This window comes from Mastacembelus armatus, chromosome 23, assembly GCF_900324485.2.
Source record: "Mastacembelus armatus chromosome 23, fMasArm1.2, whole genome shotgun sequence".
In the NCBI taxonomy this organism is placed as follows: Eukaryota; Metazoa; Chordata; class Actinopteri; order Synbranchiformes; family Mastacembelidae; genus Mastacembelus; species Mastacembelus armatus.
Genome location: NC_046655.1, coordinates 16367547 through 16437053, shown reverse-complemented (window position 1 = coordinate 16437053; position 69507 = coordinate 16367547). Strand labels below are relative to the sequence as shown.

General features: G+C 41.6%; 7 protein-coding genes across 8 annotated transcripts; 3 read left to right on the top strand and 4 right to left on the bottom strand.

The window, feature by feature from the left end:
- Positions 1-16192: 16192 nt before the first annotated feature.
- Positions 16193-25176, bottom strand: lta4h (leukotriene A4 hydrolase). Its single transcript, XM_026326807.2, has 19 exons — positions 24966-25176; positions 23625-23755; positions 23419-23539; positions 22636-22704; positions 22447-22551; positions 20857-20909; positions 20698-20770; positions 20118-20258; positions 19953-19976; positions 19739-19809; positions 19306-19417; positions 18378-18522; positions 18191-18294; positions 17931-18001; positions 17607-17661; positions 17429-17524; positions 17267-17349; positions 17079-17183; positions 16193-16893 (listed from the first exon to the last, which is right to left on the bottom strand). Exons 1-19 carry the CDS (start codon positions 25113-25115, stop codon positions 16755-16757), a joined length of 1848 nt encoding a protein of 615 aa, XP_026182592.1. The 5' UTR covers positions 25116-25176; the 3' UTR covers positions 16193-16754.
- A 2111-nt stretch (positions 25177-27287) lies between these two features.
- LOC113141845 (ADP-ribosylation factor 4) lies at positions 27288-35539 on the bottom strand. Its single transcript, XM_026326444.1, has 6 exons — positions 35297-35539; positions 34842-34922; positions 30083-30192; positions 29563-29634; positions 28011-28136; positions 27288-27799 (listed from the first exon to the last, which is right to left on the bottom strand). Exons 1-6 carry the CDS (start codon positions 35361-35363, stop codon positions 27713-27715), a joined length of 543 nt encoding a protein of 180 aa, XP_026182229.1. The 5' UTR covers positions 35364-35539; the 3' UTR covers positions 27288-27712.
- Positions 35540-35904: 365 nt separating this feature from the next.
- On the top strand, positions 35905-41072 carry gcc1 (GRIP and coiled-coil domain containing 1). Its single transcript, XM_026326441.2, has 4 exons — positions 35905-36046; positions 36507-36990; positions 38288-38953; positions 39285-41072. The coding sequence occupies exons 2-4, from the start codon at positions 36622-36624 to the stop codon at positions 40548-40550; spliced, it is 2301 nt and encodes a 766-aa protein (XP_026182226.1). The 5' UTR covers positions 35905-36046; positions 36507-36621; the 3' UTR covers positions 40551-41072.
- Positions 40555-50166, bottom strand: dennd6b (DENN/MADD domain containing 6B). Of its 2 annotated transcripts, XM_026326443.1 has the most exons (21): positions 49954-50166; positions 49194-49232; positions 49052-49094; positions 48868-48977; positions 48371-48451; positions 47954-48059; positions 47778-47857; positions 47557-47619; positions 47417-47472; positions 47174-47296; positions 46462-46557; positions 46017-46111; positions 45092-45157; positions 44954-45018; positions 44782-44871; positions 43007-43060; positions 42809-42918; positions 42528-42630; positions 42370-42444; positions 42138-42242; positions 40555-40692 (listed from the first exon to the last, which is right to left on the bottom strand). In XM_026326443.1, the coding sequence occupies exons 1-21, from the start codon at positions 50083-50085 to the stop codon at positions 40675-40677; spliced, it is 1710 nt and encodes a 569-aa protein (XP_026182228.1). In that variant the 5' UTR covers positions 50086-50166; the 3' UTR covers positions 40555-40674. The 2 variants fall into 2 exon arrangements, with proteins under 2 accessions (XP_026182228.1, XP_026182227.1); XM_026326442.1 differs by lacking the exon at positions 40555-40692 and having other exon boundaries at positions 41908-42242; positions 49954-50165.
- A 387-nt stretch (positions 50167-50553) lies between these two features.
- lamtor4 (late endosomal/lysosomal adaptor, MAPK and MTOR activator 4) lies at positions 50554-51751 on the bottom strand. The gene is made up of 4 exons (XM_026327078.1): positions 51613-51751; positions 51380-51463; positions 50916-51033; positions 50554-50820 (listed from the first exon to the last, which is right to left on the bottom strand). Exons 1-4 carry the CDS (start codon positions 51613-51615, stop codon positions 50723-50725), a joined length of 303 nt encoding a protein of 100 aa, XP_026182863.1. The 5' UTR covers positions 51616-51751; the 3' UTR covers positions 50554-50722.
- Positions 51752-52612: 861 nt separating this feature from the next.
- Positions 52613-53787, top strand: atp6v1f (ATPase H+ transporting V1 subunit F). The gene is made up of 2 exons (XM_026326905.2): positions 52613-52863; positions 53318-53787. Exons 1-2 carry the CDS (start codon positions 52706-52708, stop codon positions 53517-53519), a joined length of 360 nt encoding a protein of 119 aa, XP_026182690.1. The 5' UTR covers positions 52613-52705; the 3' UTR covers positions 53520-53787.
- Positions 53788-61839: 8052 nt separating this feature from the next.
- Positions 61840-69227, top strand: drd4-rs (dopamine receptor D4 related sequence). Its single transcript, XM_026326909.1, has 6 exons — positions 61840-62041; positions 65535-65673; positions 65750-66030; positions 66423-66535; positions 68140-68822; positions 69019-69227. Exons 3-6 carry the CDS (start codon positions 65791-65793, stop codon positions 69219-69221), a joined length of 1239 nt encoding a protein of 412 aa, XP_026182694.1. The 5' UTR covers positions 61840-62041; positions 65535-65673; positions 65750-65790; the 3' UTR covers positions 69222-69227.
- Positions 69228-69507: the final 280 nt, after the last annotated feature.

The window sequence follows — 69507 nt, the reverse complement described above, 5'->3', positions numbered from 1 at the left end:
TGCACATGGTGCTGTATGATGAAGATTGCTGCTGTGCCAGGTTGGCTGTGGATGCTTGTGGCTGGGTGAGTGTGGAGCAGTAGACTGCTGACTGCTGAGTAAGCCTGTGCCTGTGGAGGCCTGCTGCCAGTTGAGCATTGGGCTGTAGACTTGTTAGTGCTGCTGTCTACAAAGCTGGTAATGAATGCTCGTACATCAGTGCCGATGGTCTTCTAGTATGAAGATTACTTCTATATAAGGATGCCTGTGGATTCTTTTGGCTAGTTAACTATGCTGCTGTGTAAACATGGCTGTGGATTCTTGTGGCTGGGTGAGCGTGGAGCAGTAGACTGCTGGGTAAGCCTGTGCCTGTGGAGGCCTTCTGCCGGTTGAACATTGGGCTGTAGACTTGTTGGTGCTACTGTCTAAAATGCTGGTAATGAATGCTTGTACCTGAGTGCACATGGTGCTCTAGAATGAAGATTGCTGCTGTGCCAGGTTGGCTGTGGGTGCTTGTGGCTGGGTGAGCACCGAGCAATGGACTGCTGACTGCTGGGTAAGCCTGCCTTTTGAGGCCTGTTGCTGGTTGAGCATTGGGCACTAGTACTGGTTGTTCGTGTTGTCTACAAGGATGGTAATAAATGCTTGTACATGAGTGCACACATGGTGCTCTAGGATGAAGATTGCTGCCGTGCCAGGTTGGCTGTGGATGCTTGTGGCTGGGTGAGCACGGAGCAATGGACTGCTGACTGCTGGGTAAGCCTGCCTGTGGAGGCCTGCTGCTGGTTGAGCATTGAGCTGTAGAGTTTTTGATGCTGCTGTCTACAACGCTGGCAATGAATGCTTGTACATGAGTGCACATGGTGCTCTAGGATGAAGATTGCTGCTGTGCCAGGTTGGCTGTGGATGCTTGTGGCTGGGTGAGCATGGATCAATGGACTGCTGACTGCTGGGTAAGCCTGCCTGTGGAGGCCTGCTGCCGGTTGAGCATTGAGCTGTAGAGTGTCTGATGCTGCTGTCTAAAACGCTGGCAATGAATGCTTGTAACTGAGAGCTCATGGTGCTCTAGGATGAAGATTGCTGCTGTGCCAGGTTGGCTGTGGATGCTTGTGGCTGGGAGAGCATGGAGCAATGGACTGCTGACTGCTGGGTAAGCCTGCCTTTTGAGGCCTGCTGCCGGTTGAGCATTGGGCACTAGTACTGGTTGCTGCTGTTGTATAAAAGAATGGTAATGAATGCTTGTACCTGAGTGCACATGGTGCACTAGAATGAAGATTGCTGCTGTGCCGGTTGGCTGTGGATGCTTGTGGCTGGGTGAGCACGGAGCAATGGACTACTGACTGCTGGCTGCTGGGTAAGCCTGCCTGTGGAGTCCTGCTGCCGGTTGAGCATTGGGCAACAGTACTGTTTGTTCCTGTTGTATACAAGAATGGTAATGAATTCTTGTAAATGAGCGCACAAGGTCTTCTAGTATTAAAATTACTTCTATATAAGGTTGGCTGTGGATTCTTGTGGCTAGTTAACCATGCTGCTGTGTAAAGATGGCTGTGGATTCTTGTGACTAGGTGAGCGTGGAGCAGTAGACTGCTGACTGCTGGGTAAGTCTGTGCCTGTGAAGGCCTGCTGCCGGTTGAACATTGGGCTGTAGACTTGTTGGTGCTGCTGTCTACAACGCTGGTAATGAATGCTTGTATCTGAGTGCACATGGTGCTGTATGATGAAGATTGCTGCTGTGCCAGGTTGGCTGTGGATGCTTGTGGCTGGGTGAGCACGGAGCAATGGACTGCTGACTGCTGGCTGCTGGGTAAGCCTGTGCCTGTGGAGGCCTGCTGCCGGTTGAGCATTGGGCTGTAGACTGGTTGGTGTTGCTGTCTACAATGCTGATAATGAATGCTGGTACCTGAGTGGCCATGGTGCTCTGGTAATGAATGCTTGTACGTGAGTGACCATGGTGCTCTAGGATGAAAATTGCTGCTGTGCAAGGCTGGCTGTGGATTCTTGTGGATGGGTGAGCACGGAGCAATGGACTGCTGGCTGCTGGGTAAGCCTGCCTGTGGAGGCCTGCTGCCGGTTGAACATTGGGCTGCAGACTGGTTGGTGCTGCTGTCTACAAGACTGATAATGAATGCTTGTACCTGAGTGGCCGTAGTGCTCTACAATGAATATTGCTACTGTGTAAAGCTGCCGGTTGTTTCTTGTGGCTAGCTGAGCATGCTTTTGTGTAAAGCTGGCTGTGGATGCTTGGGGCTGGGAGAGCGCAGAGCAGTGGACTGCTGACTGCTGGGTAAGCCTGCCTGTGGAGGCCTGCTGCCGGTTGAACATTGGGCTGTAGACTGGTTGGTGATGCTGTCAACAAGGCTGGCAATGAATGCTTGTACCTGAATGAACATGGTGTTCTAGGATGAAGATTGCTGCTGTTGCAAGGTTGGCTGTGGATGCTTGTGGCTGGGTGAGCACGGAGCAATGGACTGCTGACTGCTGGGTAAGCCTGCCTGTGGAGTCCTGCTGCCGGTTGAGCATTGGGAAATAGTACTGGTTGTTCCTATAGTCTACAAGACTGTTAATGAATGCTTGTAAATGCGTACCAAAAGTCTTGTAGTATGAAGATTACTTCTATATAAGGTAGGCTGTGGATTCTTGTGACTAGATATCCATGTTGCTGTGTAAAGATGGCTGTGGATTCTTGTGGCTGGGTGAGCGTGGAGCAGTGGACTGCTGACTGCTGGGTAAGCCTGTGCCTGTGGAGGCCTGCTGCCGGTTGAAAATTGGGCTGTAGACTTGTGGGTGCTGCTATCTAAAACACTGGTAATGAATGCTTGTACCTGATTGCACATGGTGCTCTAGGATGAAGATTGATGCTGTGCCAGGTTGGCTGTGGTTGCTTGTGGCTGGGTGAGCACGGAGCAATGGACTGCTGACTGCTGGGTAAGCCTGCCTGTGGAGGCCTGCTGCCGGTTGAGCATTGGGCACTATTACTGGTTGTTCCTGTTGTATACAAGAATGGTAATGAATTCTTGTAAATGAGTGCACAAGATCTTCTAGCATGAAAGTTAATTCTATATAAGGTTGGCTGTGGATTCTTGTGGCTAGTTAACCATACTGCTGTGTAAAGACGGCTGTGGATTCTTGTGACTAGGTGAGCGTGGAGCAGTAGACTGCTGACTGCTGGGTAAGCCTGTGCCTGTGAAGGCCTGCTGCCGGTTGAACATTGGGCTGTAGACTTGTTGGTGCTGCTGTCTACAACGCTGGTAATGAATGCTTGTACATGAGTGCACATGGTGCTCTAGGATGAAGATTGCTGCTGTTGCAGGTTGGCTGTGGATGCTTGTGGCTGGGTGAGCACGGAGCAATGGACTGCTGACTGCTGGGTAAGCCTGTGCCTGTGGAGGCCTGCTGTCGGTTGAGCATTGGGCTGTAGACTTGTTGGTGCTGCTGTCTGCAATGCTGGTAATGAACGCTTCTACCAGAGTGGCCATGGTGCTCTGGCAATTGATGCTTGTACCTGAGTGCACATGGTGCTCTAGGATGATGATTGCTGCTGTGCAAGGATGGCTGTGGATGCTTGTGGCTGGGTGAGCACGGAGCAATGGACTGCTGACTGCTGGGTAAGCCTGCCTGTGGAGTCCTGATGCCGGTTGAGCATTGGGCAACAGTACTGGTTGTTTCTGTTGTCTACAAGAATGGTAATGAATGCTTGTACATGAGTGCCCAAGGTCTTCTAGTATGAAGATTACTTCTATATAAGGTTTGCTGTGGATTCTTGTGGCTAGTTAACCATGCTGCTGTGTAAAGATGGCTGTGGATTCTTGACTAGGTGAGCGTGGAGCAGTAGACTGCTGACTGCTGGGTAAGCCTGTGCCTGTGAAGGCCTGCTGCCGGTTGAACATTGGGCTGTAGACTTGTTGGTGCTGCTGTCTACAACGCTGGTAATGAATGCTTGTACCTGAGTGCACATGGTGCACTAGAATGAAAATTGCTGCTGTTGCAGGTTGGCTGTGGATGCTTGTGGCTGGGTGAGCACGGAGCAATGGACTGCTGACTGCTGGCTGCTGGGTAAGCCTGCCTGTGGAGTCCTGCTGCCGGTTGAGCATTGGGCACTAGTATTGGTTGTTCCTGTTGTATACAAGAATGGTAATGAATTCTTTTAAATGAGTGCACAAGGTCTTCTAGCATGAAAATGACTTCTATATAAGGTTGGCTGTGGATTCTTGTGGCTAGTTAACCATGCTGCTGTGTAAAGATGGCTGTGGATTCTTGTGACTAGGTGAGCGTGGAGCAGTAGACTGCTGACTGCTGGGTAAGCCTGTGCCTGTGGAGGCCTGCTGCCGGTTGAACATTGGGCTGTAGACTTGTTGGTGCTGCTGTCTACAACGCTGGTAATGAATGCTTGTACTTGAGTGCACATGGTGCTCTAGGATGAAGATTGCTGCTGTGCCAGGTTGGCTGTGGATGCTTGTGGCTGGGTGAGCACGGAGCAATGGACTGCTGACTGCTGGCTGCTGGGTAAGCCTGTGCCTGTGGAGGCCTGCTGCCGGTTGAGCATTGGGCTGTAGACTTGTTGGTGCTGCTGTCTGCAATGCTGGTAATGAACGCTTCTACCAGAGTGGCCATGGTGCTCTGGCAATTGATGCTTGTACCTGAGTGCACATGGTGCTCTAGGATGATGATTGCTGCTGTGCAAGGATGGCTGTGGATGCTTGTGGCTGGGTGAGCACGGAGCAATGGACTGCTGACTGCTGGGTAAGCCTGCCTGTGGAGTCCTGCTGCCGGTTGAGCATTGGGAAATAGTACTGGTTGTTCCTATAGTCTACAAGACTGTTAATGAATGCTTATAAATGCGTACCAAAAATCTTGTAGTATGAAGATTACTTCTATATAAGGTAGGCTGTGGATTCTTGTGACTAGATATCCATGTTGCTGTGTAAAGATGGCTGTGGATTCTTGTGGCTGGGTGAGCGTGGAGCAGTGGACTGCTGACTGCTGGGTAAGCCTGTGCCTGTGGAGGCCTGCTGCCGGTTGAAAATTGGGCTGTAGACTTGTGGGTGCTGCTGTCTAAAACACTGGTAATGAATGCTTGTACCTGATTGCACATGGTGCTCTAGGATGAAGATTGATGCTGTGCCAGGTTGGCTGTGGTTGCTTGTGGCTGGGTGAGCACGGAGCAATGGACTGCTGACTGCTGGCTGCTGGGTAAGCCTGCCTGTGGAGGCCTGTTGCCAATTGAGTATTGGGCACTAGTGCTGGCTGTTCCTTTTGTCTACAAGAATGGTAATAAATGCTTGTACATGAGTGCCCATATTCTTCTAGTATGAAGATCACTACTACATAAAATTGGCTGTGGATTCTTGTGGCTAGTTAACCATGCTGCTGTGTAAAGATCGCTGTGGATTCTTGTGGCTGGGTGAGCGTGGAGCAGTAGACTGCTTACTGCTGGGTAAGCCTGCCTGTGGAGTCCTGCTGCCGGTTGAGCATTGGGCTGTAGATTGTTGGTGCTGCTGTCTACAAGGCTGGTAATGGATGCTTGTACCTGAGTGTACATGGTGCTCTAAGATGAAGATTGCTGCTGTGCCAGGTTGGCTGTGGATGCTTATGGCTAGTTAAGCATGCTGCTGTGTAAAGCTGGCTGTGGATGCTTGTGGCTAGGTGAGCACAGGGCTGTAGGCTGGTTGTTGCTCTTGTGTAAGCCTGGCTGTGGATGCTTGTGCCTGGGTGAGCATGGAGCTCCAGGCTATTTGTGGCTGGAGGTGTGGCTGGTTGTTGCTGCTTTATAAGGCTGGCTGTGGATGCTTGTGCCTGGGTGAGCATGGAGCACAAGGCTATTTGTGTCTGCTCTGTACTTTCAAGGCTATACTTAAAACCTTCTTCTTTAACAAAGCATATAGCTATGGCTGGCTTCAGGTAATCCTGAACCATCCCCAGTTATGCTGCTATAGGCCTAGACTGCCCAAGGACCATCAGTGCACCGAGCTCCTTTCCCCTCCTTTTTGTTTCTGTAAAGTGCCTTGAGATTATTTGTATTGTGATTTGGTGCTATACAAATAAAAGCTGGCTGTGTACGCTTGTGTCTGGGTGAGCATGATTGTGGAGACCTGCTGCTGGGCAAACCTGGATCTCTGGGCTGCTGGCTGCTGCGTGAGCCTGGTTGTAGAGGCATGCTCCTGGGTGAACCTGGAGCTCTAGGCTGTTAGGTGAACCTGGTTGTGGAAGCCTGCTGCTGGGTGAGCATACAGTGGAGTTAATCAAAATTCACAGAAATCAAAATACTTGCACAATATCTACTAATCCTAATTTTTCATTTGAGGTCACCACACTTAAATGCCAAGGAATAAAATACACAGAAAGAGCACAAAACCAAACTACAGTGGATGTTCTTTCATCCACTTATGTCAATCAGAAATACCTTTGGCTCCCGTGGATCATGTCCTTCGCCAGTACCTTTCTATCTGAGAGACACTTTGCTTAAACTGCACAAGAGATAAATTTCCATTAAAATAAAAAATTGAACAGTAAATCTGAATTTTTAATTTCATGGGTCAGTTTATTTAGGTGTGCTGAAACAAAATTTAGGTGTGTTTGAGCACACCCCCTGGCAATATTTGCACAGGTTTTCTGTTTAAATTTGCACTCTTATATACTGTATATAATTTATATATTCTATCTTTTTAAATAACTTCTTACACTGTTTTCTTTTTCTTGTGAAATTTGTGTTTATGTCAAATTCCTGTAAATTAGTGCTGCAACCGTGGAATTTCCCAGTTTGGGATGAATAAAGTATTTCTATCTACATCTAAGAAGGGTCTAAAATCACCCCTGCTAAGAAACTGTAGTCACTGTGATAATTCAATCCTATATAGCTTCATACCATTCGAATCGTGAGACTTTAAGGTTATATTTGGTATAAGTTTTGTCAGATGTTATTCAAATTATCCAGACGATCTTTGGTGATTTATCTGGAAATACAATTATTGGGTTGAAGCATAATGTTTCGTCTCATATTTTTCTAAAGTTAGTTAGCCTCCACTTGTCATTTTACAATGTGATTGTCAAGGGGCAGCATCCCACAGGTCCCACAACAACACTGGGCTGCCCACACATGAGCCTGTCTGTTAATCAGCTTAATATGCTCAGCAATAGGCTGATCCATGTTAAAAATGGCTATCAGCCAACTGATTAATCAGTCGACATCTGCTTGTGAACATGCTCAAATACCTAAAAGTTCATAAAGCTACTGAATGTTATTAGTTTGAGTAAAAGAGTAATTCAGTTTGTCTTGTCAGTGTACATCGTATGTACGACTACTTTTTAAAGTACCTGTTCAAGTCACTCAAGGTAAAACGTCCTGTGCTCCCCAATAATGCCTCCATTAAATGATGCTGCTTAAACTTAACTATAGTAAGACATTTTATTTATACTGCACTTTACATTGATACCAAAATCTCAAAGAGCTACAACTTGATTAAAACCACACATACAGTAAAACAATACAGCATTCAAACTAAAATGCTTTTTGAAGTAAAAACGTTTTAAGATGCTTTTTGAAAGACTCCATGGTCTGACACATTTTCATCCTTCTGCTTCACTGCTAGTACCCATTCAATTTTCATCATACAACACGTGGTTTGGGACAAAAACTTCAACATAACTTTGAAGAATATTTATTCGGGGGAAAATATTCTATAGTTTTCCACTTACTGGTTTGTGCTATAAGCAACATGACGTTGCTGATGTCCAGGCTGCATCTGGTGCTACTACACAGGCTAAAAGCTATTATATTTAGAAAAAACAAAAAACAGATTTTCTACCAGCACTACTCGGCTCGACCAGACTGTTTATCTTTGGTTTTCCGTTATGGGACAGTACCTGGGAGCAGGTACGTCACCAGACTGCGGGTCACCGATTGGACAGGGAGTGACGTCACTGGACGAGTCCTGAGCGCCACGCCAGAGTCAAACCCGCCATTTTAAAAACTAGCGTTTGTTTTCCATTTAGCGTCGTTAGCAAATGGCTAACGCTGCTCCAAAAACACCGCGGCCCTAAAGGAAGCACCGCCCCGCCCCGCTATGACGGTCCAGTACTCAACTGTACTGGAAAATGATCTAACACAAGTCAAGCTGAGAAGGGCTAAAACTGTGTAATAGAAAAGCGGCATTAAATAAATAATAGGACACTGATGATGTGCCAAATGAATTTGGTGACAACACAGGATAAAAGGTGACTCAATAAAGGCTGAACTATAAAAATTCACAAAAGTTAGGAAACCAAACGAACATTATTACTATTTAATCACAATTAATTTAACAATTATAGCTCCTTGTCTTACCTTACAACAGCTGGAAACAGGCGCCGTCAGTGCTTTGAAATGTTGCTTCGGACTTATTGACGCTAACCCGGCCACATTAGCCTGTCCCGCTTCAGACACGATACTAATGCTTGTAAAAATGTCCAACAACACGGAAACCTCAACAAACACGATACTAACCTTCTTACAAATGTCCAAACACAGCATCTTCTCGGCAAACAACAAACTTCTCTTCCTAACGTCAGCGTCTCTGCCCCAGCGTCTCCGTCACTCAAAGTGTCACAGCGCTGCGCTGTGATTGGCTGGAACCTGAGGGGGCGGGGCCTCCATTGTTGCTGGGTGAAGTTCACCGCCATACTCCACGCATTTCAACGTTTTTTTAAATTTATTTTCTGAAATAACAGACAAAAATATATACGTGTTTGCTTTCAGGGAAAAATAAAGTTTATCTCATATTTTACTGAAAATTACTGTTGATGCTCATTCGGCCTGTCTACATAGAGCTTCATGTCCTGATTATAGAGAGCTAGCATATGCACATTTATCTGTATATTTTTACAAAATAAATACTCATACATGCTTTGACTCATGCAAGAGTTTACAAAAACAAAACAGTCGACTTTAATTTATGAAAAGCCATAGATCAATACATACTCATTTTTACTGGTACAGTTTTTTTGATAACTGCCTTTTTCAGGTGAGTTTGTCCATAATAACAAGGAATATTAAGTTATCCTTTAATGAAGAAACCCCTTCACTTATGTTTGGCTACAAATTGATGTTTGGAAGTTGCAGCTGGTGTTAGGCAGCTCTGTCATAATGCTAACAGCTAGCTAACAGTCTGTGTGCAAGTCAGTCCCTGGAACATGACTGCAATAACTAGAAAGGTCAGGGACGTCTGGCCAAAGTCATCGCCTCGTGACTACTGTCATTCACTGTTGACTGTCAATAGATACCGCTCCCAATCTATTGCAATCAGTAATGCAAACAAAACATTTCTGAACAAGTTTTTGCTTAACTAAAGACTGAGGCTCTCAAATAAAAATTCTTTGCACCCAGAACAAGGTTGCACATGGTTGCAATGGTGCACCTATTTTTTTTTCATTTCGGTGCATAGCACAAAATTAAAGTGCACCAAAAACATTAATACATCATATATGGTATTTCTCATGCACATTGATAGTTCTGTAAATTGAAAAAAGCAATAAAATGTGCAGGCCATGGACGTTAATCATCTCTGACTCAGTGGCGGCTCCTGACAAATCTCTCAGGTTGCCATGATGGCTAGGATGACCCATTAAATGAACAGCTAGCAAACTACACTTTGTCACACTGCACTGAACAATTTGTTTTTTCTGATCCCTGCATATATGAATACAACAAGAGTAACCGCTAGATGGAATCAAACCAAAATTTTCTCCATCAGCTACATAGTCTACAGTATTTTGTGGACAGCTACATCCTGGAGTTCATTGTCGCTGTGTTGAATAATAATTTGGCTCTACAATGAATGAACATACCAATGATCATCAGCAGTGGGTTGCTATTTATTAGTTCACCCTCAGAGACATTTTTGGCTCTAAAAGAAACACACACCTGTCGTTGTCCATGTGGTGTCCGTGCCGGTGCCTCCATCAGGATGAAACAGAATGCAGGGGTAGTAAAACAAAGCGTTAGCTACTTCACAGCCCGTTAGCCATGTTTTCCGCTCATACCAGCTCCGCGAAAAACCCCAGTTATACAGTTCCCCCCTTTATAGATACTTGTTTTGTGTTTAAATTTGGTCGGGATTGTCCTGATTCTTTAGTCAACAATTTATCCAGATTACTACAACGACTGAATGGTATTTCTTTTAACAATTTGATCATGTTGCTCTGAGATGAGGTAATGTTAGCTATGTTGACCATGAATCCTGCTAGCTTGCTACTCCCGTGAATTGTAAAACTGGGTTACGTATGACGAAAGCACGTTAGTGCAAGCCCTTCCGGAATCCATACAGAATACATTGCAGCGTCTAAAGTTTGAAAACAAATTAATATGACGGTCTATGAGAACTATCTGGGAGATTTTCACCAAGACTGAAATGTCAATATTCATAATTTATACCTGTATCAATAGCACCGGGAAGCAATTGAAAAAAACCTCACATGACCTGGAGGCTATTGATCGAAAATCAAAGCCTCAATATTAAATATTAAAAAAAAATTCATAAAAAAGGCATAGTTTGGAGTCATCAGATCACATGACCGGGAAGCTATTGAGCAAATGCTCACATGACCTGGAGGCTATTGAGCCAAAATCAAAGCCTCAATATTAAACAAAAAAATTCATAAAAAATCAAATAAGTGACATATTTAAAATATTCGAGGTGTGTCTGGTGGGGAAAGACAAGGCCTATAAGATGGGCATAGTTTGGAGTCATCAGATCACATGACTGGGAAGCTATTGAGCAAAAGCTCACATGACCTGGAGGCTTTAAAGTGAAAATCAAAGCCTCGATATTAATTATAAAAATATTCATAAAAAATCAAATAAGTGACATATTTTGAGCTCACATGACCTGGAGGCTATTGAGCCAAAATCAAAGCATCAATATTAAACATAAAAAAATTCATAAAAAATCAAATAAGTGACATATTTAAAATATTAGAGGTGTGTCTGGTGGGGACAGACGAGGCCTATAAGATGGGCATAGTTTGGAGTCATCAGATCACATGACCTGGAAGCTATTGAGCAAATGCTCACATGACCTGGAGGCTATTGAGCCAAAATCAAAGCATCAATATTAAATACAAAAAAATTTATAAAAAATCAAATAAGTGACATATGTAAAATATTCGAGGTGTGTCTGGTGGGGAAAGATGAGGCCTATAAGATGGGCATAGTTTGGAGTCATCACGTAAAATGACCTTGAAGCTATTGAGCCAAAATCAAAGCCTCAATATTAAACATAAAAAAATTCATAAAAAAATCAAATAAGTGACATATTTAAAATATTCGAGGTGTGTCTGGTGTGGACAGACGAGGCCTATAAGATGGGCATAGTTTGGAGTCATCAGGTCACATGACCTGGAAGCTATTGAGCAAAAGCTCACATGACCTGGAGGCTATTGAGCCAAAATCAAAGCATCAATATTAAACATAAAAAAAATCATAAAAAATCAAATAAGTGACATATTTAAAATATTCGAGGTGTGTCTGGTGGGGACAGATGAGGCCTATAAGATGGGCATAGTTTGGAGTCATCACGTAAAATGACCTTGAGGCTATTGAGCCAAAATCAAAGCCTCAATATTAAACATAAAAAAATTCATAAAAAAATCAAATAAGTGACATATTTAAAATATTAGAGGTGTGTCTGGTGGGGACAGACGAGTCCTATAAGTTGGACATAGTTTGGAGTCATCAGGTCACATGACCTGGAAGCTATTGAGCAAATGCTCAAATGACCTGGAGGCTATTGAGCCAAAATCAAAGGCTCAATATTAAACAAAAAAATTCATAAAAAATCAAATAAGTGACATATTTAAAATATTTGAGGTGTGTCTGGTGGGGAGAGACGAGGCCTATAAGATGGGCATAGTTTGGAGTCATCAGGTCACATGACCGGGAAGCTATTGAGCAAATGCTCACGTGACCTGGAGGCTATTGAGCCAAAATCAAAGCATCAATATTAAACATAAAAAAATTCATAAAAAATCAAATAAGTGACATATTTAAAATATTAGAGGTGTGTCTGGTGGGGACAGACGAGTCCTATAAGTTGGACATAGTTTGGAGTCATCAGGTCACATGACCTGGAAGCTATTGAGCAAAAGCTCACATGACCTGGAGGATATTGAGCCAAAATCAAAGCCTCAATATTAAACAAAAAAATTCATAAAAAATCAAATAGGTGACATATGTAAAATATTCGAGGTGTGTCTGGTGGGGACAGATGAGGCCTATAAGATGGGCATAGTTTGGAGTCATCAGGTCACATGATCTGGAAGGTATTGATTGAAAAATCAATTCATGTCATATAACGAAAAAAACAAAAAAAAAATTTGACTTCTGTGAGATACTAGGAAAAATTCAAGTCTGAAACATTCATTTGTTAATGGAACAACCTGCCAATCTTTTTTAAACTCTTCTTTTTGACCTGATTCACTTTGTCTCATGGATTTGATTCACTTCCTCTCATATACTTTTTTGTATTCATTTTTTCTTCAGCCTCCTACCAAACATTCATAAAGAACCACATACCTGGACAATCCTTGGCTCAGTTCCACCTGGCAGACCTATAGTTTCTGACTGTAGTAGCTTCACTTACAACGTCTCCCAGTACATAGACGTCTTCTTAGGCCCCCTCTCCTGCAGGCATCCCAGTTACCTGAAGGACATCTATCATTTCCTCGACACCATCCGTCCTATGGAATTGCCTCTCAACACATTTCTCTTTACAATAGATATTGACAGTTTATACACCAACATTGACACAGAACTCAGACTCTAGACAGTCAGGAATATATTTAATAAAAATCGCCAACCTGCATATGAGCAAGTGCCAGAGAGACGCTGGAGAAATGTCCGCTGAAGCCCCTCTTCTACCTTCGCTTCCTGGACGACATCATCGGTGTTTGGGGACATGGCGAAAACAGCTTCAACCAATTCATCACAATCCTTAACAGTCATCATAAACAAATTCAAATTAAACACAAACTAGACCCACATGAAGTCACTTTTCTCGACACCACAGTGTTTTTCGACCGCCCACAGGACAAGGAGCATAAGAAATTACTTACCACGGTCTATTTCAAACCAACAGACACACGCTTTGCTCCATAAAACTAGCTACCATCCCAAACATACATTCCGTGGTATAGTCAAATCCCAAATCATTAGGTTTCACAGAACATCCTCCCGTACAAATAGACTTACACAACTCCATCTCCACTCTCTTCCGTAGCCAGAGGGGCTACTCCAGACGATTTCTCCGGCACATAAAGCGGACCACTCTGGCGTCTCTCTCTCCCCCACCAACAACTCACCTGACGGACACTCCAACCACGCCACCGAGCAGCAGCTGCAGGAAGTAAACAGCACCGCTGATCCCAACCAATGAATCCCCTTGGTGACAACCTTTTCTTAAACTTACCTTCCCCTACAAGTTGCCTTTAAAAACAACTTTCAGACAATACTGTCACATCACATCCCATTCAGACACTATAAGGCCATTTCTGCTTTGAGGAGGAACAAAAACATCAACGATATGCTGGTCAGTCACATTTAACAGACAGGTTCAATGCACACAACAGGACAGCCACTGGGCATTTAAACGCATGCACTTTATCTCCAATCCACATGGGGGAGCCAGTGCTCCAATTACAGACACATTCACTCCTCGCTCCAATTACAGACACATTAACTCTTCAAAGTAAGAACCTGGTCAATGGCATCATCTGCCAATCCTGCCTCTTTATTTAAGAGGGCAAGATGGGATATACTTGATTGATAAGGCTTAAACAGCATTTACATAATATTAGGGAGGGCAGACTGGCCACACACTTGGTCCAACATTTTCAAATTCATTCAACACAACACTTGATCATCACAGGCTTACAAACCTGTGCCACATGGACAGTGGGCCAGAGGAGGAGACAGGAAAGATGGTGGATCAGGAGACTCAAAACCAGGTTTCCTACAGGACTCAATTGGACTGATTGATGGAGGATCTCTTGCATCCCAAGATCCAAGGGCTTAAATAACAACCAAAAATTAATACATAGACAAGATATGTGGAATAAAATAACCCTTTTCTCCTCATCCCTTCCTTCTCCTTCCTCTTTTAGTGTTCTTTATTTTATTCCCATTTTATCTGGTTTTAGAGCACTTACCACATGGAAAAGCAGAACCCAGCCACTGGAAGCCACAAGCACTTCTTCTTGGATTGACCTTAGGGGATAATGGTTTTATATTATTATACTGCACTTTTACTTTTAATAAATAAATATTCATTCTTATTTATTTTATATTATATATTTATTTCATACTTATGAATTGCATGGCTTGCTTTTTTAAAATGTTCTTCCTTACCTTGAATGGCTTTCTTTTATATGTTGCATTGTTTTTATGCATGCCCCAAGCACTTACTAACCCCCTTTCCCCTTCAGTCACCAAAACGTGGCCCGTGGACGACAGGATATCTGCAGCCTCCATGTGGATTATCCCTCCCTCCATCACAGACAACCCCTTTCTCCTTGTTCCCCCCCCCATCCCTCTCTTAACCTCCCCCATCCCTAACCTAACCAAAATGGAGTGAAACGTACTCCTAGAGATCTTCTGGGGGAAGAAACTGGGCTCTGACCGAAACATTTCAGCAAAAAGATGTTCCATTCATTTTCCATGGGAATAGAAAATGGGATTGGGTGGCGCCTAATTCGGGCACGCCCTCTCCAACGGTACCATCCACGAGCCTCTACGACCTTGCGTTCCCGAGATACTGCAAACATGTACCCATAAACTGGCCATATCTCAGGACTCGAACGTCGTACCGAGATCCAAGTGGTACCAGTCAGTCTAGTCGCACCCTATACTTCCGGGGAGATAGACACCAAATCATCACTCTATGACCTTCCTATCAGAAGTTAAACACAAATGACATTTTCCAGAATAAACCACGCCCACTTTTTTCCAAATTTGAGCACTTAAAACGCTATAACGTTTGATCTAAACTAGTAAAACCATTAAAATTAGATATCGTTCGATCATTAACGACCTCTACTATCCATTGGCATCATAACCAGCACAAACGAAGCACAAACGATTGAGACTAGTTGTGGTAAATTTGGGGCATGTGGGGGGGCTGAGTGACCGGAGAATGACCTTTAAATAAATCTTTTATATCTAAAAAACCAAAACCGCACAAACGAAAATGTTTACAGCACAAACGGAGCACAAACGATTGAGACTATTTTGGCGAAGTTTTGCGTTGGGTGGGGGCCCAAGTTCACGGAGGTACATTGAGGTCGGACTTAGTTGTACTGGAAAATGACCGGAGCCGACTACAGCTGAGTCGAGCTGAGAAGGGCTAAAACTGTGTAATGGAAAAGCGGCGTAAAAGAAATAATAGGACACTGATGATGTGCCAAATTAATCTGGTGACAACACAAGCTAAAAGGTGACTCAATAAAGGCTGAACTATAAAAATTCACAAAAGTTAGGAAACCAAACAAACATTGCTAAAACAAGTCTTGTAATACAAGTTAAATTGAAAGACACTGTTAATGCGCCAAATTAGTTTAGTGATGCTACACAGTCTAAGGGCGGATTTACTTTTTAATCACAATTAATTTAACAGTTAACAGTTTTAGCTCCTTTCCTTACCTTACTACAGCTGGAAACTGGCGCCGTTGGTGCTTCAAAGTCTCCCTTCGGACTTATGGATCAGAAAAGCTGTATATGAACCTGTTTTTAAAAGAGGTCCCGGCCTTTAAAAGAGGCCCCATATGGGACCGTATAACAGAGAAAAGCACAACAAATCTCATCCTTTCCAAAGGTGGGTCACTGCGAGAACCAGAACGGTGGAGAAACATGCGACACCAGCAGAGACAAGACACACTAGCTAATTGATGCTCACCCGGTTACACTAGCCTGTCCCGCCTTTAGCTTGAGTAGCTTCACAGACACGATGCTAACGCTTACAAAAATGTCCAACAACACGGAAACGTCAACAAACACGACTCTAACTCTTTAAATAATGTCCAACACAGCAGCTTCTCCGCGAACAGCAAACTCCTCTTCCAACCAGCAAAATGTCTCTGCGGTTTTTGTGACATAGAGCTCCATGTCCTGATTATAGGATTAGGGGGTTACTCATACATGCTTTAACTCATACAAGAGTTTACGAAGACAAAAAATATGCAAGGAGTTCAGTGAACATTCATCTTTTGCAGCTTTATTTATGCTTTGGGAGGCATTTGATCACTGGCCATTACAGTTATTTTAGGGGGGGGGGATTACTGTTTATTCTTTGGGGTGTCACATCTCTCCATCCTCATTGGAAATTAGGTGCCCAAATCTTAAACACTTAGCTGTTGAAATCTACAGCGTTAACACCTGATGTATTAAACTACAGATGATCTTCACTGGAAATTTGCTACTTTATTATAAATGTTTATAGGTTCTCAGCTTTTATTACAATGGCTGTAAGTAATGCCTAAATATAGACATTTTAAAATATATTCTCTTATCTTGCACCTTCTCTAATAACATCTTTGGAAAATGTCAAATAATACACAAGATAGGAGCTCAACAATTTTATTTCTTGATCAAAAATTTTCTCTTCTCTACAGCCATAAAAATTGCTAATGAAATTAAAAATCTTATTACTGATGCAGACAGAAGCGCTGACAGATGAGCAGTGAAGAAACAAGACGTTTGCTTGCTCGTTGTCACTGTGTGTATTAACACTTGTTTTACAGACTGCTTTCTGTGCTTATAGACTGGTGGTGTTGCTGGCGCCCACTTTCAGGTCTTTGGCAACCAGTCCAGAGGTAACCGGGTGCATTGCTGCTTGGGAAGCCAGAAACACTCGAACCGCTTCATCACGATACTTTTCAAAGTTATACACCTCCCTGAAAATAAGAGACACTGGTTCATAACAAGTGCATCCAAAGCAGAATCACTTACTTCTAAGAGCCCCACTCACAATCTGATTTGAATTAAGAAAAAAACTTTACTAACAAAAAAATATGTAGTTTTGACAGTACATTCAAAATTTGTTGTGAGCTGTTGGTAAATTGGAGAATAAATACTGTACCTGAACAGAGGTCTTGTGAATTTCATCCTGCCCTGTTCTGTTGCCATCTTCAGTGCTGTGGGAACTGCTTCCTCCCACCTCGACCGAACACATAACCTTAGCCACCTGTAAGGGAGAACAGCCAATCAGGACCAGGAAGACTTTAAAATGAATAGTAATCCACCAAGAACATACTGAATGTCTCTCACCTGAAGCGAATCTCTGAGTTCATGTAGGCATTGAGATCATAAACCTCCTGCATCTTCTTTACATGAGACAAAGGGAGAGGATCCTGAGGAACCGAACCAAACCAAAGTGTCAGAAAACAGGACTTCCAGTCAAAGCAACTCTAGTGAGCCGATGTATTTTACCTCATGCAGCAGGAGGGAAAGAAACTCAGTGAGCTGTTGGGACGACAGCACCTTCACATCAGACTTCTTGAAGCTGCTTAGATCCTGATCTTTAGCCTGAAGGGGGGCAAAAGAGGGAGGTTTCATAACTGTACACGAGGACTATTAAAACAGGTCCATGTGAGGTCCAGGTTTTTACCTTGATCCACTTCTGGCTGAGAGCGATGCAAGCATCAGCTAGTGTGGTGTCATACCTGAAAATGATGAAAACCACATCAGAACAAAGAAAAACTCCTTAGGCAATCAGGAATGCATCTATGTATGTAACTATATGTGAATGAATGCAAGCAAACCTGTAGCTCAGTATGTATTCAATAATGTAGAACTGAATGAATTTAACTTTGTTTATATCAATGATTTATTGTAGGAAATAAAGTATGTACTGTATGTTGGTATTAATGTGTGTAAATGATTCATGTATGTAGGACTCAAACCTGACAGAGGTCTGACAGAATCCACTTACTGAGGTTTAACAGGAGGCATGCCTGGAGTGAACATCCAGGCGTTCCAGTCCACCTTCTTCAGTATGTTCACCTGTGAAACCACACGTTCTACACTTATTTTAGTCCCTGTACACCACATTTTAGTTCTCAAATGCCTAGGAAAAAAATGGTACTACCTAAACATCCCATGCTATTATGCAGAACTAACACTGATAATGACCTGAACCCCAATGTACTATCTGGGGTGGCTCAACAAAGGCACCATCCAGGTGTTTCTGACCTTGTCTTTGAAATAGGTAAACAGATAGTTCTTCCACTCTTCCGTAGTGACACTGCTGTACGCAAACATCTGGATGTAGGACTTCACAAAGCCCATAAACACCTCTGAAGGACACAGAGAGCAGCCTGTTACTAAATACTTAATATACTTTGACGATGAGGTGCTGTATGATATAAATAGGTGTTACCTGGGCCTCCCATTAGCTCCTCCAGGTGATACAGCAGAGCAAACCCTTTCTCGTAGGGAACAGATGAGAAGGCATCATCAGGGTCAACGTCCTGCAGACTGGGGACTAGGTTAGTCAGAGGGTTGTTGGCTCCAAAAGTGTTCACCTGGGATGGGACACCAGTGGGTAAGAAGAAACCAAGAAGAGTTAATAGTCTGAAGATTCGTAGTCATCCAGGTGACGTTATCTAGAGGTTGAGTCATGGGGACCGGACTTCTAGTTTTTAGGTCAAAATGTTTCACTACTCCTCCAAGTAGCTTGATCAGTCTGAGGGAAAACTGGCCAGGTGTCAAGTGAAACCAACTCAGGAGTGTGGGTCTAACGACTCTCACCCCATTTACATAGCTCACTTAATAGTGGGGGCAGTCGTGGCCTAATGGCTAGGGAGTCGGACTTGTAACCTGAAAATTGTCTCAGGTCCGGCAGGAATTGTCGGTGGCACAGAGTGAATAGCCAGTGTAGCCAATAGCCAATACCACGACTGAGGTGAAACCCTTGAGCAAGGCAACACCGCAGCATCGGCTGCCCACTGCCCTGGGTGTGTTTGCACGGTGTGAGTGTGTGTTCGCACGGTGTGAGTGTGTGTTCACTACTGTGTGTGTGCACTTGGGTGGGTTAAATGCAGAGCACAAATTCCAAGTATGGATCACCATACTTGGCCATGTAGAGTCATTTTCACTTTCACTAATGAGCCTATTTAGGCTAGGGGTGGAATGACACCAACCTGAAGGAGATTTCATACCAGCTTTTCCTCAGACTGATGAAGCTACTTGGATGAGTAGTGAAACGTTACTATAGTGTTTGTGTACAACAACTGAGGTTCAAGGAGATAATGTTGAAAAAAGGAAAAAATAATCCAAAAACAGAGATTGCACATCAAGTTTCTCACAGAGTCCTGCAGGTCCTTCCAACCCCCTATGGCATCAAACTGCCTGAACTGTTCACTCTTCATACATCTGCCAATCATCCTCTCCAGGTACACCGTGTGACCTTCATTCAACCTGAGGATACAAGGTAAAACAGCAGCAGTCACAGCCTGAACAGAGGGTTTCACACTGACTCAGGCTCATCTGAATTTGTCTGTTTTTGACCATCGAAAAGTCTTTCTTTCAGAGTAACTGTGAAATAAAATCAATCATCTCACTTCTCACTCCCACCAATCATAACGTAACCACAATACTTATGTTGTTAAATATGACAAACATTCTGGTTTGTAAAAACAGAAACTCAAACAAGACTCAAATGATTCTAAAATGTTCAAGTTAAATTCTAGTGGGGGAGATGTTTTGTGGACTAACATAAATAGACCTCAGAGTGTTTACCAGAAGTGTTCCCAGGTCTTGTTGGTCACCAGATTACCAGTCCAGCTATGAGAGATCTCATGAGCTATGACCTGAAAGGATGAACAACATGTCACCATATCTCATTTTCACACCTGCTGTTCTGGCAGCATGTGAGGGCCAGACACTTTATGTTGGTTTTCCTTTTCATTGTCACCAGCTGTAGGCAACAGGAATGCCAATATGTTTTACTTACATCAGACAGAGATTTATCGCCTGCCTGCAAAGGTACAAATACACAGTTAACAGCTGATTAACACTTGTGACTATGCTTATAATCTCATATTTATTACAATTTTACTTTAGATTTTAGTTTGTGTAGTTAAAGATCAGAGAGAGGTTTTGTATAATGTCTATGTACCAGTAAGGTGGGTGTAGCAAAGGTCAGACAAGGGTTTTCCATGCCTCCATAGGGGAAAGATGGTGGTAGAACCAGGATATCGTACTGACCCCAAACATACGGTCCAACTAGATCTTCAGCTGTCTTCAGCATGGTCTCAGTCTGATGGACATAAACACATGTACCGTCAATAACCCGTTGCGTGTTTCTACACATAGCATGCAGGATTTGTATGCTTATATTAAAATAAAAGTCCTAAATGTTTTCTCCGCTGGTTATATTTGTTTTTCTGTTCATTATTAAAGGAAGCTTTCAGTTTAGCAGCTTAAAGAACACTGAAATATCTGTGGGCAGAGACTTTACTGCAGAAGTGTTTCCACATATCATACCATTAAAGTAAGTATCAAGCCTTCATGCATGGACAGAATGTTTACTTGTATGTTTCCATGTATTTGTTTTCTGTTTTTCTTGTAATATGGAGTCAGTTATTATGACTAATGTATTCCAGCTCAATGGTAAAGAAATAATTGACATCTTTAAAACTTTATCTTCCAAAGAAAACCAGCACGTTCAAATGTTTACAACTTTTACTGTGAATCACCTCAGAGAATTCAAACGCTGCTTTATCCACAAACTCCTTCTCAGACCAGACTCTGGATCTTGGACCAATCTCCCTGTCAACCAATCACAACACAGACAGTGTTTACCTGCTGCAGGTAATAACAATGGTAATACAGTAAACAGATGGAAGAAAGAGTACCTGCTTTCCAGGGCTCCAACCACGATTGCTATCAGGTAAGAAGGCATGGGCACCTGAAGACAAATTTCAAGTCAAACAAAAAAACCCAGAAACTAATTTTATAGGTGCTGACCTGTTTGACCTCACAGGTCTGTTTATTGATGAGATGAATGATAATGGCCTTGTGATGGACTGCCTTTCACCCAAAGAAAGCTGGGATAGGCTCCAGCAGATCCCTGTGACACTGGTTAGGAATAAGCAGGTATAGATGATGGATGGATGGATGATAATCACACATCCATTAGCAGGTTTGCATGTGTAGTTGCTGAACTTCATGGGATGTGAGGACCTTACTGATTGTTGGCTAAATGAATTAGTGTTGTTTCAATTCTTGTATTTAAAGTTCCTGTAAATCAATTGCACATATTTTATATGAGATGCCAGTGTTTGTTTATATGCCTTTTCTAAATTATTTCCAAATTAGACAGTTTTTGGTCAGTCATTTATTTTACATCATTTCATTTACTTGGGATGCCGTTGCATGACACTTCTGACCAGGGGTATTTTTAGCAACTGAAATTATTAGGAGCGGAGTGATGATTTCACTGGGCTTATGTTTTCTTTGGTGGGAAATAGGCAGCATTTGTTTGGGGACGTTTCACCTACTTATATAATAAATATATTTTACAGAGGTTAATGTGCTAGTTTTGTCATTTATCTTCATTTTTCTTTGAAACATCCAAAAAGGTCAGACTGGATGCTCCCACCGGAATGTTTCATGATTTTATGACCATTCGTGAATTTGCACCTTCCTCCCATTTCCTCTTTCATGTACATGTAAATTACTCCACCTCTCTCTGACGCTATAGTTAGTTCCGCTTTGCTACAAGATCAGGCTATGGGCTTAGAGTTGACCTAGTCAACTAAGTGTTAAACTTTGATAGGATCATATGTGCGTAGATGAGCTCAAGACGTTCATGAAACGCCACCACTGTCTCTAATATGTTAAAACTGTCATGAATATTCAATTTACTGTGATATCAGATGGCAAATATTCACATTAGAGAAGTAATAGTCTTCCAGTTTTGTTTTAAAAAAGTGCTTTAAATTACGGTCAAGGATGAGTTCTCTGTTGAAAAGCTGATTATTTGACAACAGTTTCAGTTTTATGATGAGTTTGTCAGGGAGTTAGAAGAAAAGGACAGACTTCAACAACCCTCTGGGTTCTTTTGTCTGGTAACTCTGTAATGTAAAGAAAACTTCCAAAGTCAAATTTTCTTTAAATTTCTCAGTGTTACTAACATTTTATTTATACAGGTTCTGTATTTTTTAATAATTTCCTAGAAACAATTTTTTGTGGTAAAAACTGATGTTAGTAGTTTTCAGTGTGAGTCTGTAAATAAACAATGTTGTTATTGACCAGTATGTAGGGGAAAAAAAAACAGTTTGTTCTATATGCTTCTATAAATTGAGAACACTGGACTTGTTTTGCAAGTGCCATTGTGTTCTGATCATGTTTGTGACTACTACCTGAAACAGTTTGTTGGGCCACTGAGAGCTGATTGGTCACATGACGTCAGGTAAATGAACAGTGGACATGATGGCACCTACCGGCTGTCTGAATCTGTAAATGGTGCGGTTGCTGTCCTGGGGATCGTCCTCCTGTCCATCTCTCATTGCACTCATCACTGCTACTAGATCCTTGGGTACAGACACCTGAAAAAGGAGGAGGAGACAGTTACAACAGAAGAGAAGATCTGACCGTAAACGCACAATTAAACAGATACATCAATGTTCTACCTGAGCATAGTAAGTGTGTTTGACAGACGGACTGTCCTGACAGGGGACCATGCTCCTGCAGTGATGAGCCTATAAGACAAAACACAGGAAAAACAAAACATTAAAAAGGAAACTGAAGCACCAACTATTTTCATCAAGTGTCCAGACAAGAACTTTCACTTCAGCCAAAAGGTGAATGTTAACAGCAGGTACAAGTACATAATTAGGCAGGTAAAGTCACCCAATACGCCAGTGCACAAATGACATTTGAAATCTTCAGAAGAACTCCACTTTATTTGTGTGTGGATGTCCTGTGGTGATAATATCATTAGGAAGAAACCATATCACAAAAATATGAACAAGAGGAAGAAATGACAAACTACGATTCTTCAAAACCTCAGAGATTCACTAACGAGTGATGCAACTGGCACCCTAATTGGTGAAACATTGAAATACCGTGGACGGTTACTGATGGTGAAATGTCAAAACCACTTCTTAAAGCTGCTCAGTGTTACATAATAATTCATCAGGCAAGACAATGATCTAAAGAACAAAGATGTTTTTAGTTGTGTACCAACTTATTGCAATGTGTCAGGGAAATAACGTTGAGGGTTTCTGAGGGTGAAATATGTCAAAACCACTTCTTGAAACTACTCAGTGTTACATAAGAATTTATGAGTCAAGACAATCTACTGAGAAGTTTCAGGTCTCATGTACCAACTTATCTTTTGCATCAAAACTCATCAGGTGAACTCTGATAATTATCAATAAGCTGCCATTGAACTGGTATGAGTAGGTATGCACCTGACACTGGCTGAACAGGTATGGCTGCTTCTTTCCAGCAGTTTGTTCAGGTGTAAGCCATTGCAGAGCTGACGCAGACGTAGACGTCTCATAGGTCACCTCCACGATCACATGCTGTCCTCTGATAGGTCCGGAAGACAAAGATAGTATTTAGATTAGATTTAAAAAGGCTTGATGCAAGGGAAGAAGAAGGCAGGAGAGGTCACCTAGAAATCTCAAAGGGCAGTGTGATGTCAAGTGGCGTGCCCTTGAAGCTGTGTTTGGGGCCCAGACTGAAGCGAGCTGGCTGTCCATTTGCCAACGCTGAGATGATTTTCAGGTCTTTGGTGTCCAAAGTCTGTAGTAGATAAAACCAAACATTTATTAACGAGATCCTGAGATTGTTAGACCTGCTAAGTCCATACCCAGAAACTGAGGCAAAGCTGCTGATTCACCTGCCGTGCTCGGACTTGCTGTCCATGGTAAATGGTCTTACACTTATATAGTGCTTTTCTACTCTCAAGTGTACTCAAAGCACTTTTACACCATTTGTCCATTCACACACACAGTCCACTGGGGTTTCTTGGGGGTCTGTGCCTTGCCCTAGGATACTTCAACATGTGGACCAATGAAGCCAGGGATCAAATCACCAACCATCTGGTTCATGGTCAACCTGCTCTACCTGTGCCACATGCACCTGTACAAGCACTTGGGTGTCACACACTGAACTCAGGTGAAAACACGTGTTCTGCAGGATCAGCCTTCAAGTCAAAGTACAGGACAGCACAGCACCAATAAACTCAGCTTTAGTCATTATGTCACACCAAACTCCATTTGAAACATGACAATTTAATGTTTAATATATATTTGTACATATATGTATATATCTAAGTGTATGTGTACAGTGCCTGTCTATGTTTTTACTGTATTTATCACTTTATTGTTGTGGCTGGTGGAATGTCTAGCACCATTCACAAATACATTTAGCCCAACTCCATTCAAAAACTTAAAGTTCCTGCATTTTAGCAATATTTACAGAACTCAAACAACCCTAATTAAAGTTTAAAATGCAGTTTTGTTCTGATGAAATATGAAGTTGACTAAGCAGCGCGATGGTGGCATCTAAAACTGAAACAAATTGTCAAATTTGTTAGTTTTAACTCCAGCACTTCCTGCCAAAAGTCCCTTCACAGATAAAGCGAAGTTAAAAGTTTACTTCCTAAATAACGTTTAGAAACGAACGGTTAAGACGAATTATTCATAACATACAAAACCGTGTTCTATCATTTGTAAGAAGCGTTAAACACATTTGAGATTTCGAAGTGGTGCTGCACAAAGTCCGTCCCGCAATCAACGAGACCACACTTACAGAACAGACCCAGTTTCCAGCACAGACCATACGGAATAAAAAATATTCTCAATTTTCAGGTGGAGCTCATCTTCATTTGAGAAACCGCGTTTGATCAAACGTGCCAGTTTTCTACGCAATAAACGCGCCCGTTAGCTCCGACGCTAACATGAAGCGTACCGAGGCAAACCACCGGGTGTATCGGAACACGTTACAGTACCAGAGCAGAGAACCGGTCCTCCAGCGCCTCCACGGTCAGCTCCACCTTGCCCCTGATGATGTGTCTGTCGAAATCCAGGTGGAAGGACAGGTTCAGGTGTTTGGTGACGCACCTGGTGAAAGAGGAGAAGGAGCACGGGTCTGAAGACATGACGCTGCGTCAGGTAAAAACGGAGAACGCGAACTGACTGAGCCACCGCCGGTGTCACATACGGAACAAGACCTACACACATCCGTTACAGTCCTTTTCAGAATAAAATGCTCACTGTTGCAGACACAGCCGAACACTGCTTTTATTTTGACACTTGGCAGGTAATCCGAGTTCTAATGAGAAGTTTCATCGAGCGAACTCGTGAATAAGGGATTTAAATAGACTACAGTTTGTTTTATAAGCTCAAGGGGTTTCGTGTTTCATATTGTTGAACATTGAAGAATCACCAACGTATTTTCTCTGGTATTTCTGCAGCTTCGATTTACTTGCAGATATTTCTGTTCTCTACTTGTTTATACTTCTACTCCACCGTACTTATCCAACAGCTGCACTTTGTACAGTGTGCAACCCTGTTTTGATTTCCAATCTCTCATCAAAAACCTATGCACTAACGTCATTGTTAAACAGATAATTATCTTGAATAAACTTCACATTTGAAATTACTGAGTTTAAGACATATACACATGATGTCCATAAATAAAACTGACATTTTCAGCATTTGTTATTGAGTTAACAAAAGCGCAAAGCATTTTAATACAGGTGGTGAGATACACAGTATCGTGGCTGAAACAAAAGTTTGAATGACTGCAGTCAGAGCCGCAGCTCAGCAGTCAAACCAGCCCCAGTCCAGTACAGCTGAAAATCTGCACCAGTTTTACCAAATGCCTCTATCGGATGCCCACACATAACTTTTTATCACCTGCCCGTGTCCTCAGTCCGCCTGTGCACAAATCGGATTAAAAATATAAAATGCTGGAGTCACTTGCGCAGCAAAAAAGTGGGCGTAAATTGTAAGCTACCAATAACCACCTGGAACAACAGAGCACGCCCCCCGCACAGGTGAATTCATCCATTTGATACCTGTTCGCAGGTAGTCTCTTCTCTGTAAAACAGTTTGAAGTAGACGATGTGTGAAGTTAGCTCATATCCTTCTGTCAACTGGGTTGGACTTGTACAATAATTACCGTTACCACTTTGTCATCATTTCTCACTTGAGCTTCGATCCCCCGTTGCTGTGCGCTCCTTAGATTTCTTGGAGAAAAGGGAAACTTTGCACATTTGGCCGCATCTTCCTTCCTTCCTTTCTTTTGGTTTCTAATTCTTGTCTTTCAGCCCCTCCTGGCCTCTTCCTACCATTTATCCCGAAAGCTTGTGCTCACGCACAAACCTGTCCAACTGTAACATGCACCTTGCTCACCGCCAGCTGACATTGGCTCCAGTCCCCGCAAGCCTCTACAGCCAGGGTGCCCTACTCTGGTCCTTCAGGGAAACTACCCCGCTGGTGTTGAGACTAACTTTTCCCTGCCCACTGCAGAGTACCTGGATCAGGTGTGTTGAGCTAATCAGAAGCTGGAAGATACCAATTCACTTTGTCTCCACCCTCAGCTGACATGGTATCTTTCAATTGGCTGAAAACACCTGATCCAGGTAACCAGCAGCGAGGTGGCGCTGTTGTAGAAGAAATGTCTTTGTTTTCATATGAAAGACGATTTTTTTTTGTCACATTACAGGAAATTCTCTCTCTCTGTCTGTCTGTCACCGCTCCAAGTATGCTAAAGCTACAGCTATTACACCCAGGATACGTTTATTACAGCTGTTGTGTTTGGTGTATATGTTTGTTACCAGGGAAGAGGCAATAAAAAACGCATGTATATTCGCATTAGTAGCGTGTTACCAGCTACCACGAGCTATAACAATCCAATCAGCCTCCGTACTACGCTTAGGAGACCACTGAGAGGGGAAGTGCGGTAACACTGAGTTGGAGTTACCTTGTCCGGTCGAGGCAGATGGCCGCCCAAACTGAGCCCGGTTCTGCTGGAGGTTTTTTCTTCCATTAAAGGGAGTTTTTCCTCTCCACTGTCGCCAAGTGCTGCACATAAGGGATTTGTTGGGCTTTTAGTTTTAGTTTTCGTAAAGTGCCTTGAGATGATTTGTATTGTCATTTGGTGCTATACAAATAAAATTGAATTGAATTGTCAGTTTAACACCTGCACCTTGGACAATTGGCTGCAGAAGCACCTGGAGCTAAAATCTGCTGGACAAATATTAATGATCTTAACCATTATAATAATAAAAAATAAAGGAACTAAAAAATTTCAAACAAAAAAAACAAAAAAAAAAAACAAAAAAGCCTTTATTGCATCATTGTCTCACCTTCACAATAACAAGGAATGACTAGGCCTTCAGGGTTGGCTTTGTGAAATGACCAGGTAACGGTCACATGTCCTGTGTCCCACCCTCTGCCCACAGGTGACTGTCACCTGTCTCAAACCCCAGCCCTCCCATTTTACTTTCTCATATGATTCAGTTAAAACATGCGGATTAAAAGAAAAAAAAAAATCTAACATCTGCAGGAAGTACAAAAGAAGAGGATGATGGGAAATCAAGATGAGTTCAGAGTCCATGACATCACTTCCTCCTACAGACACGTATAACTTAAAATAAAAACAGTCCTGTGAAACGCTCATCCTCAGTTTGTACACGGTGATGTCAGTCGATGACATCAGTCTGCTCCTTCCTATTATCTGTCAGGTGGCCTAGCGTTTTGACAGCTCATTGGACAGCCAGTCCAGACCCTCGTACAGGCCCGTACCCTGAGTGGCACAGGTGGCCTGAACGTGCCACTGAGAAGATAACAAAACTTACAATTAGAAACATGATAAGGTGATTTTAGTGCAGACAGTTATAATAAGAATTCAAAATTTAAAAAATTTAGGTTAAATAACCAATCTAATAATCTGAGATCAAACCAAACAAAAATTCACTAAACTAGGTTTGAAGAACAAGACCCACATTATCTCTCTAAATGCACATATTCTTATTATTGATGCTTACGGTTCTGCTGCGGAGGCTGTGCAGACCCAGTTTGTCTGTGAGTTCACTGACTCCCATAGCGTTAGGAAGATCCTGCTTGTTAGCAAACACCAGAAGCACCGCTTCCTTCAGTTCATCCTCCTGAATCTACAGTGGGACAAAGTCATGTGACTGATGACATCACTAACTGACATCAGTATAATTGTCTCAGTACCAATTCCTCTTGATATTAGTTTTAGTTAGTGAAGTTTTTTTTTTTTTTTTTTTAAATAAAGAAAAATATGAAAATAAAACAACATTAACAGTAAGCAGGCAATAACTCAGCTTGTCAGCTGTTACACACTGCAAATATGTTTTTCATTTTTAAGCAACTGTTTTGGTCATCAAACATCAAAATTTGGTGCTTTTCTTTGTTATATCTCAAACAATATTTTGGGGCAAATCAAGACATTTGAAGATGTCATGCTGGACTATAGAAACGACAGTGTGCACCTTTCATTATTTTGACATTTTACTGGCAAAAACTGATCAACAAAAATTCTAAGTTAAATGATACAAAACACTGCTTCATTAACAATGTGCAGATACATAATAGATGGCAAAAATATCAAAGAATATAACAATGACTAAAATACAAGAATAAACAAATTTAACACAATAGGTATTTTAAAATAATTGATTAAATAAAAATAACTTTCACCCCGCCCCTTTTTATGCAGACGGCCGAACAACACATACCCAAATTAAACTAGCTGTTGTCTTTACGTTTTAAGGCTGCAAAATATGAAATATGACTCCCCTGCCCCTCTAGCTTCGTCCGCTGCTTGCCCACTGTTGTCAAGGGAACTTACTTTAGCGGGGAGGGGCTGTTTAAATCCCCCTTACCCTTTGCCGGCTATACAGTGATACGTTGTTGGAAAGGACTTTTCATTGGCTACAAGATACGTCAGTCATCATTGACAAACAATGTGACTGGCTGATTCTACTTCCATTAGCAGTTGGTCTATCCCCCTGACTGGGATTTGCTCTCAGTGTTGATTCCTATTGGTTTTGTGCTTAGTTACGCCGTAAAAAGGAACAAGCACGTTTGATTGAGGGCTCATGTGATTCACAGAAGCTTGCCATGTCAATCTTTATTGAATAAACGGCAAAATCAACGATAAAACGAACCGGATTAAAACGTTTCATGAGGAGGACGATGGTTTTATGGATTTACTCAGGGATAATACATCTTTTGGACTAAAACATGGATGCACTATGTTCCCTGGATTCTAACTAAAAAGACGACATGCAATACTTGACGTTTTGGTACATGTACAAAGTAACACGACAGAAAAGGTAAGAACTAGCGTTTTTCCAATATTTGTACTGTTGTTAAACATTAAGAAGCTAGTCACTGTGATAATTAAATCCTAAATTTCTTCATACCATTTGATTCATGAAACTTTATGCTTTAATTTGATATATAGTTTGTCAGACTTTAGTCAAATTTGTCCGACGATCTTTTGTAATAAATCTGGAAATACAAATTTTATCCCAGGCCTGGGACCAGGGTAACTTTAATGTTGCTTACCATCTTGGAAAGTTCCTCAGCAGACTCTGCTACTCGCTCTCTGTCATTACTGTCGACTACAAAGATCAGCCCCTACAGAGCAAACACAGAGTGGGTCAGTACCAGATGTCACACTGTCAGTTCAGTATTACTATTATTTAAGCTCATCCTTCATGTGACACAGTCCTCCAGTAAAACGATACAAACCATTTATCAAACAGCTCTTGGAAACAGAGAGCGAACGAGTGATGTCTTCATGAAGCATGAATATAATATTTGGCATTGAAAACAAATATTTGAATTAAAAAAGTAAACACTGGCATTGAAATGTATCGGTACAGACTTCTTTAAATTTACACGTTTTTTTAGTTAATGTCACTGGTTTTCAGTTTGTGTAAAATAACAGAACACAGTGTAACTCAACTGTAAAACTACAGTAAAGAGTTCTGCTTCATAGTTACTTCAGAAGCGGTTTAAACAGTAACTGTATATTGCCATCAAACAGACTGATGAGTCTCTGGTCCTGCACTGACGTGAGTACCTGTGTGTTCTGGAAGTAGTGTCTCCACAAAGGTCTGATCTTGTCCTGACCACCAACATCCCAGACTGTGAAACAGATGTTCTTGTACTCCACCGTCTCCACGTTAAAGCCTGAAGTAGTGATAAATTCATCCAGTCAGTGTAAACAAGTGAACTTAACCTTCTGGGCACAACATATCAAAATTACAACTTCAATAACCCTCACGCTAACCCTAGCCCTCACCAAGAGAAGCATGTGAAGGAAAAACAGCTTACTATGTCTAGAGTAGAAGCAGAACACTACAGCAATGCAACTTAAAGATATATGGCTCTTATTAAAACTGTTCTTCTAACTGTGGTTCTATCTATACACCATTCCATTTTCATTAGACTTGATCAAACCTCAAACACTGAATAAAGAAGCATATATTGACATCTACTGCAACTCTTCTTGAACTGAAAGCAATAGTATACCAAATAAACTTAAAAAGCTATCATTATAAGCAGGCTGGGAATAACTTTAAATGCAGCATAGTGACAGGTAATGTTTTCCTTTTTTTTGAATATTACTAGTTTTACAGTGATAGAATAAAAACATAACAAATACCTTTTACTTCATTCTCAGAATATTTCCACTTTATTTAGAGTTTCTGGTCCAACACAGAGCTGATGGACAAATCAGACTAAGTTCCCCTATCTGCTATGTATCCTTACGATTTAGAAAATTAGTAACTCCTTGATTTATCTGGATTACCAGTATATTAAGGTGAAATAACTGCCCTAATAGTGTTCATGATGTGATGTATTCATGTCCAAGAATATTTTTACATGTTTATTAAAGTTCAGACTTCTCTTGTAGGGTTAGCTCTTAGAATTTCTAAGGATAACTATTCCATGGCAACTGGAGTCCTAAAAACTAGAAGTCCAGTTGCTATCAATCAACACTTCGATAAGGATAACCCACCCGAGCCACCACCTTTTCCAGCTCTTACCCTCTGGACGGCGCTTCAGAGCTCCAAACATCAAGACAGCCTGGCACAAAGGAAGCTTCTTCCCTCAGGCCACCCAACTCTTATACTCATAGCTCTCCACCATTCCCTCCTACCACCTGCACTATGCACTATGTCACTGGCACCTTTTGCTCTTTGCACACCACCTAGTTCCCCTTACATTCTGTCTTCAGGTTATCTGTGCATTTTTTTTTAGTTTTTTATAGCATTTGTTTCTGTAGCATTTATGTTTACTGTTTTGTAGCATTTGTATCTATGTCTGTTTGCACTGGAGTACCCCCCCTGTACCTAAACAAATTCCTTGTGTGTGTGTGTGTGCTCACACACTTGGCAATAAAGCTCATTCTGATTCTGATTATTATTCGTAGCAGGAGTATTGGTATTAGGGATGCACTGAATGTTAGCAGCCGAAATTATTCGGCCGAACGTAACAACAACAACAAAAAAATCACTTTCGGTGTTTGGTCGAACAAATGAAAAGACCGAATAATTTAACCGAACAATGACGCTTTTGATGACGCAGTCAAATAGCAGCCAGCACAGAGTGAGAGGCGTGCACTTTATAAATGCAGCAAAAATGTTGGCAGTGTGGAAGCATTTTAAAGTTTCTGAGAAAGACACAAAATTGGACATTTGCAGACACTGTTCTGCTAAATTATCTAGAGAGGGTTCAACTCCAAAAACGTACAGCACTACAAGTTTAATTTATCAATAAAAAAAAAAAAAAATCAAGACACCCCGAACAACATGCAGAGTACGAGAAAGACACAGCGACGGCAGCAGCGAAAAGTTCGTCCTCCCAGTCCCAGAAAAATTATCCGCTCCAACTGTGGCCAATTTTTTAGAAAAGACAAACAGGTTTGCCAAGGCTAAAGCCATTACCAAAAAGATAACTGATGATCAACCATTCTCGGTTGTAGACTTATGGACTATATTGAGGCCCGTTACACCATGCCTATTAGACTTTATTTCTCAAACATGTGCTTACCTGAGATGTATAACATAATTTCATCATAATCCATGTAAAGTGCATGCCGGAGTTAGTGACAACGCAAGAAATATGGCCAGGGCCTTGGAAGACAGCAATCTGAAAGGCGCATGGCCCACACATTTAACTAGCGGTCAACAACGGATTGTTGAGTCAACGCAGTATAGCAGATGTGATAGCAATAGGCAGGAAAACTGTTGGCCACTTTAAGCATTCTCCGCTTGCCTATGTGTCCCTACAATCTGTCCAAGAGCAGTTCGGGATGACACCAAAATGTTTCCAACAAGATGTGAGCACTCGGTGGAACAGTACATATTATATGTTGGAAAGCCTTTTTGCACAAAAGCGAGTCTTGGCTGCATACATAGCAGATCAAGATCTGCCTGCGACATTTATCGCATACCAGTGGGTGTTAATCGAGAACGTCCTCTCTCTTCTCGCCCCCTTTGAGCAGCTAACGAAAGAGAAAAGCTCATCTGATGCATCTGTGGCAGACGTTATCCCCTTACTTCTCCACCACTAAAGCGTCTTCTAAACAAAGAGGTTGAAACAGACCACGGAGTGACAACAACTAAAAGTGCGCTCTTTGAGGTTGTCAACACACAATTTAGTCAGCCAGACTCCGAACCGCATCGCGACTGTACTCGATCCACGATATAAAGGTCATTACTTGGATGTGGGGAAAAAGCAGCGCACACGAGTAATGATCCAGTCCGAATTGGATTTGGGGAAGCCGCTTGGTGATGGAGACGCTCAGGGAACGCACAGCGCAGATAGAAAAAGGGCCCGTACAACAGATGAGCTGCTGTCGCTGTCTGACATGTTTGATGAAATCCTCCAAGAGAATAGCGCAAATACAAGACAGAGGACAAGCTCAACTGCTCAATAGTCCGATGGTTATCTCTCAGAAGTCCCCATCCCCAGGAGCAATAACCCTCTCGAATATTGGAGGACCAATCAAGGGCGTTTTCCCGACCTGGCAAAGATGGCACTTGTGGAGATATGAAATGAATGAAAGATTTGATTTATATTTTGGTAACACTTCATAAATTTCCACTTGTTATCAAATAAATTAATTAACATGAACTAACAATGAAAAATACATCTAAGCATCAATTAATAGACAATGTTGAAATTAATAACTTTATTATTAATTAGTTAATGTTAATTTCAACATTTAGTCTACTAATACAGTACTAAAATCAAAAGTTGCATCTCAACATTAGTTAACCCTTTAACATTCAGATCAACCATTTGGTATAGCACATTCTTGTTGAGAAAATTTGTTGAACACAGGACCCACACAAACAAACTGTGGCGGCTAAAAAATAAAACTGACTGTTTGTTGTTTTTACTGATTGTTTTTTTATCTCCATAGGGCAGTAATAACAACTCCTTTCTTCTTAGTGGAGATGTTAAAGGATTTTAATGCACTTACACTAAAAAGAACTAACAATGAACAATTGTATTTTTTATTAACTTATATTAACAAAGACTAATAGTGTAACAAAGGTATTGCTCATTGTTAGTTAATGTTAATGCATTAACTTATATTTAAAAAATTGAACCTTATTGTAAAGTGTTTTTTAGTATGTACTCGGTGCGGGAAAATAGATCTACACCAGGTCTCAACCATTTAATTTTCTCTGAGCATTATTTTCAAACTGCCAACTGCTAGAAAATGGCAATATTTAACAACTCTGCTCCTAGGTCTTGTCTGTTCCATGCACAAGCACCGACAGCGAGAGACTGTTTAGTGCTGCATCTTATGTCACTGATGACAAGAGGAACCGACTTTCATGTGAGAAGGTAGAGAAGCCACTTTTCATTAAGAAGAACCTGCCAGTTTTCCTTAAGAAGTAGGCTAAGAAGGCTTATGTGTAGGATGATTGTTCATTTGTTGCGGGTTCATCCACTTTTTTGCACTCTTTTCAGTGCACTTTTTAGTTGTAGGAGTTCACTGTGTGTTATGTTACATTCTTTCAGCAGTTATAGGCCTAATACAGGCAATGCAAGAAGTGGGGCTCAAAGATGGCCAAATAAAAATAATATTTTACTTATTTTAAGTTATATTCTGTTTTGTTGGTATAATGTCTGCTGGACTGTAAAAAAATGTTTTGTGTGAAATAAACATTTTTAAATTGTAGTTTTGTAATTGATTTTTTTCTTCAAAAAAGCAAGACAAAATAGTGAAAAACACATTTTGACTAATTTATGCAATAGTGAAAAATTGACAAAATAATTGGGAAAAAACACAAAAAAACATGTTTGATGTTTGGCTTCGGCCAAGTGTTTCATTATTATTCAGCTTTGGCCAAGAATTTTCATTTCAGTGCATCCCTAATTGGTATTATTAGTATTAACCTGACAGATGAACTCTCATTGCTTGTTTTGATGTTCTTACCCGCTGGTCCAAATCTTCCACAATTTCAGGTGGGTTGAGATCTGTTGACTGTAAAGGCCACAGAATATGATCCAATCATGTCCATGTTCATCAAACCCTCCGGTGACCCTTTGTGGCCTGCCTGTCCATACATTCGTAAAGCTAACCCCTACTCTTCAACAACTGACCTCATGGTGGTGCCATAACTATTTAAGTCTTTAACCCTGACTTCAGAGCCCCACAGACCAAAAACAAAAGTTCCTTCTCAGCCCTTCTACGGCTGACCCTTCATCGTTAAGTGGGACCAGGAACCTTCTGTGTGATGTCTCCATTTTTACAGCTCACAAGTAAAGACGCTGAGTTTACACTGACTGTGTCCGTGTGCCGTACGATTATTTACCGATTGTCGGGATGGTTGTGACGATCTCTCCGAGCTTCAGTTTGTACAGGATTGTTGTTTTTCCAGCTGCGTCCAAACCCACTGAAACAGACCAAACACTTTTCTTTAAACAACATAATCTGCGTTTAAACCACAGATGAAACCTCCAGTCGCAACCTAAACAAAACACACGATATCGAACAATATAATAATAATGGACCTTTAAAAACAGCGAAATTGTTCAAATTTGACTTTAAACTGAAGCTGACATTTCAAACGTTAGCTTCTGACGGCTAGCTGTGTTAGCGCCCAACTTTAAACATTTTACGTTTAGGACGAAGCTTTAGTCCAAACAGTCCGGACTTTTTATCCGAGCCCAGGACACTATCGCTCCGTCTAAACCCAAACCGCAAAGTATACCGAGTGTTTTCAGACCGGTTCGCCTCGGAGCTAGTTAGCCTAGCCGCGGTGCTCACCCATCAGGATCCTCATCTGCTTCTTCCCGAAGAACTTGGAAAACAGGGACGAGATCGTCAGACCCATTTTGAATAAAATACCCCGGTTCGGTGGCGCGAGGATTAAAAACTTGACCGGGGAGGGGGGTGTCAGCCGGTAAGTCCGGGAGCAGCTGCTGGGGTCAGAGCCGAGGAACCGAGCCGGAGAGAAACCGAAGTGGGCGAAGCTCGTCCTCGGTGCCACGTACAGGCCAACGCGGAATAAATGACGTCACGGCATTGAAAAAACTTTATTAAAACTCCGCGAGACGTTGCGTTCGGGTTTGTCGGACTTCCGCACACTCAAAGCAACCAAACTTTACGTCAGATCAAATTATTGCTTTCAACCGACAGTTTTTCATTTGTCTGTTCCCGTTCAATAAAATCATAAAACCCAGTAAATAATTGGCATTTGTTTTTACATTTCATTTTTTTCCTCAGGATAATACTTCAACCTATTCATCAATAAAATCATATAAATAATGGTGCTTACACACGACACTCGACTATAAAACATTGTTCAGGGCTGAGACTATTCGGTAAAAATCCTGATAACTTTGAACGCTGCATCAGATTCTTGTCTCTTCCTCCTCCCCCAGTTCCGGGTCAGTCCAACATGGCGGCTGGGTTTAGCCTTTGGATTTTTTATTTTTTGATTAAATAAATTAAATCTGTTTATTTGAGCTTTTAAAAATCCGATTTTCTCCAACAGATAAACTGGTGATTTATCAGGTAAGAGCTGTGGAGATTTTAGTGGAATGCCCGATAATAAAGGTTCTGTTAAAACTAGTAATTTATGATCGAGCTTTAGTGTTGATGCCGTTTCATGTGTTTACATAACATAAAGCAGCTGGAGCTGTAATTTACTTAATCGATTAATCTGTTGTTTTCCCTATGAAATGACAGGTAATCGTTAAATAATAATCTCAATATTTCCAACAATTCAGAGTAAATAAGGGAAGCTGCCAGAGTCAAACATGTCGTCTGCTTGTTTTGTTTGACAGTCCAAAATGCAAAGATATAAGTTTATGCCCATTTAAGTTTTTATACTTAAGCAGAGTTTAAGCTGTTTCTGTCGTTTTTGATTTTGTTGTTCATTGCCTAGTGTCTGTACACCCAGTACAGTGAAATTACTGGTATTAAGCTACATCATGTTTTCTAAACACGTGTGACTGTGTTCTAAAACCAACAGACCCAGTTTCTCCGTGAGCTGCAGATGAACCACTTGTGTCCTGATGATAGATCCAATATACTCTAATCCTGGTAGACCGTCAGTGTGATCTGTCCTTGGTAGACCATAGACCATCATGGAGAAGTTCGGGATGAGCTTTGGGGGTGGTCCCAGCAGGAAGGAGCTGCTGGACACCATAGAGTCCCAGAAGAAACAGCTGGTTCAGTACCAGACCCGTCTCAAGGATGTGGTCCGGGCCTACAAGAGTCTTCTGAAGGAGAAGGAGGCTCTGGAGGCCAGTCTGAAAGTCTTAACAGTGACCCAGTCCCAACAGGACCAGAACATCGACACCACTGCTGCCCCAGACCTCCCAGAGGACGGCTGCTCGCTGCACAGTGAGGATAGTATAGACACAGCTGCATCTGTGGACATACCTAATGAAACCACCAGAGCGTATGAGTCAGAGGAAGACCAGGGAGAACCAGCAAGAAAATCCAGCTCAATGGTACATTTAAAAGAGTCTACTGATGAAATGTAGCAAACAGGGAACATATCCTAATTCTAACCCTTCTTCAGTACAATGAGGCTTGGTTCAAGAAGTATTATTCAACATTGCAGCAGCAAATTATATTAAGGAGTATTTTAATCATTCAAATAGAAAACAGCACTTTATGTCAAAACACATCCACTTGATCCTGGATGACTGCCTGCGTGGTCTGAACAAATCAAAATTAAGCAAAAGTAAACTGGTTCTAGCAGACATTTATCTTGAACTAAAACATCAGACTGCAGAACAATTAAAGAGAACACCACTGACCTCTTTAACATCCATTTACAGGTTTCAAACTCCAGTTCTCGAGGGCCACTATCTTGCTTCTTTTCCACCTATGTCTGCCCTTGCGTCTTCTGATTGGCCGTACAGACCTTATCCAGACAATCAGCAGTGGGTAGTGCGGGGATAGTTGGAAAACAAGCAGGACAGTGGCCCTCGAGGAATGGAGTTTGACACCTGTGGGTTAGATCACCCCATTTCTACAGCTTACTTACATGTGAACAGCTCAGGTCCAGGGCTGAAGCTGAGCTGGTCCAAATCAAAATGGTAAAGTGTCAGAGGTGAAGAGGGTAAGCAAAGAAACCTACAGGTGCAACAACAACAGGTGCTGTCTGTCCCAACAATATTAGATTCAGCCACAGGGTGTGAGGCTGTTGGAGGATCCAACATTCACATCACATTTATTGAGACCTGGAGAGTTTTCACCTGTATGTTTGTGTTATAAGATAAATTTAATTACGCCCCAGATAGAAATTCTAAATGATTTAACTTAGACATTACAATAAACACACATTTTTAGAATAAAAATGGCAGTGACCCCTAACCTTTGACTGGTAGTTTGAGCTTATTTGGTAAATCCTTTAACACACAGTGAGTAGTAGTATAACCGTATTATGTGTCTGCGACACTCACCACTGCATGGACACTAATTATTAGAATCTCTTAAATAAAAAAATAAAAAGTGCTCTTCACATCCCCCACCTGGAAAACCTATGCTGTCTGAGCTACACATACACACTGTGTGAGCACTACATGCTGTCTCTGCTGTCCTGTCCCATTAGTACAGAACAGATCCAACCTATTTTTAAACGCATTAATATAAACAACACATACAAAGAAATTGATGCAACTACAGTGTAACTAATACTAATGTACTTAAGAGCTTAAACAGCCTGAGCCAAGCATGAAGAATCGGAGCAGTAGTTTACTGTAATGAACTAGCTGATGTTTCTGATGTTTCCTCCTGCAGACCCTGAGGTCGGAGCTTGAATCCAGTGGCTCTGAGTGTACCAGTGTGGGTGAGGAGCCTCAGCAGCCAGTCATACCCACTCCAGTTGTGGAGGCGGAGCGTCGAGTTGCCCAGATGAAGAGCCAGCTCAGCACACTCACCAGCGCCCTGGCAACGGTAACACAGGAAAAATCTCGGATGGAGGCGAGTTTCCAGGCCGACAAACGTCAACTGAAGCAGGAGGTGGAGGAGCTGCAGGACAGGCTGGCTGCTGGGATGATGCAGCAGGAGGCAGAGCTCCGTGCCCTGCAGCAACAGCTAGCTGAGAGTCGTGCTCGCATCATCACGCAGCAGCACGAAAGGGAGCAGGAGCAGGGAGACCATGTTCTGCAGTTGCGAGAGTTGCAGAGGATCCTGCAACAGGAACGAGACCTGCGCCAGGATGCAGAGCTCCGCCTACAGGATGCCAACACCACAATCCTGATGACATTACAAGCTGTGGACCGGGAGGCAGAGTTTGAGGCTCACCTGAAACAACTGAGGGAGGAGAGAGATGCACTGAAGAGAAGACTGCAGGCAGCTGAGGAGGACCAAAAGAAACCAGATCCCAGAGTGCATGAACTGCAGCAAGAGCTGATAGCGCTAAAAAAACACTTCCAGCAGCAGATCAACAATGAGACCAGAAAGGTAAAATTGAGATCAGAACAAACAACAAATTGACTAAATAAACCTATCTGAACTGAAAAATCCAGGAAAAACTTAGAAAAACATGAAGTAAACTAAGTTCAAAAGTAACCAAAAAGTGTTAAGATGCCACCTTCTTTAGCAGATTTACAAAACCCTAACCCTGAAACCAGGAATGCAGAACTAAAATCACACCCTAACTAAATTAAAGTTTAAAGTAACTAAATTCAGTAACTAAGCTGTGAAACACCACAAGGAATGTTAAACTGAAACCAAAACCAGACATCAGCAAGAGTTAGTTCTTGGTGTATCTGAATTCTCTATCTATTTTTAGGCATGTGAGGTGGAGGAGCGTGCTCGTGAGCGTGCTCAGGCTGCAGAGATCAGAGTTGCAGGTCTGGAGCAACGGGTCTCTGAACTGTCTGAGCTGCTGGGTTCCTGCGAGAAGGCAAGGCAGCGAGACCAGCAAACTGCTCAGAGACTCAGAGACCGGATTGTGCAGCTGGACACCGAGAACAAAACGCTGGCCATTGCTGCCTCCAGCAGGTCAAACTCTGACATTGGCATAGATGAGTCGCAGCTGGACGTCAGTGTGCTGAAAGAGAAACTGGAGAAGGTGAAGAAACTGCTGCTGTTGGCGGCTCAGAGGAACCCAGACCATAACAACCAAACCCAGGTGGAGCCCGATGCAGTTCTGGGTGGAGAGCAGGCCTCAGTGCTGGTCTATCAGCAGGAGCTGCGACAGCTAAAGGATGAGTTTGAGCGCTACAAATTGCGAGCACAAGTAGTCCTAAAGAACAAGAATGCCAAAGACGGTTATCAGGCCAAGGAGCTGGAGGAGGTTCGGGATCAACTGACAGAGCTGAAGGAGAAGTACATCAACCTGCGGATCCAGAGTGATGAGGCAGAGACCCAACACCGCCAGCAGCTGGAGGAGCGGCAGCAGCAGGCAGTAACACTACATCAGAGCCACAAACAGGAAGTGGAGCGGGCAGAGGTGTCGCACCGTGATGAGCTGCTGCGACTGGAGGCCGAGCTGCACAAACAGAGAGAAAGGACCATGGCGCTACTGAATGAAAAGGACAATGAGCTAGAGAGGCTGCGAGCTGCTGCACTTAGTTGTGTCAATGACTGCAACAAGACAGTTGCCGAAGAGCACGAATCCAGTGCCGATAGCGACGGTGATGTCATCAGCCAGGCCCTGCAGCGGACGACGCCAAGTGAACCTACGCTGCTGCTTTACGCCGAGCAGCTGGCCAGGAAGGAAGTGGAGGTGAGTGGTATGCGGCGGCAGAAACACCGGCTGGAGGAGGACCTCCATCAACTGCAGGCCAGACTTATTGCTAACAGAGAGCGACATGACGAGGAGGTGACAGAGCTGCAAGGACAACTTGACAAACTGATCCGAGACCAGAGCAGAGAGGGCGCCAACATGGAGTACCTGAAGAATGTCATCTACAAGTTCCTGACGCTGCAGGATGCCAGCGGGAGGCACCAGACCCTTGCTGCCATCCTGACCATCCTGCACTTCAGCCCGCAGGAAAAACAACAAGTCATGAGGTTGCAGGGGCCGACGTGGTGGCTCAACAACAAGAGATAAAAACACATGATGAAATCAATTCAATCTGTTTTTGTAAACATGTAAAAATTCTCTGCAGGACAAATTAATAGCGGTGTGATACTTACTGAGAGACTACCCTCATCGATCGACTACCACACTTGTTTCAAATCATCTGAATCATCTAAAATGTTTTTGGGGGAGAAATTATTAAGAAATCAGTTTTATGAACGCTTCTGTGTAGTATCTGTTTATGTTTATTTCCCCACTCTACACTGCCTGCTGCAGATCTTTTTTTTCAGTTTTACAAAAAGAATATACAACCTAAGGCTTTGAAATTTTATCTGATCATCTTTTTTTTATGCGTAATCTCAATAACTGTTCTTTGATCCTGTAGTTACGCTTGACAACATAAACCCAAACTCTGAATAAGATGTTTGCACACGAGGGTGTACATATTTAAACATGTATGAATATATGACTATGCGACACAGTGAGTAAACATTTAGACAGTGTGTATTTTTGATTCTTCTTGAAATAAACCTATTTTTCTGGCTTCACAAAGTGACTTTGGTTAATTAATTTGAAGATTTTTCATAAGGTAACTTTGACTTTCTCCTGAAAATATGAATTTTTTATCGTAACGTTAACATTTGTCAAACACTTTGTCATGTTAAGACTTTTTACCCCCGAACTTTTTTTGTCTTTTATCATAACGATACGACTTCTGCCCTTACAACATGAAAAAGTTTTGTTTGGGCTTTTTTTGTCACGGTACATTTTAAGAATATTACTTTTTCTGTAACATTACAGTTTTTTTTGACATGTTTTATTCTTTTTCTTGAATTATGAAACACGATCTAACGATTTTTACCTCTGACACTGCCTTTTTTGTTTCATTAACTTCATTATAAATATTTTTCTTACATTCAGGCAGTGTGTGGAGTTTAGGAGTTTAAATGATACAAAAATAAAAGGGTCCGTTTGTTTTCAGTGAAAAGGTTAATCATTAACATAAAAACTCAACAGAAAAATAAATTGGAATTAATAAGTCTAATCCTAACCCATTATGTTATAAAAATAGTGAAAAACACAGGGGTAAACTTAATAAATTTTATTATATGTGTAAAGCTGAATGTTGAGCTTAAATGTATTAGTGTAAAGAAAATAATTAAAATATGACCAAAGAAAAAATTTAGAGCATTTTCAGATATCCTGTAAAAAACAAAGTCATAGTATTTCAGGAATGACGAACAAAGATGAACACACGCACACACACAAAAATTGAGAACAAAATTGTGTTTCAGAGAAGGTAACATTTTGAAAATTAAGCTGATTTATCTGTGGAAAATCAGTTTAAGTCATGATTTTCAGTTTAATTATTGAAACCGCAGACATCTTAACTGATCCAATATTTTATTTATATTAATTTGATTAAAAAACATTCAGAACAGACTCATCTCTGCTAAAAAAACAGCTGCTTTTATTCTCTGTCATAACATTTCAACATCTCAATGAAGGCAGTGTCATGACAGGCTCAGCCCTGAAAGCTTCTAATTTGCAGAAAGAGTCAAACTTTCACAGATTTAATTCTCTAATTAAATGAAACTGTCAGTGTGTGCCAAGTACCGTCTGAAGGTCTTCAGGCAGTGAACTGATGATGGAAGTTATGAAAGCTTCAAGTTTGTCCAAAACTCCATCCTTCACCTGCAGCTGCTGCCTACGAGCTTTAATCTAAAACACAGTTCACAGTCAGAAAAACAAAAACTGTTTTCTCAGAAATGCCCTATATTCTCACAGCAGTACAACAGGATCCTCTAAATCTCAGGCTAGTGTTCAGCAGTGGTTCTAACTGACTCACCAGTTTCTCTCTGAGCTTCAGAATTAGATCAACAATTTCCACCTCAGACTTGTCCTTGGTCCAACCCAAAAGGTCCTGGAAACAACAGAACACATTCAGATTTTTAACTTCAGTCTGACCATCACCCAGGGTCCAGATATTTAAAGAGAGAAACTCACAGCGTTACATATGACCTCCAGGTGAAGACTCTCCAGCTTCTGGGTCATCTCTTTGTGTCGATGGCGATACCATCCGTCAAAGTTTGGAGACCTAAAGAACTTCCTGTCTCGGGTCAAAACGTATGAATTTCATTGTTTTCAAAAATCCATCGAGAAATGGATTCACAAAACTCACAAGCACAAATGAGGCTCAAACACTTAAAACATCTGAATATAAAACAAACTAAAAACACAGTTACCTTTTTTCCCCTGACCAACCTATAGGCACCTGAGCCACTCACCTGTACAGTCCCATCCAATCACCTTTGAGTACTGAGGTGAGCTGAGGGCCAGTGTGATCCAGAGTGGACATGAACTCGTCTTGACTGAAAGGTCGAATTTGAGGAGGAGTCTGAACAAAGAAAACAAACAAACAAATGGAGTGAAATGCATGCAGGTCCCAATGTGACATCATCACAGAGGATCCACTTCCTGTTTACCTTCCAGGGTGTCACAGATCTCTGCAGTGGCATCTGGCTCGCCATGTACCGCTCCTGACAGACAAAACACAGTTAACCTACTCTGCTCTGTAACTGGACATTTTGATGAATTGAAGACATCCTGTTTTTCTTGATAGAAAAGCTTTCTGTACCTTACAGGTAAAACTAATACAGGTTTTCTCTAAAGAAACTGACTTTTCATATTAGAGTAGGGATGGGGCAATGACTCGAAATACGATATATTGTGATACAAAAATTTAATGTATCACGTGGTCTAGCGATACGTATTGTGTGGTTTTCATACATGTGCGACTTTATATTTTTTGTAAATAAGATAACGCAAGTCAACAGCCATCATTAATGTTTTCTATTGATTATTCCACACGTACACTGCAGAGGGCACAGTCATCTTTGCTATAGGCTATGGTGTCTAAACTACCAAACATGGAAGCAGCAATGGGCGATGAAGGTGGTGACGCTGCTAAGACAGAGGTAGAACATGCTCCATCTGCATTTAAGTCATGGGTATGGGAGTACGTTGGCTTTCCTGTAATATGTGGAGAAATTAATGAAGGAGTCGCTGGTAAGATGAAAATGATCTGTAACACTACCAACATGAGCACTTATCTCCACTGTTACCATAAATATGTAGCAAAGAAAAAGGACACCGAAAAATCTGTCATCGGGACCAAACAACACTGCTTATATCATTATCTAGTCCTCTCCCTAAAACTAGTGTGCGTGCTGAAGAAATACCTAAAGCAAATGGCAACTTCATTACAACCAACCTACAACCATTGTCTGTAGTCAAAAGCAGTGGCTTTAGAAAGTTGCTGGCAGTGTTGGAGACAAGATATCAGGTTCCATCGAGAAAACACTTTTCTAGTGTAGTCATATCAATTCTCTCCAGAGAAACGAGACAGGAGGTTATGGAAAGCAGCTACCTGCATTTCCTTAACAGACAGCTGGACCTGCTGCGGTACTCAGACCTACATCACAATAACAGTGCACATCATGAGGGAGAACTGGGAGATGGCTAGCTATGTCTTGCAAACTCATCCTCTGTTTAAATCACACACGAGAGCTAATTCAGAAGCTCTTAAACTGTTAAGCTGTAATGCTACAATAACAGCACATTTAACTCCCCGAATATAGATTTCTTAAGTGACATGTTGAGTCCAGTTACTCTGGATTCTCTGCAGTGAAGACAACCTTGTCTGGCAATTTGTAGTTGAGGTGAATTGGTTGTAGCTTTGTTGTTTCTGCAGTATATCACTTCAGACATACATACAGTAGTAACTCAAAGCTATATATTGGACAGGGCATTTTGGGTTTCTATTCCTCGTGACTGAATCGAATCATAAACATTAGAAAAATGACATTGTCCCATCTCTATTACAGAGCCATTTTATTCTAAAGGCCATCTCAATATCAGCCTACATGCACTCTAATCAGCCCCAGCATTAAATCCTCCAGCAGTAAAGTAAAAATCATCGCTCATCTCGTTATGGTGGCACCTGTCAGGGGGTGGGATAAATCAGGAAGCAGGTGATGCTTGTGAGGAGCGAAGGCATCTGGTCTGATCCCACAGAGCTGCTGTTTTGGCTGGACAACTCTAGGCAGGTGGGTTTAATGCTCCAGCTGATGAGTGTATATTTGTGCTTAAACACCTGGTCCTCACTGATCTCAAATTCTCTAAATGTGGGAATGTGACATTTGACCTCAGGACTGAAATAAATCCCAGGGTAAAGAGATGTGACTGGTTGATTTCTCACCAGAGGGATGATGAAGCTCTGAGTGAGCTCTAACAGGTGTCTCCTCAAGATGGCACTCTGAACCTCTGAAGGTCTCTTCCTCTGAATCCCCTGAAGATAGAGATACACGTAGTAAGGAAACAGGTTTTTATGTTGATAAAGCATTAACATGGAGTTTGTGCTGCAGCTTCACCTTCAACAGTCTTTTAATCAGAATCTTATCTTTGTGTAGAAATGTCTTGTATGCTGTGTAGATCCCTGCAGATGCAAACAGAAACATTAAACACACAAACACAAATTTATAGAGACTCAGAGTGTCGTAGCATTTTACCTGGTTTGGTATCGAGGGTTTTAAGTTTGGACAGTTTCTTCACCTTCACCTGTTTAGGTAAATCACCTGCAAGTGATCAGATAGGTTGACATGAGGCTTGTACAGGTGTATCAGTATGTGATTCTGTAATCACCATGATGCATGTTTTTTAAATCTACACTGGATTAATTTTAATGCAGAGATTTGAAGACTTCACACGTGAACAAGCATTTCTCAGTTAATAATAATACATTTTGACAGCAATGGCTTGGGTGAAATTATAAAATGCTTGAATGTAATTTTACCAATTCATTATCAGGTGCTCAAAATTGACTGGGTTTGTCGAGAACAGGAGTCATTTAGTAAATACTCAATTTCTTCAGATTAGGATCTGGGTCTTCACCTACAGAAGCAAATGTGGACCACAATTGGGTTCATGGATTGGATTTTTTGACAGTCATGAGTTTCCATTCTTTTATTCCATCACATTTACACTGATTTATCTGGGCTGAATGGGAAGTAAATGAGCAATGGTCTCATTTACGTTTTTGTTCTGCTGCAGGTTAAAATAATTACAAATAAAAATACCTGGTGCTGTAGCACAGAACATGGAATCCTATACTTATATTTGTATGTTTACTATATTTTGATGATATCTGTCTCTTTACTCTTACATGAGGCCCTTCAGACTAATGAATGTAGTGTTAATGCTAATCCAACTATATAATTAATATATGCAGTTTTAAACTCGTTGAAAAGAATTACTAAAAAAAACTACATGGAAAAAGATAAAATGGAAAAAAAAAAAATTGAAAAAGATTATATTATATATAATATAAAAAAGGAAAAGAAAAGAAAAGAAGCAATAACACTGCTATAAAGACAAAAAGGGAGAAGAAAAACAGAAAACAAAGAGAATAAAAAGAGACATCACATTGTTTCCCACCTGCCATCTTGGTCTCTCCCAGTCTGATGATATGAGGCCAAGTCTGAAAAGTCTTGATGAAGAACGGGTTTGTGACTCCGAGGATGACGCTTGCTCTGACGGAGAGAAATGGCATCACTGATCTGTCACACTTAAACAGTTCAATAATCTTATTTTCTGTTTTTAAACGCCTTTTATTTTCTGTATTCACAGGTCACAATACACACAAAGGCTGACTTTTGTTGAATACAAGTGAAAACGTGCTGTGTTTTCTCCTATTTCTGTTCATGTTTTGTGCTAAAAACTAAATTTAATTTGTAATAAAACTTTTTTTTGGAACTTTTTAGTTTTTTTTAGATCTTATGAGAAATTACTGGACAGAAAATTACCTGCAGACGACACAGGACTGACAGGTGTGTTTTGACACACACAGGTACCTTCAGGTGTGTGGGTGCTGTAAACTCACGGGGCCTGTGTCCTGGTCGTGTACTCTCTGAACTCGCTGTCGTGGATGGTGAAATAAGGACGAAAGTCGCAGCAGAACTTCAAAGGACTGATGGAGCTGGACACACACACACCGTTACCATGGCAGCCACACAAACACTGCTCTCTGATTGGTTGCCAGCACCTTGTTGAAACTCACTTTTTTTTAATGAAATTAAAATGTGACACAGAACAAACTACAGACAATAAAAGAACCCACTGTAGATCTGACACTAAACACAATAATTAACATATTTGAGCAAGGCTGGGACTGATGATATTGGCTAAAACAAGAAAAACAATACCCAGCGCTGAAGAAATATGTTCAGGTACAAAAACGTTCCATTTACAATCAAACTAAATAAATAAGGTCAGATCAGTTCTTCTGTTAAAAATCAGGATGTCAAACTGGCTGCTTTCTTTCAGTTAGAAGTTAAACAGCTTTGTTGTAAACGTTTAAACTATGTTTTCTGCTCTGAGAATAGCCAAATCTCTGGATCAATAATAATAATTATCTATTAATTAAAGACAGTCACGTATCTTGACATGAGACGCTGTTGCATTATTGATTAACCCAGAATCTCCTGACCAACAAGTGCTACACTGATGTTTATTTTGGGCAAAAATAAAAGAAAAACTGTAGGAAAAGAAAGCTGTGTAATATAAACGTTCATTCTGATTGGCTGTTCAGTTACCTGACAAGTGCCAACACGGTTTCCGAGGAGACGTTGGGAGATGGTGCCATGACAACCACTGGTTCCCCAAGTAACATGAGCTCCCAGAGCATCTGCAGGTGGATTAGGACTGACTGGAAACACCTGTGGTCAGAGGTCATGTTAGATAAGTGGACACTGCTGCTAATTTAACCTCTAATCACATCAGAAATGAACACGGATCAGCAGGTACAACACCAACAGGAAGCCAAACTGAGCACTGACCTAAAGAGGTCCAGTTCATGGATGGTGGGCAGCAGAGTCGGAGCTGGCAGGAGGTTCTGACCAAACAAAACATTCTTACAAAACGTTTTTAACAACAGAAACTGAGGGTGCATGAAACAGAAAAACAGAAGGGCTCTGACCTCTCTGGCAATCTGTTTGACCGGACTTCCTCCTGGTTTGTCAGTTTTTGAAGGAATCCTCACCTGGAAAATCAAACTGGTTTGTTCACAGATATTTGGAGAAAGTCTGACAAATTAGAAAAAAGCCTCTTATCTCCTGTTTTTCAGTGTTGACTACAGGACATTTTTCACAAAAATATGTTTTGTACCTTTCCTTTGTTATTTACAGAACCAGACCTCACCTGTAAGACCACACCCATTACAGGCAGGTTGAGGGTCAGTCCAGGTATGGGTGAAGGCCATTGGTCAATCTCATTACATACTGAGGGTGGGTAAAAGATGTCAGGTGACATTTCAACAAAGTGAAAACTTCTGTTTTGACTGGTCTGTGGTTATGATGCAACCATGACACCATCACCTGCTTCGAGGCAGGGCTCCAGCTTCTCAAAGAACTCAGGTGCGATGATCTGCAGCAGCGAGTGGAACAGATGAGTATATGGCAATCTGGACACCAACACCAGAGACTGAAACACCAAGAGGCACATGATCAGGTAACTATCACAGTCACATGACCAAACTGTTAGTCAAACTGAATAGGTATCAGCAGGTGGAACAGGTGTGTCAGAGGGATGGCATGGGAGCAGCTATTATTGTGAAATGTCTTCAATGAACATCTTCTAAAACTGAAACCTGCTTCATGAAATTTCTTGAAAAACAGAGCCATAGAAGTAAACTGGGGTTAGGTGGTAATGTGGTTTGTGTACTGCAGCTCTGATATGACCAGGTGAGTGCAGGTATGAACTGGTGTGACCTGGTGTAAGGAGGTGACCCTGACCTTCTGGAAGTACCCTCTTTTTACAGAGACGTCCTTGACTTGTCTGAAATAGACGTAACCAAAGAAATGGGACACTTCTCTCTGCGGAAACAAGCGAGGATGAAATCAGTGCCGATCCAAACATAAGTAAAATTATGTGCAGAAAACAAACAGGCAGGAGCATCCGTTGGTGCTTCATCCAGTGAAGAAATAATCTGACATATCAAGGTCCCAGGTGGAATCACACCATGGATGTTGCTTCACACACGACTGAAATAAGCGATTGTGTCTTATGTAACAAACAGAGAAATATTTTTACACATTCAATATTATTCATATTTAAAACCCTCCACAAACCTCTGGCGGCCTGATCTCTGACAGTAAACGATGAGTAAAATCCCATCACACCTCTACTCAGGCCTCCAATGAGCCAGTAAAACAAAACAATTAATCAATCACATTAAAGACTAACCTATCAATCAATAACCAGCAGACATCTGTTTCCTGTGTGTCCTCACCTGCAGAGTGACAGGTGCATCTCTGTTGTAAACATCTTCTGTGAATCTTGAAGTTCTGCGGCCAACCGACTGACGCAACCTGAAGCTGAACTGAGTGTCCCCAAGGCATCCTGGGAAATAACAGACCATGTGACCTCTGCCCTTTATTATATACAGTGTTATTCTATCAGACAGCGGAATTTACCTGAATACGAGTCAGGAAAGGACAGGTAGCAGATACTAGTTTTCTGACAACAAACAAGAGACATGTTCAACAAAAAGATCACAGATAAACTGAACTTCATTCAAGCAAGACAAAGGCAAAGCAGGAAGATGTAAATCAATACCTCCTTCTCAGTGAGTTTCACATCCTGAGGATACACCAGCTAAAAAAGGAAGAACAGCCTCATACCAAATTCCAGTAAAATGCCAAACATTTTTCAACATTAGTTAGATATTAGAAAGTGGCATAAAGAAAAATGCATTTACAGAGGCTAAAATACTCATTTTACTAAACGGGGTTTGGCTTAAGTTTCACTGACACAATGAAAAAGTGCAGACAGCTGTAAAATAAACTAACTGTAGTTTCATACTTGACGACATGACACTGTGACATGGTACTGTCACCTGTGGCTGCTGCAGAAACTGGACTCGTATTACGGGATTTTGGAGCAGTTTTTGAAGAGAAAAGACTGACACCAGACTTGGCCCAAAAACCGGCCAAATTAAGGCCTGTCCTTGCACCAGGTTGTGAAAGTCCTTTAGTAACAAATGACCGGCCCTTTAAATGAAACAAAGACCTGATCCCCAGCCCACCTTTCATTGCATTAGTCAGAAACACCTTAGAAATGTACGATCAGTAAAGTTGTCTGGTGCCGAACTCGGCTCTAAGAGATCACCGTTTTTCCATTTAATTCATCACTGACACCAAGTTAAATCAGAGAATGACCAGTTTTTTAAACGGAATTTGTTGAGGAACAGCGTTGCTGCACCGTTCATGAAACAGCAGCAGCCTTTTGACCGCGTGTTCTGGCTGTTTCTTGAACCAACACCGGACCCGGCGGTACCCATGCTAACGGGGCTAAGCTAACGTTAACGCCGCTGTACCTCAATGGCTTGTCCGAGCTCCAGGTCGAAGGTCACGACACATACACACTCCAGCCACGAGGAGAAGCGCAACCACCGACACCGGCTGTCCTCCGCAGGCCGGGGAGAACCGGAGCACTCAAACGGATTCATCACGACCGGATCAGAGCTCCGTGACCTCCATCATCGTCTCTATCTGTCCCCCATCACAGATAACGGAACCGTGCGAGCGCCCTCTGGTGGACAAGAGGAGCCGCTGCAACAAGACGAGACGTTTATCCTGCTCCAACATTTTCTCATTTTTATACTGAATAGAAAACTAAAACTGAAAGTTGCTGAGTTGTTTTCTTTATCCCGGTAAAAACGGATGATTTCTCTATGTGAAACCAGCACAATGGGCACCAGGCTTCTCATCATAAACTGTTTTTTCCCACGGTTACACAAACCTGTGCTCTATGAGCTTATACATTTATTTACATTTTAAAAGGGCACACAACAGCACTGCACCTTGAGAAATATAAAACTCTAAAAGCACTCGACAAAATCTGTTGTCCGACTGCTTCTGGTTCTGGTTCTGGACCAGTGGAAGGAGAATGAGATGAGATTCGGGACCAAATGAGCTTAAACTAACACAAAGGAAAGTTCGTATTTTATTCAACCAGACACAAAACATACATGATACATAAAATACTTCACACACACGAGTTTCACAAAATCTGATCAGAAGTTTTCCGCAGTGTTAACCTTCATCATCGTCATCATCATCCTCAGGCCACCTGACCTCCATCTGTCAAACGTTGACCGGTTCCTGCTGGTTGTGCTGACGTTTGACCACAAACACTTTCTGACCAGAAACTGTCACCGTGTAAACAAAATCCGCCAGAATCACTGAGGAGAGAAACACATGAGTCCAGGTGAGTCCAGGTGGGTCCAGGTGAGAGGGCACCTTCAGCTCAGAGGGTTACCTGTAGACCGCGCGTTACCTGACATGCGTTTGAAGGGCGGCTCAGCTGATCCAGGTAGCCTGAACCGATTCGCTGTTCGAACCATCTGCATCATCACACCTGCTGTGTGCTCGTCATTCTCCAGCTCACCTGCGGACTGAACAGGTGAACACATCAGAGGTCAGGTCCATTAAAAGTATTCCTGTTTATTCACTTGTCATTTTAAATCAGAAAAGAGAAACGTGTTGCTTACAACTAATCCAAACGCAAACGCAGTCAAATTTAAATGAATTAAAGTTATTTGGGGATTTCCACATAAGTAATTAGTCCAGACGGCCCGCCAGCACCCGGGTTAGGCTTGAGCACCAGATGATGGATGGGATACAAATAAACAATTAATAATAAACAATAAATCATCCAAGAAACAACCCGGTTCCTTTACTGTTGCTGTATAAACGGAGTGTCGTTCAGTACTGCTCAAAGACAAACCAGGAGACACTCACGGCCAAAACTCCGTCCTCACTGATGACCAGGTACCCGAGCTGGTCCGGAATCCGATCCAGACCCGCAGTCAGAGCAGCTGTGGCCTGAAATGGGCACAGGGTTAGCTAACGCAAAGCTGACAGGCTAAGCTACGGTGAATCAGTCCGCTGTGCAGACACACAAGCGTCGGAGAAAGTAAAACAACTTTATGAAGAAAACACACAAATAAATCACCAATAAACAACGCACTCACCATCTTCTTCTCGAGTTTATTTACAGATTGCTGCCACTCAGCTGCATTTCCGGCTTGCTTGTGATTCTCACGTGACTTTTGAGCACTTCAGGTGCCGTCGGAAATTCCACATGCACCGAAAACAGCAGCACACGCAAAATCATTGAAGTGATTACTGAAATAACGTATTTTCTTTCCGCACGTTTACAAGACACTTAATTTGTTCTGTATTATTTTATTATTTCTTAAGTTAGTCTGTTTTTGTAGGATCCTTTAAATCCGCTTTGAATAGCCTAAATCTCTAATGTCAAAATATTTAAAACTACCCAAAGATTGATGTACGATGATGTATGTTGGTGTGTGTACCGTTCTAAAGTTTTAATAAGCCTCGAAATTCTCAGGTTTTACACTGTAGTTTTCCTTTGATTCAGGTTTATTGATATTATTTTCATGTGATTACAGACCAAAGAGCTTGTCACCAGTGATTCTGACTTTCAGTTAGGGTTAAGTTAATGTTAATGTCTCTAACCCAGAAAGTGAATTAACCTTCGAACTATCCAGCAATTAACACACATTTTTGTTTGTATGCTATATATACGAACATAAACTGTTCCAACATTGTTAGAAATGTTCTCAACATTTGTTGCTACTTTACCAAAATGTCATTAGAAACAAGACTGAGTCAACCCTGAGCACTAGGTTGGTCCTGCAGCAGCACAGACACAAATCAGTCATCTGACCCACTGAGCTTATCTGGGACAAATCGGGTTCAGGGTTCGAAGTATGAGGCCAACAAATGGAAACAGCCTGTCGTAGTGCCCATGAATAAACCCAATGCAACCAAAACTTCATTTAAAAAAACGTGACAATTTTGAGATGTAGTCAAACTTTTGGAGACTGAACTTTATTTAATTTACTTAGTATGTTTTAATGTCGTTTATAGGCATCGATGCTTGTGCTTTTATTTTGAATGTTTTCCCTTCGAACAGCAGGATGCGCGCTCACGGCTCCAAACCGGAAGTGTTGGTCAGCTGACTCTCACATGATCCCTCAGTGAAAAGCCAAATAAATTTTTTCGTGTCTTTCTCCGACCTCTGGACTTAGGTGCTCCGTGATGGCCGGCCGCGGGAAACTGATCGCCGTTATCGGCGATGAGGACACGTGCACCGGCTTCTTGCTCGGTGGGGTCGGTGAACTGAACAAGAACCGAAAACCGAATTTCTTGGTGGTGGAGAAGGACACGAGCATCGCGGAGATCGAGGAGACCTTCAAGTAAACCATTCTTTAGAAGCTGCACCAAGCCCCGTTGAAAACTCAGTCAATTTAAAGTTATGCTCGTCTTTCTAACGATCCAGAAAACAATCCGTGAAATAAAGCCAGTTTAGTGGTTTTGTAAATGTGGGATTTGACAACATGAACAGGATGTTAAACCAGTAGACTGGTATAACTAGTGTGTCTGAGGTCAGCGTTTCCAGTTTTAGCTTCTCGTCTCTGTATCCTGGAACCCTAATGCATTCTCCATTCAACAAGGAAGCAGCTTAGTTTGGCTTCCAACATTGGGTATTTTTTCTGAAGGATTTTATAAATCCTTAATTATCCGTTGTTACATTAAGTGGATATTACCTCTATCAGCCAGGATGATAAATTGATTGAAATGTGTGGAGCTTCTTAGTTATGACTCCCAGTTTCCCGTGCTCTCTGCTGACTAAACTCTTCCTCTGTGCAGGAGCTTCTTGGCACGTAATGACATTGGTATCATCCTGATCAACCAGTTCATTGCAGAGATGATCCGTCACGCCATCGACGCCCACATGCAGTCGATTCCGGCCGTGCTGGAGATCCCGTCCAAAGAGCATCCGTACGATGCGTCCAAGGACTCGATCCTGCGCCGTGCCAAGGGCATGTTCTCTGCGGACGACTTCCGATAAACTGTCCAAACACAGCGTGTGATGAACACAAATGTCCCTGATGTTGTTTCCTGTAACGTGCTGATTGATTTGTACTCGTTCAGTCCTCCTCACATGTTGCTTCTGCCGTTTGGAAACAAATCTGTGCAAAAAGTTTTGCTCAAATTTTCAGAACAAACAAGAGTTTTCATGAAGTTTTCATGTGTGTGAAAATAACTTGTGTTTTGTTTTTGTGTCTGTTTGCTCCACATTAACTTATATACCAAATAAATTATCCTGTTGCTGTGAAGCTCTGTTTCTCTTTATTTTGCACTTAATATTGGAAGCAGACATACAAACACATTCAACTGGTTCAGTTTGTTTTCACATTTAAAACATCAAAGGTGATCAAATGTGATGATATAAATGAGATCAGGTAAGTCGGTAGTCTGTGTATATTGTTTCTATCATTTCTGCATGTATACATACAGATATGCATCCATCACCTATACCTGCTTATTCCTAACCAGGGTCCCAGGGATCTGCTGGAGCCTATCCCAGCTCTCTCTGGGTGAAAGGCAGGGGTCCACCCTGGACAGGTCCCCAGTCCATCACAGGGCCACATAGAGACAAACAACCTCACACACTCACACTCACTCCCTTGGGCAATTTAGAGTCACCAATCAACCTGACATACATGTTTTTGGACTGTGGGAGGAAACCAGAGTACCTGGAGAAAACCCACACAAGCACAGGGAGAACATGCAAACTCCACACAGAAAGGCCCCTGATGGGTTTCAAACCAGGCACCTTCTTGCTGTGAGGCAACAGTGTCAACCACTTCCCACCGTGCTGCCCCCATACAGATATTAAAATATATCACTGTTCTCACAGTGTGCTGATGTCCTAGTGACATCATTCAATCACCTGTAATGAAGGTGTTTCCATGGCGACTCATTCACATGAATAAAAGTAATGGCAGGTCAGAGCCGTTCTCACAAACCTGCTGGTCCAATAATATCCAACAGAAAACAGTGGATTCTTGTCCTTCAGCCTGTCGACCTTCAGTTGACGATGTTCGAGTGCTGATGTATAAACACTGACCTCAGATCTGCTGATTGAGCCAAAGTCTTTGTCCTTGAAACAAACCCAGTTCACTATAAAATCTCTGTTGGGCTGAGTCCCCCCACTCTCTGCTAACACACTCTGTTAGGGCTCGATGATGAAGTCTGCTCGGTGTCTCTCTCTGATGATGATGATGATGGTTTCTGTGTGTGCTGAGCCTCTTCTTCCTACACCCAACCACCCCAGGTGAGATCTTAACTCCAGTGCTCGCATCTGATCTGAAGATGGAAAAGATAAAAAGAATGAATTACATTTGAACAGATCTGACAGATTTTTGTGTTCCTGTCTGTAGACATGATGATCAGGACATGGTGACTCCTCACCCGCTGGAGAACAGAAAGGAAAATGCCACCAGGTGAGTCTGAAGGAAACTTAACTTGACAAAATGATTAAATCAAACTACACACTTTGCTTTATCACAATTACTACACTTGTAATAATTTGCAAAATAGTTATCTCTCAATTTCAGAAAAGGTGTTATCATTTTGAATTTCTTATCTTATTATAAAACAAATAATATTAAAAATTACACAAATCTTATTTTCCCAGAATTATAAAGTAAAACATTTCCTGAGATAAATGTTTTTAATCTCTAAGGGGAAAATAGTAATAATAATATATAATAAACATATATATACATACATATATATACACATATATACATACATATATACATATATATACATATATACATATATACATACATATATATACACATATATACATACATATATATACACATATATACATATATACATACATATATATATATATACACACATATACATATATAAAATATATAATAAAGAAAAAAACATTTTAGATCATTTTATATAAAACTTTACATAATTGCCGTGTTACATTTATACGCATACTAGTAATAATATTATAATAAAATAATGAAAAATGCAGTAATTTTATATGTATAAGTCATAATTATGTCAAAGTTTGTACATGGACCAGAATTGGGATGAGAGCGTTAAATATGACAAAATTCTAAACATAGACAACAAGCAAAGTTCAGGCTGACATTTCAGTTGTTCTCAGATAAAAGTTAATGTTTTGTTTCTGTCTCAGACAAAAAGTCACCTTGTAAAAAAATGTTCTGTTTTGTGTCTCATCTGCAGATTTGAGATGGATCACAACCTCAACACCACAATGGACATAAGGTTGGCCCAAAACATATTCAGACACAGAATAACAGAATAATCTGAATTTTAGTTAAATAATGAACTTCATTATGAAAATCATGTACTTTACCAAAGAACACTGTCCTGAACAAACCGTTCTGCAGTTTTAGGAAAGAGGAATGTGTTGTTTTAAAAAAGAAATGTTTGATTTTGTTTTTTAATTTTACATCAGCGGTGCCATGTTAAACAGCAGGATGAACAACACACTTTTTTATTTTCCTAAGTGAGTAAATTAACTTCTGGGGTTTATTTTTTAATAACGTTTCTGAACTGGTCTCAGTTTTTTGTACTGTGCAAATGGGAAGATTTTCCTCTTCCTAAAAACATTCAATAGATGCTTACTTGTACACTGCACTATTTACAGGTAAATATGTGTACAGGTGTAAAACTGTGAAAACAGGTGTTCCAGGAGTGCATAATGTAAATATGGACTTTAAATTCTGACCTTTGACCTCTGTGAAATAATTTGACAGAAGTTCACTCACATCTTTTACTCTGTGAGACAAATGTTTTTAACATCATTATTTTATTTTCACAGCGGAAATAACTGTTAGTCATGTTTAAATATTTATATGTATTTTAACTTCTTACCTGTGTTCTTTGTATTTACCTGTCTCTCTTCGTGCCAATAGAATGGTCCATTCACGCTGCATCCTTCCCACCTGTGCCACAGCGAACCTTGGTGCCTCCCTGCACACCGGGGACGAGGCGGCCGGCAAAGCCACCACTGACCCATTCGGCAATGGAAAGAAATGACAGGAGACAGAAATAAAATTTAAAAATCAACATCATAGCAGCAGCAGAAAAATTTCTGAACACCAGATCTCTTCATTTATCATCATTTATCTTCTCAGATGAACAACTGATTCTTAGGCTTTTTTGACCAATGTAATAACTGATCAGATTTATCTTTACCATCCTCCTGAGTTTAAGTTTTGTCACATGCTCTGCTAACGGCAGGTGAAAACACACTTTTTAGATCAACAGCTTCTGTTAATATTTAATAAATGAAAACAGGAAATAAGCTTCACTTCAGAAACAGCTACAGGATGAATCAATGAATTTTGATGTTTTCTGCTGAAATTGTTTAACCTCTCAAACCTAAAAAAAAATTATATAAAGACTCACCTTAAAGGGCAGAATTACACAAAGTACAATGTACTATGTTCAGTGTATACGGTCTGCACATCTCTGCTTATGTTATTGCACTGATTGATGTATTGATCTCTGTTGACTGCAGCAACTGTTACAGTCTGAGTTTGTCCAGCAGGTGGGAGCAGAGCAACAGACATGGAATAGAAAAACTACAAAACCAAGAGACGCTGTTTATTTGTAAACACAACACAGTAAACACTGTGAATCTTTATGAATCCACATAAACAATATCTTCTGGTCAAACGTCTACAGGTCTCTGTCCACTTATATCTGCAAAAAACAACAACTACTGATTTCAACACAGTGCAAATACTTTAGACATAGATGAGAAGTACGTTCATGTTAATTCAGTGTGTGATTGGGGGAAGTTGTCTGTGACCTTATGTTCAAAAATGCGGATTTAAATTTCCCTAAACGTTGTCTGACAGGCTGAGCCACTGTCTCAGAGTGGAAACAATCAGAAGACGGACTCATGGTTATCTCTGAAGGAGCTGACAGAGGATGATGATGATGAAGAAGGACTATTTATTGTTGCTGGTTAGTTTGACCAATGTGGATCAGAGGATCGCAGACTATAAACAGTATGAGGGTGATGCTATGGTTCAGACTGTGCATTGTGAAAGTAAAGTGATAAAGCACAATTATAACCTCTACATTCCTATCGGCTCATCCTCATGAGCTGTGAATCTTTAACAAAACAGGAACATGCTTGAATTTCTCCCTATTTCAGTGTGGCGAGAATAGTCTGACCCTAACCCTACAATGGGAGTTTGGAGTTTTTCAACCAAAAATTAAATTTCAGAATTTCATTTTCATACTTTAATGTGCTGCAGCAGCAAAATAAGATAAGATAAACTTTATTTGTTCACAAAGGGAAAAACAGGAATAATTATAACAATTATAATAATGACACATAAAAAATAGAGGATGTGATTTAGGCCTAAATGTCTCATCATTCAGGACCAGTCTGATGTTTTTCTACCTCCCTTCAGATTTAATCTAAAAACAAAAGCAGAGATTCATCTCTGCCACTAAGAAAACAGAAGAGAAAAAGCAGGGAGTAAAGAGCAACATCATTTTCAAGGCAGTTAAACAAAATGAGGAGAAATTGAATTACAAGGTGCAACTGAGTTTACAGGTCACATCAAAAACAAATATGTCCCCATGAATCAGTCATTAACTCAGTTTAGTACAGAGAAGAAGTGACTGGATCAGTGAACGTCAAAGAAAAACTACAGACTATAAATAAACTGAAGGAAAAGCTGGAGAGGGAGATGATTTACTCGTATATTTTATAACAAAACTATCTGTTCTTTGTCTCCTGATGGCAGCAGTTCCTGAATCACACATTAACGTCCTCACACCTCCTCCTACGAACAAACGCATAAATAAAAACCTCCCACAGACAGCAATCCACTCGCTCCAACACCAAACACAAACTTTTATTCTTCAGCCTGTTTTCACAGGAAAGGTCATAGGCAGATAGATCTTTCATGATCACAAATGATCGTTTGACTTTCCCTACAGTTTCATCCACCAGTCATCCTCCAGAACAAATTTACGTTCCACTAGAGTACTCAAGACAAAAGCCAATCCATCTAAAAATGGCTTAGTATTAAAAATCAGACAGGTGAGGCACGTGAGTACAGACATGCAATCGAGTACTGCAAGAGGTACAAGATGTAACTATTCTGACTAATCTAAACGTGAATGTGGTATTCATAGAAGAAATTACATTTGTTGATGTGTTTTTAACTTAAGATGAGTCAGGGGGTTAACTTTGCTTTAGTCCAAATCATGAAAACAAATGTAAATGCTTCAGGGTTATTCTCAGTTCATCATTGGACATGAGTGTGTAAAATCTAAATAACGCGATCAGTGTTGAATGTGTTCATCTCTGATCGTCATGCTCCAGTTCACATTCGTCCTGTTGCTATGGGAGAAACCAGTTTCCATCAGATAAATATAGAAACTAAATGCCACAAACTGAGCTCTAATTACACACTATCACACCACAGCGAAGACGCTTTACTGTGAGCTCAAACTAATGTTTGATTTGAAGTAAAACTAATCTCTGATCAATTTAATGATCAGAAACTAGAACATTGTCCTGAACCTGCTCTAATCCAGTTATGAGGAAGTATTCAGAAAGTTTCCTTTTATAAAAGTAATTCTACCTTCATGTAAAAGTTAAGAGCAGGAGTCATCCTACAGCAGATGCCTCTGCCTCACGTGGCCCCTATAGATGTACAGATGTACAGTATATTTACAGTTGCATCGAGCATCTGATACAAACTACAGTGAACAAACTCAACTGACTGACACTTCAGGCTCATTCAGCCACTTTCACCAAATCTCAGGCTTCTGCAGATCTTCGTGTTTTTCAGCTTCAGCCTCCACCTTCACACACAAACACTTCAGCTTGTTCAGTGAGTGCACCAGAAATATTTCACTTCCCTCAGAAAGATGTAGTTTTCCCTGGCTTCTTGTTGAAATATTGCAAAATTTACCACAAGTACTTCTGATTATGTCAAATTAGTGTGCGGTCTTTGAGGTTTGGTGCGACTGGAGAGAGTTGAGATGTACTTAACAGCTTTTATGTAGATCCACTGGTGATGTTTGAGTCTGTGCTCCATTAGAAAACAAATTAAATGTGTGAGTGGCTCTATGTGTGTCTCATTACCATGTTTTCATGTGTTCAGTATAATTATAGATTCTATTATTTAAATTAATGCTTCAGGATTTTAGCAGTGCTTAAATGGGATTTACATTTACATGAGGTTTACATATCTGCTGCAGATTATTATAAGCCGTGGTAATGTGATTTAAATTGTCCCTATGTGATGAATAATGTATGAAACATACATCAAGCTGCAGCAGAATCATGAATGAGGATAAAAGAACATTTCTGCTGCTTCCTTTCACAAATGCTAATAACACAGAGCTCATTAACATGTGGTGCTTTCAGATTCAGTGCAGGACGAAGGTCTAAACAATGACGTGCTCAACAGCACACAGGTCACGCCACTGCAACTTTCAGCTCAGCTTGTTTATCACTGCACCATCCTCTTATGAAAACTGCATGTATGAATTTCACCTATTTCAGAAATTTCACATGTAAGACAATATCACATGTAAACACATTTCACATCTTAACACTTTGAATAATATAATAACGTGGTTTTCAACGAGTGAAACAATTATGACGCTGAGGTGGGAAGAAGTTGGGTTCTGTACTTTGTTCTGTGACTGGCACAACTTTTTCACGTAAACTTGCATTAATGTCCTCCTTTATTTTCTGTGCTGACAAGCAAACACGAGCCAGTAAACTGTTTCCTGCTCCCGCCAGTCGACATGTGAAAGGCAGAAACTACCATCATGTCAGTCAGAGCCACATCCTGTTACACCTGCTCACTTCCTGTATGCAGCAGCATGAAGAAGAAGAATGATAAAGGTGAAGTTAACCTGACAAAACAAGACCAGAGACAACCCATTTCAAGTTTCCTTAAAACGACATTTACCAGCAACTGACAGAGACACAGCAGAACTGGTCTGAGGTCAGATTTCTGTCTCCAGGCAGATACACAGATACACCTTCAGATCAGCAGGTCTCCTCCAGGTGTCCAGGTGACATTTGACCACCACATAAACACCCTGATCCGCCCCCCAGCTCGGTCTACACAGGCGCCGTCAACATTTATCCTGGCTGTCCTTTTAAGGTGGAATTAAGCTCATGTGATGCCGTGGATCCATCAGGCAGCAGGAAAAGGTCAGATTGCTTTTAATGGATGTATTTGTGTTTCCCAGGAGTCAATGCTGTCAGTTTGACCATGACTCTTACATATTTCTCTGCAGTGTAACTGGAGGCTTTTCTGGGATCAGTGAAGGGCAATGCATCTTCTTGGCAGGGGTATAAGGGCAGCGGCAAGGCCACCAAATAACACCAGTGAAACCAGAGCTTCTGTATAGATAATTTCTTCTTGTGCTTTTCCATTTTCAGCTAAGGAATGAGCTTGTCCAGACATATAGAACAAGATTTCTGTTAAAAAGACCCTGTAGGTTATGTTGCCATCTGTGCAGATTACGGAGTTGGACTGCACCGTTTTATGTTCGTCAGCTAATGATATGATGATGTGTGGCAGAGATTTAACCATCAGACATTTTGCTTAACCACACAGGATCAGGGATTGGTCTTGTTTTTAGAGTTTAAGATAATTTATCAGTGAAGTGCACAACGGTCACACACATCTGTCAGGACAGAGCTGCAGAACATCTGCAGGTAGAAACAGGAGGAGAAGAAGAAAAACCTCCCAAGGAGACTGAGTCCAGTCACGACAAGTGGGTTCCAGATCCACATTCTTTTGCTAAGGAAGGATTTGATCTGGCTGGCTAGGTAAATGGCAATATATGATATGATCAATACAATCAATTACTGTCAGCTATATTGTATTTTAATGCTTTGACAACATTGTCTTGTTGAAAATTTCATGTCAATAAAGCTCCTTGAATTTGAATTAGAGAGAGAGAGAGGTAGGGGGATAGAGCGAGGTAAGGGGGGGGGGGGGTTATTGAATCTTTTTATAGTGAAGAAGAAAAAAAACATTTCAGCTCAGTCCTGAGAAACAAACAGGAGGAGAAACAGACAGGAGGAGAAACAGGCAAGAGGAGAAACAAACAGGAGGAGAAACAGATGTGAGGAGAAACAAACGAGAGGAGAAACAAACGGGAGGAGAAACAAACGAGGAGGAGAAACAGACAGGAGGAGAAACAAACGAGGAGGAGAAACAGACAGGAGGAGAATCAAACAGGAGGAGAATCAAACAGGAGGAGAATCAAACAGGAGGAGAATCAAGCAGGAGGAGAATCAAGCAGGAGGAGAATCAAGCAGGAGGAGAATCAAACAGGAGGAGAATCAAACGGGAGGAAAAACAAACAGGAGAAACAAACGAGAGGAGAAAAGAAACGGAACTGAGAAAAAGATCATCGTGAAGGCTGGACGGAGATAAATGAGAAATTCTGATTAAATAAAACTGGGCTGATTAAAGGAGGAGAAACAGGAGGAGAACCCTGAACCATCAGAGACTTTTCTAAACTGTAAGTTTGACTCTTTGACTTTGTAAATTTGAGTTTTCTGCATCTGGTTTTTAGTCACACAATCTGTGATTACATCACTAATCCACAATGAACCTAAATTATGTCACTGGAATTGGAAATGATAAATTATACCTTTTTTTAAATCAAATCTTAATCTTCAGTAAATTTAAAATAAATGACTTTTTTATTTTACTGCAAGAGCACAAGCTAAATGTGTATTTGGATACAAAAGAGAACAAATTCATAATTAACATATGACCAAACCAGAAAGGAAGAAAATATGTAAATACAGTTATGTGTTTTGTCAGCAAATCCTAACGTGCATTTAAATCCAGGACTCTGTGGTTCAGTTTATGCTGGTTTCTGCAGCCAATTCAAATTTTCTGCCTAAAACTATACATTTTGGTTAATTTCAAAATCTTTGTTTTATTGTATTTAAAGGGAGAGAGACATCACACTGATGAGTTTTAATTGTACCACCACTTCATTTCCATGAACATGAAGTCACTCCTCAACATTTAAAATGAGTTTTTCACATTGCATGTTATGGTGTTTTATATACATGTAACTAAGCAAATAATTAATGTTAAGTATTCCTACCATTATCTGCACAGTCCAATCAATACCATCAGCTGAATTTTATGGATGAATCTGACTCATCTGAGAGAAAAGTCAGAGGTGCAGGGTAAAATGTTCCTTTATTTACTGTAATCAATGTGCCTTCAGTCATTAACCACCATGTGATGGTGCGTGCTTGAAAAGCTTTTATATTGAAAATATGAGAAACACTGGAGCCTGCACAGCTGCTCCTGCATACTTTGTGACATTTGTATCACATGGATTATGGACCGCCAGATGTGACAGATGTGGTTATCTATTATCATTAATTAGCGAATCATGGATTATAGTCTGTTCAGCAAAATTTCATATTCTGCGGGCTGAGTCTCTGAACTACATCTGCTCTCTATCATGTGACCTTATGACATCATGACCTGATGACCTCATGTTAAAATCTGTCCAGCTACTACTGAACATTAATTCATTCCTTCATTAGCTGGAGGGGCCAAAGCGCCACCCACCAAATACGACTAAAAGCATCACATGCTGGTTCAAACCTGATCAATAGTGATGGATGATCACCATTAATAGCAGGTAATTTATTATATTCTGTATCATCATTGTGAAAACTTGACATTGGAAACCAAAATAGAACAATCTGAAAGATATGTTCTTTTTTCAAACAGCTGGACCTTTATAGGTTTGATGCCTCGACCCAAGTCGAGGATGTGAATCATCTGAACTCAGGGAGATTTCACATGTTGTCCTCTTTTCTCTGAGTGTCCTGAAAACATGAGGTCTGTTATTTTAGAGATAACGTGAGTGAAGCCATTCCACAGTCTGGACCTGGTTCATAACAGCCCTGTTCATTTAACCAGTTTCAGACACCAGATACAGAATTAACGTGGATGAATCATCCCCATCTCAAACTGTCTGTCAGAGGCTCTATTCTCCCCATCACCACCAACACCTGTGCAATCATCCAACCACTTAATCAGCATGTTAAAATGTCAACACACCTGTCCAACAGGTGGCTTACCATGCGACAGCTACAGCACTTTCTGAATGCCACATCATCAACTCAATGAGAAATGAGAATACCTTTAATTATCATGTGTCTCTGCAGATAATAAAAGTCCAGCCTGCCGCCAGCTTCCTGTCTACAGCATCAGACTGAGACCATGTCCTTGGCTCAGCAGATATTGATCAGTATTGATTTGTTTGTGAAACCTTCAGCATAGTGTGACAGACTATGAGTTAAAGCTGAAACCACGGACACACGTGAAGTCCTGGTTTAATAACTTTTTACCTGCCCGGTTTGATCATGTCTGAGGATTTGGTCCCTGTTGGTTTGACAATGGTCATGTTCAACTTGTTGAATTCGCTCAGTTTAATGAGCCCACAATAACCGAGGGTCAGAGCAGTTTCACGGTTTTTATAAAAATACCTTTAGATCTGATTTTGTTATCTGATCTTGTTAATTAAAATCCTTTGTGAGCTGGACCTCTGTCTCAGGAAGTCACAGTTACTGTGAAACACTTCATTTAGGCTCTGTGTTTAAAAGCAGATGGTGCTTGTAATTTGAAGTAGTCACATTTCTGTGTATCATCCTCTCTGGGCGTCATGGCAACGGTGAAGCAGCTCTTATCTGATTTGCTCAGAGCAGATATTTCACCAAATATCCCTGACATGCAATACAACTTGCTCCACTTCCTTATATAACCACGAAAATAAGAGAGCAGAAACACATCACAACTTTACAATCATCCAGAAACTTTAACAAAATGACGAGCACCGATGTATATAAGCCGTGTGTGTGTGTGTACAATCAGTGAGATTCACTCATTTACCATCAGAAACTCTGACAGCTGAGACAGATTTTCCCACATTACAGTTTACCAGGTGAATAAAGGGACAGTAAGCAGAAACCAGTGGGGCCCAAACCATTTAAAACACTTCATGACTACATTATTTTATTTTTAAACGGCTCAGTGAAACAACTGGTCACCGAACATTTCATACACTCCACAATCCTAACATACATCTGGGCCAACAGTTACTGTCCCCTCCACACTCACTCAGACACCACAGCCCTTCATGCATGTCCCACAGTGAGCTGCTTCCCATCACACAGACCTGAAATGTTAACAACAGGGAGCAGCACAGAAGTTATCAGCTGTTATCTGTTTCATGTGTCAGTGTTTCATCCTAGAATAGCACCTTTCTCTCTCTGTCTCCTGCATTTGGCCTCAAGCTTCCACCAGCGTCACATCTGTCTTTTCTAGCCAAACATCTGGAAAGTGTCTCCTTGGACGTCTAATCCAGCCCTGGCAGCCTTCAAGACTAATGGTTCCACAATCTGCATCCCTGCATCCAGCAGAGACACGTGGCCCTGTGAACGTGGCCAAAAACCTCCACACAGTGACAAACTCCTTTGTCTTCCTTGGTCCATGTTTCCATCCATGTTTCCAAACCAGGTCCCCTATTACCAGCAGCTGGTAACGGGACTAAACTCAGGGATCGTGGGGATCTTCCAGCTGAAAACACAACCAACTGTGCCTGGAGTTATTACTTTAAATGTTGTCCAAATGGTCCCTGCAGAGATGCATGGACGGTCCCAGGATTCTGTCTAAAAGTGTTAACAACCACATGTTTGCAAAATGTGCTGCAACTATTTAGTGTTTGCAGGCGGTGAACAAACAAGACCAGAGCTGATGACTGGTTACTAGATGTTTTTGTGTGAAAGTAGAAAGTGAGTTTTGGTACACACAGACTGCTGTCTCACTGACTTTAGTTTTGACTGATGTATCAAGAAAACCTATAAAACTGGATCCAAACAGGGCCTTAGGAACCCACTAATCCATACGTGATGCTGCAGCAAGAATCTGTGGCAGGAGGACATTGTATGTGACGCTTTCCTGTTTATTATTTACAGCCACATAGAAGAAAACAACAACCAGCAGATATGATTATGACAAGAGGACACAAAAACCTGATGAACATAAACTCAGTCTGCATTCAAACAACTTAGACTGGCAGAGAAAACTGAGCCAGCAACAGGACTCTTAAGCAAGGTGAGAGCAGTACACAATGTAAACACTGCATATAGCAAATACAGTAAACACTGACAGTCACTGTGCTCTGGTCCAGATGTTGAGTGTAGACCATCAGCTGTGTTCACAGCCTCCATCATGGACAATGTGACACCTGGCAACACTTCAGGTGACACACACCTGAAAGACTACAACTACCTGGCCCTTGTCCTTGGTGTCCCCCTCATCCTGATCATCATCCTGGGGAATGTCCTGGTGTGTCTGAGCGTGCTCACTGAGCGCTCCCTGAAAACTGCCACCAACTACTTCATCATCAGCCTGGCGGTGGCCGACCTGCTGCTGGCTGTGCTGGTGCTGCCACTGTACGTTTACTCAGAGGTTAGTGGGGGCAAGGGGTTTATGAGGACCATTTTTACCATGTCCTTGTACTCCTGCTATACAGGTCTTTGAGGTTAGTGTCTGTGAGGATCAGTGTCAGTTTGTTGCTGATGCTTGTTGTAGACAGAGGACCCATCAAAAGTCTTTAGGCAGCAACAAGAATCTTTAGCAGCAACAAAAGTCTTTAGGCAGCAACAAGAATCTTTAGCAGCAACAAAAGTCTTTAGGCAGCAACAAGAATCTTTAGGCAGGAAGGACGTTTTGGCCATTCTGCTCCAAAGTAGGTGAAGGCCGTGCTTGAGATAAAGAAGACAAATCTACATCTTCATACTGAGAATACATCTGGATGGTGAGAACAGCTCCTTTTGTGTGTATGTTTCTATATCATTTAGTTTCTAGGAGGTGTCTGGACATTGAGCACCTACATCTGTGATGCTCTGATGACGATGGACGTGATGCTGTGCACTGCCTCCATCCTCAACCTGTGTGCCATTAGTGTGGACAGGTGAGTCCACCTGTCTGACATATCTGTCCCTGTATTGCTGTTAAGGTCAAAGCTATTGAATCACCTTTTTGTCACTGCCAGTGAATTCACATGCAACAAGAACAGTGAATGCAACCTCAGACAGCCTCATCATGTGTCATTCACACCGTGTGAGCAACGAGTCTCACACTGCAGTAACTTTACAAAATACAGCAAACCCCATCAAGATTTCAAAATGACCTAAATGTGTCATCCATCGATCATCTACAGCTTATTCTTGCTGTCCAGGGTGGGGGAATGCAGCCAATCCCAGCATGCAGTGGGTGAGAGGTGGGTCCCCCTTGGACAGATCAGCAGCCAATCACAAATTGTTTATCTTTGTTTTCTTAATGTGCTTTTATGTCTTATTTTAATTTACTTTATTTGATTTAAATTTATTTTATGTTAAATGTCTTTGTTTTTAGATGCTCTTTTCAATACTTTTAATGTAATTATATGCCTTGTAAAGCACTTTGAATTGCGTAGTGTATGAATGGTGCTATACAAAAATTTGCCTGCCTACAGACACACACTCACATTTACACCCACAAGCAATTTAGAGTCACCAACCAACCGACAGACACAGACACAGGGACAACATGCAGACTCCACACAGAAAGGCCCGGGTCCACCTGGGTTCAGACCCTAATCCTAACCTGCTGCTGGGAGGAGACGGTGCGACTACATTGCACTGTGAATGTGTCAAAATATTTCTGTGCACAGGATCATAATTGTGATGACCCTATGTCTTGCATCAGAAGCAACTGAAGATTTAATTATAACTATTATTCAACAGTATCATTAAATGTGTTTTTAACCTTCTCTTAGCAACATAGTTCAGAGGTTAAATGTCCACAGGTCACTGTTCGTCGTGAGGAAGAGAAAATGTCTGTATTTACTGAGCGGTGATAAAACACTTTGTTAGTGAGATAATAGATGATTATATCCAGATTTTTATAAACGGCAGCTTTTAATGGCTAAAAGACGACACGTTTCCAGCCTGTTTAAGAAATGTAGTGAAACAGCAGTGACCACAGGTGACAAAAACCTGTAAAACCCAACTTCAAAACTTAGCGGGTTTCAGTAAACATCCATAGAGGCTGTTTCTAGTCTCTGTTTTTTCTCTGAAAACAGACATCTAGACATAACAGATGCCCCAAAACGCACAAAGCAGGCCCAATTTAACTGTTTTAAACATACAAAGCCAGATCTCCACCGCATGACATTCACTTGTCATACACAGTAGAAATAACCTGCATTACAGGTCAGATCAGTACCATAGTGGTATATGTACACAGTATTTGACTCTAGCCCCTCCCAAAATGACCGGTGTCTTTTGCCTGCCTGTGGCACCACTGCCATTCGAGGTAAACCAGGCTGTTAAAGTGTTACTGTTACGCAACAAAAATATCAATCAAGGACAGTCTAGGACGCCTTTTTCCAGAGAGGTATAGGAAGAGTTCATTTGAGTCATCGCCAGTTAGCCGCACCATACAGCCTCCTCACCAGACTTCAATGATAAAACCTGATCCTTCAACAGTTCAAGTTCTCACCCAGGTTTCTTGTGTATCTGTGTCTTCTTTCAGATACATAGCTGTGGTGGTCCCTCTGAAGTACAACAGGAACCAGTTCAGTGTCCGTCAGCTGGCTCTCATCACTGCTACCTGGGTCCTGTCTTTAGGTGTGGCCAGTCCGGTCATCTTCGGTCTGAACCAGGTGCCAGGTCGTGACCCGAGTGTGTGCAAGCTGGAGGATGACAGATTTGTGGTGTACTCATCGGTCTGCTCCTTTTTTGTGCCTTGTCCAGTCATGCTCTTCTTGTATTATTGGATGTTTCGAGGCCTGAGGAGGTGGAGTGGTCGGAGTCGTTCTCAGGTGGGTCAAGCCAGTCGCCCCACTCTCTCTTTACATCTCAGCTCAGCTCTACGACGAGCTAAAGCCACAACAACTGGGAGTCGACAGAAGGTGGTATACACCACGCCAGGCAGCCTCAGCCCCACCTCCCCCTCCGCTGTTTCTGTGATGACGCCATCGGTGACCCCAGTATCAGAGGAGCAGCAGGATGGACTGGGGGTGGAGAGTGACCCAACGTTGACCCAGGTGGACAGCGTGTCGGATGGAGAGGCCACAGAGAGGAGGGAGGTAGTCGGTAGAGAGAACGGCCTTGTGAAGAACAGGGCTGCTGCGAAGAGAGGTCGAAGAAACAGCAAGAGTAGCAGGGTCAGCGGGAGAGAGCGCAAAGCCATGAAGGTCCTCCCCATCGTCGTAGGTGAGTACCACAACCAGAATTCACAACCAAAACCTCAACCTCAACCAAGAAGTGGCAGGCCAGAGAACAGGGTTTCCAAGTGATGTAAGAAAAAAGTCCTTCCCCTGCTTGCAGTAAGTTGCTGTTCAGTAATTTTAACACCACAGATGAATCTTCTGTGAACTGGTCAAAGTAAACATCTGTCTCTGTGTCACAGGTGTATTTCTGGCCTGTTGGACACCTTTCTTCGTCATCCATGTCACCAAGGTGTTGTGTCAGTCATGTGACATTGGCCCCACCCTCATCTCCGTCGTAACGTGGCTTGGCTATGTCAACAGTGCTGTCAACCCGATCATCTACACCGCCTTCAACGCCGAGTTCAGGAACGTGTTTCACAAGCTGCTCTGCTGTCGGACATGAAACAAAAACTTCAAGCTGCGGCTCAGGCGTCGCCACGCTGTCCGGGGCTTCACTGTCGTCACACGGCCAACTGCAAACTGTTCATCAGAACAGGAAGACATGTCTGACCCAATTTCAGCTGGATGAAACGCTTTTATTTTGAAGGTAGATTACTGTCACAGCCCAGAGGCCTGAAATGAAGATGTGATATCAGAGTATTTTCATGATGTTGTTCTTAAAAGTGCAGGTTTTACAGATCGGTTTTCAGTTATTTTTTCTTTTGTTTTTGCACAAATTGGTTGTCGCA

Coding starts and splice junctions, on each gene's coding strand:
- drd4-rs (XM_026326909.1), top strand. CDS start 65,791: ATGGACAATGTGACACCTGGCAACACTTCAGGTGACACACACCTGAAA. Junction 66,536..68,139: donor TGTGCCATTAGTGTGGACAG/GTGAGTCCACCT, acceptor GTCTTCTTTCAG/ATACATAGCTGTGGTGGTCC. Junction 68,823..69,018: donor GGTCCTCCCCATCGTCGTAG/GTGAGTACCACA, acceptor TCTGTGTCACAG/GTGTATTTCTGGCCTGTTGG.
- dennd6b (XM_026326443.1), bottom strand. CDS start 50,085: ATGAATCCGTTTGAGTGCTCCGGTTCTCCCCGGCCTGCGGAGGACAGC. Junction 49,095..49,193: donor TGAAACTCACTGAGAAGGAG/GTATTGATTTAC, acceptor GTTTGTTGTCAG/AAAACTAGTATCTGCTACCT. Junction 47,297..47,416: donor CATGAACTGGACCTCTTTAG/GTCAGTGCTCAG, acceptor CTCTGACCACAG/GTGTTTCCAGTCAGTCCTAA.
- lta4h (XM_026326807.2), bottom strand. CDS start 25,115: ATGTCTTCAGACCCGTGCTCCTTCTCCTCTTTCACCAGGTGCGTCACC. Junction 20,910..22,446: donor TTTACAGATTCAGACAGCCG/GTAGGTGCCATC, acceptor ATTTGTCTTCAG/GTGCCCATGCCTTCTTACCT. Junction 16,894..17,078: donor TTCACAAGACCTCTGTTCAG/GTACAGTATTTA, acceptor TCTTATTTTCAG/GGAGGTGTATAACTTTGAAA.
- LOC113141845 (XM_026326444.1), bottom strand. CDS start 35,363: ATGGGTCTGACGATCTCGTCCCTGTTTTCCAAGTTCTTCGGGAAGAAG. Junction 28,137..29,562: donor CTGAGGAACTTTCCAAGATG/GTAAGCAACATT, acceptor GTCCCACTGTAG/ATTCAGGAGGATGAACTGAA. Junction 27,800..28,010: donor ACAGCCTCCGCAGCAGAACC/GTAAGCATCAAT, acceptor TTATCTTCTCAG/TGGCACGTTCAGGCCACCTG.
- atp6v1f (XM_026326905.2), top strand. CDS start 52,706: ATGGCCGGCCGCGGGAAACTGATCGCCGTTATCGGCGATGAGGACACG. Junction 52,864..53,317: donor GAGATCGAGGAGACCTTCAA/GTAAACCATTCT, acceptor TCCTCTGTGCAG/GAGCTTCTTGGCACGTAATG.
- gcc1 (XM_026326441.2), top strand. CDS start 36,622: ATGGAGAAGTTCGGGATGAGCTTTGGGGGTGGTCCCAGCAGGAAGGAG. Junction 36,991..38,287: donor CAAGAAAATCCAGCTCAATG/GTACATTTAAAA, acceptor TTCCTCCTGCAG/ACCCTGAGGTCGGAGCTTGA. Junction 38,954..39,284: donor TCAACAATGAGACCAGAAAG/GTAAAATTGAGA, acceptor ATCTATTTTTAG/GCATGTGAGGTGGAGGAGCG.
- lamtor4 (XM_026327078.1), bottom strand. Junction 51,034..51,379: donor GTGAGGACGGAGTTTTGGCC/GTGAGTGTCTCC, acceptor TCACCTGTTCAG/TCCGCAGGTGAGCTGGAGAA. Junction 50,821..50,915: donor GCCCTTCAAACGCATGTCAG/GTAACGCGCGGT, acceptor TTCTCTCCTCAG/TGATTCTGGCGGATTTTGTT.